General features: G+C 37.3%; 1 protein-coding gene across 7 annotated transcripts; it reads right to left on the bottom strand.

Annotated features, from left to right (window-relative positions):
- Nucleotides 1-476: 476 nt before the first annotated feature.
- AZI2 (5-azacytidine induced 2) lies at nucleotides 477-33,140 on the bottom strand. 7 transcript variants are annotated; one of them, XM_074267898.1, is made up of 9 exons: nucleotides 32,866-33,039; nucleotides 21,045-21,265; nucleotides 20,732-20,759; nucleotides 18,778-18,903; nucleotides 18,122-18,221; nucleotides 16,648-16,796; nucleotides 10,731-10,789; nucleotides 5,240-5,358; nucleotides 477-1,267 (listed from the first exon to the last, which is right to left on the bottom strand). In XM_074267898.1, the coding sequence occupies exons 4-9, from the start codon at nucleotides 18,778-18,780 to the stop codon at nucleotides 885-887; spliced, it is 813 nt and encodes a 270-aa protein (XP_074123999.1). In that variant the 5' UTR covers nucleotides 18,781-18,903; nucleotides 20,732-20,759; nucleotides 21,045-21,265; nucleotides 32,866-33,039; the 3' UTR covers nucleotides 477-884. The 7 variants fall into 7 exon arrangements, with proteins under 7 accessions (XP_074123999.1, XP_074123995.1, XP_074123996.1 ...); XM_074267894.1 differs by lacking the exon at nucleotides 20,732-20,759 and having other exon boundaries at nucleotides 32,866-33,040; XM_074267895.1 differs by lacking the exon at nucleotides 20,732-20,759 and having other exon boundaries at nucleotides 32,575-32,880.
- Nucleotides 33,141-60,948: the final 27,808 nt, after the last annotated feature.

Raw genomic sequence — 60,948 nt, 5'->3', positions numbered from 1 at the left:
GACTCCATCTATTATCCAATTAGTAATATGTGGTTTTCCCACCAAAAGAAAAGTTTAAAAATTTTTTCTCTTTCTTTTAACCTTAAAAAAAAAAAAATCTTTTAAATTGAATGCTCAAGGGACCTAATGAACACAGCCAGCCAGCTCCAGTGATTGAGCAGTCTGGATTGTAAACAGTTGTAAACAGAATTAAAATCACACAGAAGTAATGATGACCGTTCTAGTATTTGAGAAATGATGGCTATTCTAGTACTCTTGCCTAAAGCAATTTCAAGTCTAAAGATTTGAAATAAAATGGTATATGGAAATCGACTATCCAGAGAACAATTATTCTATACCAGTACTTTCACAATCTATCTGTGTTCAAAAAAAGACCAATGGGAAATAAAACACATTTTACTAGCTGCTTGCTTCCCTAGGCAGGATTTGTTTTTTGTAATTTACATGATTTGAATCAAAACTCCAGCAACCCATTATTCCTGTGAATGAAGATGTTTATTATTTAGACACCTTACAAAGCCTTTGTATATTTCTGAACTCAAGCCCCAAAACTAGTTGCTATCATTTGTCTTTACCTGAGATGCCTAAATCTACAGCAATTGTTATCAAAGGTAGAGTTGTCTTTAAAAACACTAAGAGAATTTCTGTAATTTATTAAGTAGTGCATGTGTCTATACTTGTTAAAATAGAGTGGGCTAGCCCAGTTGTTTTAATCTAGACTGAAAGTCACAAACTCAACTACGCGACTGCAGGACAGAATGTGCAAAATCCAAGCGTGCTGGAAGTCGAGGACGGCCCCAGAACCTGTGGCCGCCATGGGGCCAGCTGCGCCAGTGTCTTGTGCCCGTCCTCCCGTTCCAAGGTGAACACCAGTCTCTTCTGACTTAATTTTTGTAAAGGCAGTTGGGATTATGCTGATCCGGGTGAGGCAAGTTGGGGGAAGATGTTTTACTTTTACTTTCCCCAAATGCTGTCTCACTAGACTTTGGGGGGCTTGGGAATACCCATGAATTGTCTTCTAAAGAATTTCTGCCATAAGAATTCTGTTCTTGAAAGTTTGTAGCTCCAGGAGGACTGACTTTTTCATTCTCTGCCCACGACTGGAGACTTACTCTCTCTCCACACAGAGGAGAAACCATGGCATTGCAGAAGGCTTTGCCATGCGGTGAAAGAGGGGTGTGTCTTTTGTAGGTCGCAGTTAAAGACCCCAAATGTAAATTTGTGCAGTCCTTCACCAGGTCGTCCACACACTGGACTGGAGCACAAGCTGCAAAGGAAAGACAAGGTAGATGTTAGATTAATGAGAGGGACCAGGGTGAATTTTTGAACTTTTTATTAAAGCCATTATTTTCAAGTATAAATAAAGCAGTGAAGAAAAAGTATGGTTTTGGGTCAAGAACCCTGGGATTATCCAGTACCACTTGTAGAGCAAGCAGAAGAGCTAGGGACCAGCAGCCTTGCCTCCTGAAGGGCTTTTGTGAAACATACAAACAAACCTCAGAAAGCGCTTTTTTTTTTTAAAACAAGGTCCTAAACATCTTTTTTTTTTTTTTTTTTTTAACTACAAAACTTCATTTTAATAAAAACAGAGGGCACACCCGTGAAATATCTGCTTCACTTATTCCTTCTTTCCATGTCTGTGAGTCCTAAGGTTCTCTGTACGTTAAACATTTCCTGTAAAATTTGGTCTATACTATTCATTTGTTTAGCAAACCTGTCTGTAAGTAGAATGAATGAGTGTAAAGTGTTGGATAATAGGCTCTGTGCCAATTGAGTTTTGTTTTATTTTCCAAGGAGTTATCTAAGTGCTTCTTAACACAGAATTTTAATATAGTAACTATTGTATGTGTATATTCAATAAATTGCAACAAAAGCCCCTATTTAAAAACCAAACCAAACAAAAACAAATAGCTCAATCTAAAACAAATACAGTAAAACCTAACTAACTTGCAGATATAGAAGAATATTTTTAAAAGAAATGTTCCAAGAAATGGAAATATTCAAAAGTAAAGTCAACAGATACAATAAAACCACTAAGTAGAAAGGAAAATCTGTAGAAAAATTTACAAATAAGTGTTTGTACATAATAATGAAATACAAATTTTTTTGATTATTCATGTGATTTCAGTAAATAAAGAAATCAAATTCAAGTTCCAACTCATAAATTTAGAATTAGTGAAATATAGATTTTAATTTTCCTGATCCCAAGATCTCCTTGGCTACCCTATGTAAAAAAGTATTGTTGCATAAAACATTTTCAAGCAGAGAGGCTTATTTTGCTTTTGGGTTTAGTGTGCACTCTACTGTTTCTTCCTATAGTTTGTCCAGTTTTAGTTGTAACATTTCAAAATATTAAAATAACATTGCGATTTTCTTTGTGTAGTTCTTTCCCCACCAATTTTAATCATAAACCATCTGTACTTCAAAGTACTTTAGAAAGTTATCATGACAGAAAAGGATATCTCTGCACAGCCAGTGCAACCACAAACCTTTCCGCCTTCACTGAAATCTCTCTAACATGGAAGGGTTTGCCAAGGCTCACCTTCAGTTGGTGTATGCGACCTTTCAGAGAGCCCAGGCTCATCTCTGACCATAATGAAGAATCTGAATAGGGTTTTGGTGAAGGTATGTTTTCAACTTAGAAAAATAAATGTGTATTTCAGGTTCATACCCACACAGATTTCTATATATTTTCATTCTAAAAAGCAACTAAGGTTCCCATTAAAGCTTTTAATATAATAAATTCCATCCTTATCAGAGAACTCAAAGCACAACCAACAAAAAGATGTAACTGGTTATAATCTGCATTTTAAAAAGAAAAGAGCCTAGCAGTGTGAGATTAATTCAGACTGACACATGTCCTGTGCTTATAGCTCAAAAACTACTCAACTTTGGGCATCAAATATTGGGGTGTAAAGAAGGTCAAATCAGTCTTTTTGGCAGTTCCAATTTTAGATGAAAATATGAAGCAGTGGGCTCAGACTTGAACTGAGCATACATCTCAATGTCACGAATATGAACAATTTAATTTGTAGGCATCATGGTCTTCTTAGCACATACCCAAATAAAAGACTATCTTTAAAAAAAAATTCAAAGCTAAATATATGTATAGTACACAGCCAGTGTCCTAGAAATAGCACAGGGATACTTCTCTATATAGTTCCAAATGGGGCAGAAGTACTATAAACTTCCCCAAACCAAACTAAAGGATGGCCAAGATTAGAAGATAAAATTATTCGTAGCTCAAAAAAAATGTCATACATAGCAAAAGCTTAATATAATGCAGTTTGGAAAGAAGCAAGAAGAACTGCATTTTAAATTATATCAATTATGCAGTAAAGATGGGGAAGGCAGGGTTGGAAGCAGCGCTGCTCAACATCAGGTTCAACATGGCAGCAGGGGAAAGACCTATGCAAGTCTTACCTCTGCTTCCGCTCCTAGCAGCATGTTCACTGGATGGGAATACTTCCCTTGAGCCTGCATTCACACTTGAGAAAATCAGCCTTGGAAAATACATGGCCTTGAGCACCAGAAATGATATTACTCATGAGAAGTCACAGGATAATCTAGTGGCAATTCTCAAGGAAACACCTTCTCCCTGCTCCCTCTCCCCCAGAAGCTGGAAAAGCCTGTCTACTGATCTAAGCAGCAACAGACAGAAGAGAAATAGTCCCCAGGTTTTCATTAAACACAGTTCAACCTAAGAAAACAGCCAAAGGTACTTTTCTAAATGGACTACTGTTACTAGTTTTTCTTTTAGAAATCAGACTTCCCAGGACAGCTAAGTGGTGCTCTATCAGAGCACCAGCCCTGAAATCAGGAGGACCTGAGTTCAAATTTGGCCTCAGACACATAACACTTCCTAGCTTTGTGACCCTGGGCAAGTCACTTAACCCAAAATGCTTCAGAAAAAAAAAAAAAAAAAAAAGAAATCAGACTTCCGTCACTTATTTCCCACTTAAAGAATCAGACCAACTATTCTAAAGCCCAAATAAGATCCAAGTACATAGTGAAATTTAACTTGCTTGTTTACCAAATCATTTTGACTAGCCAATGAATGAGCTGATTATGATAATCAATACAATAATGATAATAAAAATAATTCCATAATACTTTAAGGATTAAAACTATTTTTTCATAAAAAGTTTTACAAGTCTTACTATCTCCATTTTATAGATGAAAAAAAATTGAGCCTTAAGGATATTAATTTGTCCTGGTCATGCAGCTTAATATCAGAGCCAAATCTGATAAAGTGCCACGTTAGGATAAAAGGGTTTTTATGCTTTTTCAAAGCCTTGTCTTTCCTCACTTTCTTTTAGCAAAATAATACTTCCATGTTACTCCATAAAACTGCCACAAAGAGAATTATACTAAAAATGTAATTTGTGTTTTAAGAAAAACAGGGCATGCAAAACTCAATTTCAAAACTCAAAGTTAAAATAGCTAGGAGGTATAAACCTTATGAAAAGATTCTTCTCTTTATAAAATAATTCAAGTTGGGATTTTTTTTTCAAAAAATACATTTTTTTACATTTAAAGGAATTAAGATGTATAGCTGTTCAAGAATATATGATTAAAAAGAAAAAAAAAACTAGTTAATAAATATGAATTCTATTATCAAACTATACAAAATTCTAAAATGTAAGCCATTTAGTAGTATGTTAGAGATAAAACATAAAAAGCTAGAGCAATTTTATATTAGAAGCTAAATAAAAGTCTGCCAATTTTAATATATCAATACTTCATCTTCCAAGCAATAATATAACTATATGCAAAGATGCTTTAGAAATTTTCATGTTTGGCAAAACACATAGGAAAAAAGTCCAACAAAATGTTTTATTTTCAAAAATATTAAAAAAAGTTGAGAAGACTTTTCTGACTTGGATATTATATGCCTACTCTGGACTTCAGAAAACACAAGGCCAGCTGCCTTCTTTTGTTCTTATGTGAAGAAGTTGTGGTAAAAGGTCAAATAGAGTCAACCTAACACCTCAGCCTTACTCACATAAGCAACACTTGGCAAAGAAAAAAGCCACAAGGGGAAAAGAATACAAGACGAAAGAAAAAACATATCAGCGACACCTTTACATGTGAAGTTGACCACTTGGAGTCTACTACAGTCTAAGCAGAAAACAGGTAGCCTGAAACACATTATTTTCTGGTCTATCATCTTCAAATTATAACATTTTGAAAAGATACTGAAAGGCTAAAATCAGGTTTCTCTCTGATGATGACTTACCTTTTTTGATTATACATGAAGTTTTAAATTTTCTTAGTAGTTCTGCTTGCACTTGAGTCACAAGATGTAAATTAGACATTTCTCTCTTGAGTTCCCAGTAGGCATGTTGCATGTTATCACTGAAATATAGAATTAAAAAACAGTGGTCACTATTTCTTTTAAGATCATTTCCCAAGTAGTCTTCCAGCCTTAAAGTTATAAATCTAAAAGTAGATCTGAACATAATCAGTTTTCTGGAAATTTATGCATAAATATAAACCAAAACAAAACCATGATTAAATTTAAAAACAAAGAGTAAAAGGAACATGCAATATTGAATGAAGAGATTGAAAATCAATTATGCATCATAACTGAAATTTTTATTAGCATTTTAAGTGACTCATTTGATCTGAATCATTTATTAAAAAGAAAACAAATCATTCCAATTTATATTAACAAGCAAAAATGTAAATACAGAAAATATACTGTTCATTTTCAAAATAACTCAATGAATTGTTATAGTGGTACCTATCAATGTATTAAGTTTAATCAAAAGCAAATTGGCATTCAGAATATATTTTACTCTTACAATCTTGAAAGCATGAATTCAAATTATATGGTCATATCTCACATTTCCAAAGGTTACTCAATGAAGGAAAACAATTTATGTAATGGATAGTCAATGTTTTTCTTCTAATTGACAGAGTTCCAGCTAAATGAGAGGCTAAAAAATAGACCACTGGTCAGTTACATAGGAAAGATTAAAATAGTGGAAGCGCAAAAACATCAGAATTATTTTGAATTTAATTACTTTTAAAGGTTTCGTTTTTGTATACCATTCACTTCATTGAAAAGAGCACATACTCTCTTAATAGTAGCAATCACAACCAGTACCACGTTACTTCTAATAAAACAAATTAGTAGTTTAAGTCTTTTGCAACTACATTTGCTAACCAATTATTTTTAAAACTTATTTTTCAATGAAATAAGATTTATTTTCCTCCTAATTTTTCTCCTTCTTATAGGAGGGGTGGGAAGAGAGAAAAGACAAACAAAACCCTAACAACAAATATGCATAGTCAAAACAAATTTCAACAAAGAACATTTTTTAAAAGTCATAGGACTCCTGCAAATTTTTGATGGGGATAATTATTTCATACAAATTAGCCAGGCACCCCTCTTTTTCCCCACTGAACCACGAGGATGCTGTGCTGCCCACAATAAATGTTCCATGTAGGCTCCTGTCTACAAGTGTGATTCTGGGCATTCAAAATGACTCTGCATTGCCACAAAAGAGCGCAGATCGGATATGTGTTAATTTATATTAGGTACAATAAACCAATACTTTAAAAATGAATTTGCTTTATAGTTTTAAGGAGATGACTCATATGAGATCTAATTTTCTCAAGAAAACAAAAGGACCTGACAGATATATGCAAGACTGAAGTCAGATTACCCACCAGCCCTTCCCAACAAGTGGCCAAGCAAAGCTTTCATTTTAATGGTCTCCGCCACATAGCTATCTGGCACCCCCCTCCCCCCCCCCCAGCCCATGTTCTCCAGTACAGGGCAACTAAAACTTGGGCCCAGCTGCCAAGGAGCCCAGCAGGTTTCTCAACACACCTGGGAGGAGGAGTGATTAGTCCCAGCAACTGAAAACCAGTGCCATAGCTAAATGAATTACTAAGGGCAAGCCTTCCCTCTGGTGGCAAACAAAGAAATGACAGCGCAATCATCACATTTGAAAAATACATGGATGGGGAGGATTTTTTTTTTTTAATGTCATCATTTGCTGATATCCTAATATTACTGTAGAAAAGGTCTTCCCCTTTTTGAAGACATTTTCACATCACGTGATTTTTAACCAATGCTGGAAAAGACAAGATGACATTCACCACTTTTTTTCCCTTTAGTGACTACATTAATTCTTTAATTAAAAACAAATATTCCAAAGTCTTATGCCTACTGAATTAAAAGCACCATTTTAAACTGGAAAATTTGTATTTTGTCTTTTAAAATAATCACAAGTAGAAACGCTCCAGTAGGCTCTTTAGTTGGCCAAAATTTTAAAGATTATTTGAATATTTTTCATTCAGCAAGAAAGTAACTAAGATGTGACAGGACTGAAAAACATGCGATATGGGATGAGGCTGAAGATAATGAGGCTAAAGATTTGGGGAGAAAAAGTGGCCAGGAGAGATACCTGTCCAAGGAAATTATTAAACTTGTTCCATTTAGCTCTAGAGGGAAGAGATGTAATGAGTGGAAGATGCAGACAGGTATATGTAGGCTGAGAGTTTCCTGGTAGTACAATAAACAAATAAAAAGGGATGCCTCCTTCTTAGAGACATTTGGAATCAGTCAACAATAAGCATTTATTAAGCATCGACTAAGCTTAATTTTTTTTTATTTTAATAATTTTTAATAATAATAAAATAAAAATAAATTTTACTTATTAAGTACTGACCAGGCACTGTCCTAAGCAATGGTTAGATGAGTGCTTGTCAGTTCCTAGGTAAAATCACGTGCCCAGGATAGTTCCTTCCAAATGAGATTCTTTTCCATATAAATCAATACATAAAAATACATAGATAGTTCTTTAAGATGCTATGTAAACATTTTTTGTTTCTGTAAGTTTTTCTTTTTTACTGGTGGAAAGCAAGAAGAAACAAATTTTTTGTTAATTAAATTTTTTTTTAAATTATAGATGCTATGTAAGAATGTTTTATTTTTAAGGGCAATGAGAAATATAAAAAACAAAAGGAAAAATTTCAACCAAGAGAAAAAGCTCTACATTCATTTTGGTTATCTATTCCGATATCCCCTTACTATCTGAAAGTTTTTCCTTTTTAACTTCAACAACAAGCATTTATTAAGCTCTTACAATAAGGAGAAGATAACACAATTTGTGTTGTCTGTTACTTCTAATCTGTGCGGCATCTAATATGAATGTCCTGTGGCTCTCAGTTTGTTCATGCATCAAACGTGAGGGATGGACTAGATGTTCTTTTGGGTTCCTAAAGCCTAATGAATTCATCCTAACTTCAAATCTCTTTTCTGCAATACAAGGTTTTCTCAAACTATATTTTTTTGCAGTTATCTACCCAAGCACACACAAAGGAAATCCCTAGTGTTTTGGATTTTGTTTTGTTGTTGTTGTTGTTTAAAAATATCTTCCTCTTTGTTTCCTTAAAGTGTACTGGATGGAACCTGACACTTCTTGACACTTTAGAAGCAAAAATTGTTTATGAAGCACACTGGGAAGAACCAGGGTTTTTCCAAGGACTTTTTAATAATCAGGTTTTCCTTAATCCTCTTCTCTCGTTATGAAATTTGTTTCAAAAACTTCTGCAGCAAGTAAAACTCAATAAAATTCATAGGTGAATGGTAAGCAGTAGTTTTAAGTGGCCATCATTTCATGATTTCAGGTTTTATTTAAAAAACTGGACTGTTAGTATATTTGGCACTTAAGGAAGGAAGCAGCAGGACACAAGTTGTGAGGTGGGTTCATCTACAGATTTACAGAATATCATCTCAATATATACAAGTACAACTGGCTTTTTTAACATAGCAGGGGCTAATAAGGGACAAGCTATTCTTGGTAATTATCCCTTAAATACTATTTTTTAATCTCTTTTATGGAATATCAAAAAAATAACCTAGCATATAATGGACTTCTGACTCTGGTGTAGACTAGACCCAAAAGCTACTATCTAGCCAAGTCATCCATGAAAAATTAAGTTGCATATCAAAGAGGGAGTAATGGTAGTAGTTCATGGATTTTATGAGGGTTATTTTATTATGTCTCTTGGAAAGAGTTCATAATCAAACAAAGATAGCTAGGTAGGACACAGAAGATAAAAGGGACAATTTTGATCACATTAAGTAAAGATGACTGTGCATATAGGCAATGTAACCAAAATTAGAAAGGAAACATAACTGGGGGGCGGGGGAAGAGTGGGAATCCTCACAATAAATTTACAATAGTCTTATATCTAAGAAACACAGGGAATTGATTCAAATTTATAATCATGAACACAATTTCTCAATTGATAAAGACAAATTGTCTATCTCAGATTCATATCGACAAAAGCAACAAAAAAAGCAAAATGACCTCTTGGAGGGGCTATGGGAAAACTTATTAAGGTGCTGCTGATGAGGCTGGTCTGAATCAGACTAATCATTCTGGTGAAATCAGAGCTATGTCTCCCAGATTATTGCTCCACAGGCTTGGGCCCAGTGATGCTATTAGCAGGTTTCTACTACCAAAAGAGATCAAAAAGAGAGGAAAAAAGACTCCTAAGTATAAAAATATCTAGGACACTTTTAAATAAATATCTGGAAACTAAGAGTTGCTCGTCTATTGAGAAATGGCCAAATCATAGCATTATTAATGGAATATAATATGCATTATAAGAAATGACAAAATTAAAAGTTTCAGAAGAGACCTGGGTAGATCTGTATGAACTGAAGTAGAATAAAGTGAATAGAATCAGAAGCACAATTTATATACAGTAAAAACAACTTTGAAAGATTTAAGAACTTTGGATCAATGATGATGTATATTACCAACATCCCAACAGTTGACTCAGGGTACAGATAGAAATATGATTTTTTTGTCTATGCAGGAAGTTGTTTTATTTGATTATGCATATTGGTTTTAGGGCTTTTCCAATGAAAGTAGATTGGAGAAAAATCTATTTGTTTATTGAAAAAAAATTCACTATCTACAAGGTAAAAAACTTCATCTTGACGATTAGTAATTTGTATGTGATCAAATAAGAATGTTCTTTGTAAACCATAAAATAATATAACATACACTATTATCATGTCTATCTGATTTTTGAAGTCTAATTTTCATAAAACTGAATTGTGATATATGGAGAAAGTATATATCATATTATATATATATATATATATATATATATATATATATACATATATATGCATTATATACATATATTATATCACACACATATATAATATATAGGGTATATAAAATAAGATAAATTAGCAAGATGACTTATTTCACAAAAAGATTCAATACGGGATTCCTTTAAATAATAAATGTTTTAAATATAACCTGATTTATAAAAAAAGATAATATAATTTTCTAGCAATGTATCTTCTGAATAAATTGATGCCTCAATCTATATATAGATAGATCAAAATGAGGTAAAGGATTCCATTGATTCACTGGAATCAAAATTTTTAAAGTAATGAAATAAAAAGTAAAGAATTAGATTAATAAAACCAGATTTGACATACCATAGCAAGTTAAGATCCATGCAAACATAAGCAAACACAGGATTTCACAGTTACAAAGTAGCATTAAAAAAAGCTGCAATTATTATTATTATTTTTTGCTGAGGCAATGGGGTTAAGTGACTTGCTCAGGATCACATAGCTAGAGAGTGTTAAGTATCTGAGATCACATTTGAACTCAGGTCCTCCTGAATTCAGGGCTGGTGCTCAAAATCTGCAATTTTTAAAGTGTAAGGATGTTTCATACCTTTGAATGCTTGGCCTTTGGAAGTCTGTGTTATTGAGATTGTCTTCCTGAGACAGATCCTTTCATTAAAAAAATTATAAAAATAAAGTTGAGGCAATTCATTTTCAAGCATGGTACTATGTTAATTAGTAATAAATTAAAAAGCTCTACAAATTATATATATATATATATATATATATATATATATATATATATATATATATATATGCATATACACACATACATACATGTATATACAAATCATTCATAAAACATTTAATTACTAATAGCCCAACTACAATTATTTAAGCCCATAATCTCTTAACTTAAAAATTCAATTAAAAGTAAAAGTTGAAGTATATAGTTTAAAATTTAATACAATACTTTTCTAAGTTTCATTTATACTTTTAGATACTGCCAACAGAAACCATGACTAAGAACACTGCTTTAATTGCTGCTGCTGGATGAAGGCAAAGGCTTCAGATTAAGGTCTAGACAGATCTGGAAAATGACCAGTTGGTTAAGAAGATGATGTCTGAAAATGGAGTTTAGTTATGTGGGCCAGATCTGAAAATATAGGAATGAATGACTTAGCCCAGACTGGAATGTAACTAAAACTGGCATCCTCCAAAACAATATTTTTTTTTTGGTCTAGAATCTTACAACTCTAAACCCAACTGAAAATGAAACCAAAGGGGGAAGCCTACATCTACTCCAATGTCCAGCCTGATACCACAGACAGTAGCTGACAAAATTCAAGAAAAAGAACACTAAGACAGTGGCCTCCAAAAGCACAAAAGGGGCCTACAAAAAGAATGGCAACAGAGCTGAAGTCACAGATATCACTTAAGACTTAAGGACAAAAATCCTGACTATAAGGTGGCTCGGAAATAGTGTGCCAGGAACAAAAGGCATAAAAGGAGGAGGAAAGAAGAGAAGAAAGTGAGTAGAGCACTTGAATATCTTTATGTAAAATGTGTTCAGAAGTCAGGAGAGCATTTGGGTGATGGTACCCAGGGAAGAAAACAGACATGATGTGACCACTGGACCATGCTCAAGGCTACATGAGGCTCTAAAGATCTGAATGTTGTCAGAAACAGAAATCACAGAGGCAATACTTGGTTGGTATGGGATGTATTAAATGAGTTGGACAGGAAAAGCCTGACACTGAAGCTGACTTCCCAGTGATGGAAGAACTAAATTTCCCAGACAGCTGATGGAGCTTTTCCTCTGCCAAAAACAAGAGTGGCAAATAATAACCTGAGTTGTCTTAAAGAGTTTCATCCAGCAAAAGTTAGAGGAACCAACACAGGATAAGTCTATTATGACTCTAATTCTCACTGATAGAAAGAAACTGGTTGCTGAAATAGAAATAATTAAGAACTTTGTGGACATGTGAAATTGTGAGAGAAAAGTCGACAGACACACTCGGGCAGGTAATCTGGATCTGGTCACTGCAGATATCAAAGGGTTCAGAACAGGAAAAATTGGATCCTATGAACTCCCCACTCACCCAGAGTCACACCAGGTCTGCTTCTTACTTGCTATGGGGCTCTTTTCCACTCTAATCTGTCCTCTACAGAGCTGCTGAAGTGCTACTTCTTAAGCTTTCATCTAATTCAATACATCTAGAACTAGCCATGAACTCTTCCAGCATTTCAGTCTTTCACCACCTCAGCCCAATGTCTATTTTTCATCTCATTATACATTATTCCCTTTCTGTATACACAGTCCTAAAATTTTAGAAGATTGCCAGTTCATTGAATCAACAATAAAAAATGATATCCAAGAAAGCAAATACTATCTTAATGAGCAGCACAATGTTTGTGGCTAAGAAAGTAGTATTTTCAATTCTGGGTCCCAAAAGATATTACTTAGCTACACAATGTGCTGAGGAGAATAGCATGGATAGTGAAGGGAACCAACAAAATGTGTCACATGAGGATAAATTAAAGGAACTGAGGCTATTTAGGCTAGAAATTTAGAAAGGAACAACAGATAATCTTTGAAATATTATCAAGTGAAAAAGGAATTAACTTTGAGCAGTAGGTATAAGTTGCAGAAGCAAATTTAACATCAGGAAAAACAAAGGACTGGTCCAAAATAATTATCATGTTCAAAGTGCATAACAGATGCAAAATGAGAAAAGGCAGAAATGTTTTTTGGTTAGGACTGGAGGAAGTCATATTTCACTGTGAAGAGGACAAGGGTCTCTGAAGCCCAAGATTACAAGAGAGCTAACCCCCCAAAATTCCAAATTCTCTAAGTCTCGTTTTCACAATCTTTTCCCTACTACTTGTATTCTATAATTCACAGGAATATTTTGAGGAAAGAACTTCGTAAACATTAAAGTACTGTAGAGATGGGAACTATTTTTATTCTGAAACGACTAATAGTATCTATCCACGTACAATCTTGATATATTATTAGCAGTAACAACTGCTGAAATGTTTTGTTTTCCCATATATTGCAAGAAACAAATATTGCCAAATCAAAAAAGACTTAAAGAAATAAAAGACAAAATTCAGTAGCTTCATAATAAAAAATTTAAGGAAAATGATTGTGAAATACAACTTGAAGTAATTGTATTCCCTTTGGTGCCATCTAGTGGGCTACTGAAAATCAGCACCACATTAATTTAGGGACTAAAATTTTTCAAACATCATTTGTTTGGGGGGAAGAGATATTTTTAAATGAAATAACAAAACTGTGCAGAATAAAACAAATAAAAATTATCAGGTCATTCTGCTAATTATAAAGTGAATAATGCATTCTTAGTTTGTTTTAAGGAAACCTAGCATCAAGACCCCAAAATATTTTTAAATAATATTTTACATTTGAATATCTTTTTACCATGCGCATCTTAATATGGAAATAAAAAAGCATTGGATGACCAAAAAGGACTCAGGTCTCTCTTTCTATTGCATAGGAAGACTGCTTCCATTTCACATTTATTCTTTGCCAAGTCTACATAAAGGATAGTGTGAGGTACTTCGGAGCTAGAAAGTTAAGAAATGACCCCTCACCCTCATGAAGCTAACAACTGACTAGGGAGAAATGACAAATTGACAAATGACCCAAATAGCAGGGGAGTACATTGTAGTTTGTCCTTATTTTCAGAGGATCAATGATATCACTAAGTGATGTCTTTTTATTTGAGTATGAATTGGATTCAAGTGAAGCAAGGGAGCAAAAATCAGCCTCACTCCTCTAGAATCTGCAAGGTCCTGTGATAGGGCAAAAACAGAACAACTGGCAAGAGGCCGGGTACAAGGGATGACTGGGCATCATCAATGTCTTGCCAAGCTCTAAGCACTCACAGCACCTGTTTCACCTCCTTTGTGAGCACTTGAACAAACTTTCCGTCTACATATTTAGCTGGGGAAAGTCTTCATGTGCCTGGGAGCCAGACTGCTAACTCACCAACGGTTGGAGACGGCCACTTACCCTCCGCCTGGCTTGGCCCATCTGCCCAGACAGTTTGCCAGGGTGTGGCTGAGGCACAAGTGGACACCAAAGGGAGACAGGCAGCCCTGCAAGGAGCTCAGCAAGGGTGCCTGCTGGAGACGCTCATCCAGAGGTCCCGAAGAGTACCTGGGATTGATGGTCTCCCTGTCCCTGAATCCTCTAGACTGCGCAAGCTTGTCATTCCAACACCACTAATTTTTTTTTTAGGGTGAGGCAATTGGGGTTAAATGGCTTGCCCATAGCTAGAAAAGGTTAAATGTCTTAGGCCATATTTAAATTCCCTCCTGACTCCAGGGCTGGGGCTCTCCCCTTGCACCATCACTAATCCTTTCTCTTTCTTACTAATAGGCCATTCTTTTAAGGAGTTCTTAGAGGGAAATATTTAGTAGTCAGTTCAGCAGGAACTTTACTCATTTACCAATATTTACCAATACTGAAATTCTCTAACTTTAAGGTTTCAAGAAGAATTACTTGACCCAAGGAGCTAAGTCAGAAAGGAGCCATTAGCCAGAAGTCTTTTTCTTTAAAGCATCAGTGGTGAAGATAAAGAGAAGTTAGCATTGGCATTCCCCTCAATTGTATGAGTTGTTCAAAGTCCAGTTAGGATCAAAGCATTTAAAAAAGTGGAAAGGACATTAGGCATTATGCAGAGTAATCTCTTCATATAAAAATGAAGAAACGAGGCCTTCAGAGAGGTTCCGTAGCTTGCTCTGGGTCACATCTGATTCCCAGAGATTAAGTATATGCAAAGGATGGACGTCTGGGTCTTAATAATGGGCATTCCACAAATCCTTGCCAAAAGTGACAACTGGTACCAGCACCTACATCCTCACAGAAATCCTAACTGGGCTAGTCAATGAGTTTTTGCCACACAATTAAACTACCTCTGACCTACTAAGATTCAATTCATTTAAAGTATTTATTGAGCACATAATATGTACTGAACTAGATCTTTAAATACTTTCCCATAATCAGATAAAACTCACACCCTGATGCTTTGATGACTCGGTTTATTAAAACATTTTCCCTCCCAATGCAGCATTCACGAAACCAAGGGCTATAAAAAAAATTACATATATATATATATATATATATATATATATATATATATATATATATATATATATATATATATTTTAATGAACTGAATTATCTAGTCTTTTCTTTTCTTTCCTTAACAATTAAACTTTCTGTAATAGTTACCTAAGTACTGAAGTGTTTGGGATGACTGAAGATACCAGAAATCTGACTTTTGACTTCGTTAAGATTCTACTTTAATAGATCTGAGTGTTCAAACCAAAGAAAAAGTCAATTTGTTCACCTCTGATTAGAACTTCTCCCTAACCCTACCCTGTTTCATCTAGCCCCCAACTTCTTAAACTGTAGGTCATGACCCTATATGGGGTCTTATAACTCCAAGTTATGGGATTGCAAAATTATTATTTATTATCAGTGTTTGATTTATATACCTATTTTATATTTCTATATACCTAGGTTAGCATAAAAATTTCTTGAGTGAGAAGGGATCACAGGTGGAAAAAGGCTAAAAAGCCTCGATCTAGTTTAAGAAGTCTTAAACTATTTTTGGTCTCCTGGGTCCCTCTGGCAGTCTGGTGAAGCCATGGAATTCTTATCAGAGGAACTTTAAAAGAATAAAATACACAGGATTACAAGTAAAACCAATCCTATTGAAATATCTTTTAAAAATATTAAAAACAAAAACAAGTTTATGGCCTTCAGGTTAAGATTTCTTATAGATATAAAAACCTAAAAAAAAACTTTGGAGATAAACTCTTGATGTATCTTCTTTAGATAAAGGAAAATCAGACTTTGGGAGATGATGGATTTCATAAACCACCACACTGAAGGTCTAAGTTCAAAAGAGACTGTCCTATTTGAATAAAGATCACTTCTACAGCATTTCAGACAGGGCCTCGCACCAGTGTCACATGAGTGAGATCTGTTTCCTCCAATGATAATTCAATCTACAAGTCTAAAATTTGGGAATATTTTCTATAAACTGAACTAATAACTAATAACTCTGCCATTGTTCCTGCTTGGGTCTGCTCTCTGGAGCCAAATAATATAAAACTAATCTTTTCCCCAAATGAAAATCCTTTAATTTTTTAAGACAGTTATCATCCTCACATATGTCTTTTCTTCTACAAACTAACCTCTCCCCATTATTCTTTGACTAACTGAAGACAATTGAAGCAATTCAAGGTTTAAATTTTTAATTGTTTGACAAAACAATACAACCTGAAGGCCATAGCAAACACATAATATATGCCAAAACAGTATTTACAAGGCATGGTTCTATGAGAAGTAAAGGCATAGTTTTAACATTCCTATTCTGTTTCTAAAGATGTATTTTAAGTGATCTTTGGGATTCAAGAATAAACAATAACAAAAATAATAATTCCTCTTGGTATTGGAAATCGAGACTATTCACTTTCAGAATTCAGTATACCTTGGGTTTAGATTTCTGCAGTTCTGTTTTTAGACTAGCACATTCCTTTCTCATCAGTTCCAGCTGCTGTTCCAAACCATGGATTCTCAAGTCGCTGCTCAGCTTTTCTACCTCCCAGTTTGATGAAGGTCGGTTTAGATTCCTCATCACTGCAAAAAAGAAGCAGCAACAATTGAAGTCATCAGCAAGCAGTGTCAGCCTCTGAAGCAGATTGGATATCATAAGATTTAGAGTTATCTTTGTTTAACTTCATAATTCCTCAGATGAAACTACAGCCCTGAGTCATGAGGCGACTCTGATAAGGTCACCAAATAGGAAGTAGCAATACCAAGATTTAAATCTAGGCACATGCAATATTCTTCCACTATGCTAGTCACTGGAAAAAAAAAAAAGCAGAAATGAGTTTTTACAAAAGAAAAGCAGTCATGTCTCAAAGACCCCATAGTAATGAAGAGCAGTAGTAGAGATAGCACAAAACAAGAGGCAATCTAAGAATGTTTTCACTTTTACAATGTATTTTATTATTTTCCCCACAGCAGATATTCTTGATTATGTTCTAATTAGAGCATGGGCACATGACCTTGAAGCCAGACTGGGATAAAAAATTTGCCATGGTAAATAGAGCTGACTATAGTTTTAACACAAAAAGTAACTTTTCATCCTGTTTAAAGTTCCACACTATAAGCATGATGAAAACTCATTCAAATTTTCTAATCAGCTTGTCAAGTTCATTCTGTAAGACTTGAGCATGGCCACGGTGCTTCCTGTGTTGATGCTGCATATCCGTCCCTCCTCACTGGTCTCCTACTCTAGAGCAGCAAGCATGCATGAGCAATCCGAATCCAAGGCAGAGACTTTCAGAGACCCAGTCAACCAATGGTAGGACCCGTTTCATACAATAATTTTCTTGGCCCATTCAATAATCTTCTAGTCTGTGTTCCCTCTCTCAATACACATTAGAGGCCTTTTTGATTCTGCAGACACCTACTAGGCCTGGCCATCTGGTTTTCCTAGCTTTCATTGTCCTAGCAAGAAAAGTGAGATTCTCCTCCCCTACCCCTTAGCCACCCCCCCAAAAAAATTCATGTACTCAAGCATGTATAGAGCTCCCTTGTGGAAAGGAAACAGTATAATTTATATTAAATATTACTAATACCACACAAAAATATTTAGAATAAAAGAAAAACAAGGAGAATAAAATGAATGTCGATTAACATAAGCTTTATGTAAAATTTAAGGGAAAAGAAAAATTAAGCGCATACCCTTCACCATGACTGGCTCTGACAGCACATATCATACTTAGGTTCAAAGCTGGAAGGTCCTTAGTAACGGCATAACTCAGCCCAAGTTGGGGCTCTCCAAGGCTGAACAGTCCCATGGAGGCCAGCCAGGGAGCAAGTCTCAGCATGGACTTGTGCTCCCAGAGCCAAGGTGCTGCCCAAGTGTAAGAGCCACACCACAAGCCGCTTCTTACCTTGCTGAGTCTCAACTTCCGTCCGGAGCTGGAGGAGCTCAACTTCTTTAGTCTGCAGCTGTTCATTTAATACTTTCAAAGATTCAGAGTTGTCTTTATTCTAAGGAAAAAAGGCAAGACACTAAGTATAAATAAAAACCACATCATGGCAATCTCTTTTAGTTTCCAAAAAAGTACTGGGGGGAAAAAAGTTGTATTTTAGTTTTTCAATTAATAAGCAGGATCAAGAATTTTGAGTTTAGTTGTCATCAGTTTATATTTTTCCCCTTTCCTTATTTAGGATATTCTCTATTTATTAGATTTTTTTTTTTAATTGATAGGATCAAATACCTGATATCCTCATTGAATTTTAGAAATTTATCTTTGTTTCGATGTCACTTTAAAAAATTAAATTAATGCTAGCCATATTTTAATATTAAAGGTCTTTACTTATTTAGTTCTTAATTTTTCAGGAAATTAAACTATTTAAAAATTACTATAACCTATAATATTCTTTAAAACTATTAATATTTTTAGAATATTTATTTTTAAAGTAGAAAAATTTTGAAAGAAAATTTAACATATTTTAAGCATCTTTTAAAAAATATCATATTAGCAGAGGAGAAAATAGTCATTTGTACTTAGCTAATCTCACTCCATTTTGCAAAAGGACTTACCATTTTATCCAATTTGCTTTTCAAATTATCTCTGTCTAGGCAGACCTCCCGATAAGCATGATAGGCCTTGTTTACTTGTTCTCGTCCTACAGAGCTTGCTTCTTCATCTAATCGGGTTTCAAGAAGCTAAATACAGAAGAATAAATAGGGGGAAAAACTCAAGAATTTATACTATTTAATAGGGTTTTAAATTTACCTAAAGGTCTGATTACCTAAAATGTTGCAGTTTAGGGCCAAAAAGAAAAAAATAAATAAAAAAATCAAAGGGTAATCGGATTAAAGTTCCACTTTTTTACTAAACTAATCCATTTAAAAAAAAACAACAAGACACAAAAGTATCAATCTCTTGCTTAGAAGAATATTTCTGCAACAATCTTTTTGAATGATAACTTCCAGCAGCAATCAATAAGTGATATTCAAAAACTTCAATTCAGCAAATATTAACCTAATTTGTTAAAGAGAATTAACTCACTAATTAGATTCTGGCTCATTGTAACTTATTCAGGGCATTAACATCTGTTTGGGGGAAGTGCCACATTAAGGAATAACTCTTGAACACTTTATAAAAGCTGGCTATAAAGCACATTTCTATATACCAAATCATACTTTCCCACTAACCTATTATGACTTATGCCTTTGAAAAGTTGAATCCTAGATATTCGTGTAAATTCAATTTCCAAAAATCAACTTTCTAAAGAGAAATGCTAATAATCTTTAAATTAATAATTCTAAAAAAGTCCTCAAATGCAAATGTTAGTAGAATTTTATTTTTTAAATTGGCACAGAAGACAAATTTTTTAAAAAATCAACTTAATTTCTAACAAATCCTTTCCAAGATTTTACAGCAAGATAATGGAGCTCTGATTGACTGAATAATAAAGTCTGACACTTTATAGATGATTATAGCTTTTAGAAATGGAAATGAAACGATTAAAAATTCATAAAGAAGCAGATTCAAAACATTACAGTAAATTAACAGAGAAAAGCATACTTCTTAAAATTCAAAGTTGAGTAAACCTAAAAATTCTTCAGTTTCAATTTTATACATTTTACATTTTAATTTATATTGAATTCATTCCATCATTTTAAAATTCTAGAGTGGTAGGTTTTTATGAAATATATAATTTACAACATATACACTCAAATATATAAAGAGTAGGGGCAGCTAGGTGGCACAGTGGATAGAGCACCAGCCTTGAATTCAGGAGGACCCGAGTTCAAATCTGGTCACTGACACTTAACACTTCCTAGCTGTGTGACCCTGGGCAAGTCACTTAACCCCAGCCTGGGGGAGTGGGGGTGGAATATAGAGACCATAAATTTTTACGGATATACAAAATGTAACCAACAACAAAACCTTGAGACTAAACTCTACCAAATAAAGTCTAAATTCTCAATAGCTCCTACTTCCTATATAAACCCATTGGTGGGCTTTGTACCTAATTTGCCTTTGTAATAGATAAAAATCCATGTTTTCTATTAGCATTCTACAATACAAAATAAAGGTTTGTCCCTAAGAAAGTGATCACAACATGAGAATCAAAAACACAATGCAAAAAAATAAATAAATATATATATATATATATATATATATATATATGCATGAGGTTTATACTTAGGAAGGAAGGAGGACACAGACAAGGGCCATGTAGGAAATATGTGACAGACCCAGACAAGCTATGATCTGTGTCACTGCTGTGAATATCTATTTGAAGGTGACCACAGATCCACTTCAGCATGACTACATATTTAGGATTCTCTAATATGCAGTGAGTGTCAGTCACCTTATAAACAATGGCCAGGGCACGGTAAACTGGCTTCAGTTAAGAAGAGGTGGATTCAAGTTCTGCTTGAATGGACACACAACTGGCCTCCATCCATGCCCCAGATAATGTTCTGAGATTCTAAGTTAAAGAAGTAATATTCCACAGACGCTTTCCACCCCAGGAATTACCTGTATCAATGGAACCCCAGATTCCAGCCTAAAAAAGAAAAAAGAAAAAAAACAAAACAAAAACAAAAATGACAAGAAATAGAAAGCAGTCCTTCCAAAGAACCTGCAATAGCAGCCAAAAGTGAGAAAGACTGCTCTCCCTGGATAAACAGAGGGCATTTCCTTACCAGAGATTCCCTTCTCTATTAAAATCTGAACCCCATTCTCCCCAAACCTTTGAAGTCAAACCAATGAAAATGAGTAGAAAGATCACTCAAGTATTTTAAAGTTTCACATAATATAGTAAATCACTAAAACAACACAAGAAAAATACCTTTTCTTCCAGAAGTCGTATTCTTTTCTTTAAAAAAGAATTCTCCTTCTCTGAATCCTTAAGTCTCTTTTTGATGTCCTCGTATGCAGTGACAAGGGCAAAGTGGGATGCCATAGACTCATCTCCTGTATAGATTGACAAAGGAGTGATGGTATCTCTCCTCTGGGTCTTTTCATGGTTCAGAATGCAGATGTCATCTTCCACAAGTGCATCCATGACAGCTGTTTAAAAGAGAAACCAGAAATATAGATATAAACATGTGTGTATATGTGTGAGTGTGTCAAAGCTTTATCACAAAGAAAACCAACCTTGCATCAGGTAAGTAACTAGGGCATTATTTTAACACAATTCTTAAAATTCTGCAAACAAATGTTATCAATTCAGTGATAATTGAATTTTTCCCTTATGTGATAAAACTAAGAAAATGAGTCAATGTTTTAACCTTTACCATCATTGCCATTTTTGACCTGTTTTTAATTCACTTGAAGTTACCATGAGAGAAGCTTTTATGTGGTTCCACAGCACAGATATGGAGCTGAGAAGCGAGGCAATACACCATAGAAGGATGACTGCGAATTCCTTTACAATAAACTAAGGTCTTGATGACACTGTGATCATACTCCATCCACCATAACTCCTGCTAGAAATGTTCTTCAAGTTCCCCACTCCACCATCTCCACAGGGCAGAACTGTTCTTAAGTTGTGGGAGGGAGTCCCACTAGCCATGATTCCAATGTTAGGGGTCTCAGTTTCCTCTGAAAGAGCAGAATTTGAGGACTCCCGAGATCCCTCATGAATCTGAATCACTCAGATAATACTCAGCTGGGTGGCTTGACAAGCATCTGCTCTACCTGTTCTCCAGAAACTCCCTCAGGCTGGCCGCCACAGCTGTAAAGTCTCAGAAGCCTGGCTGGTTCCCGACCTGGGCCACAATGACAGAATTTCCTGTTGCTCCAGTGCCCCTTTCCATACTTTCTCACCCTCTGTCCCCCAGCTGCACAGAGACAGCACCCCCACTTAGGGACCACCCCGATGCCCAGAAGGCAGCCCTTCCTCCCTCACCTCTGGGCATCCTTAGCTTCTGTCCCATCTCAAGATGATCAGCCTTGGCTATCAAGCTGGTGCAGACCCCTTCTCAGAATACTGGTTTTAACAGGATCACAGATGATATCAGGTTGAAACTAGGTGATCAAATACTTTTTAAAAACCCAAGTAAACTAACTGCGAATTAAGAATCCTAAACTATACTCTCCATATTAGTGTAAATGCTATGCTTTCTCAGAAAACTATCCATTCCTGGAGAGTAAGGATTGTTTTAAAGCAATACTTTTGTTTTTATTTTTCTATTTCCAGAGTTTGTGGCAATATTTTTCATATAATAGGTGCTTAAAAACATGCTAATGGAAACAATTAACAGGATTTCTCCTGGTTCTGTAGATACCAACATAAATCCTTCATGGAATTTTTAATCCAAGCAGGAGGCTGGACCAAGGTTGAGGTATCACTGATGAACGACCAGGACCCAGGGAAGAATGTATTAATGCTAAGTGGGAAACAAGGTGTTCCAGGGCTAGAGGATCAGACTGTGGCTGGACTCCCACACCCACCAGCTGACTCCTTTTATCCTGACCACATCTTCCGTCCTCCTCCCATCAAACACAGTCCATATGTAGGATCCTATAAGGGGAAAAAGGATTCAGGGATCTTTTCAAGCTAGGCAGGGGAGGGTTTTGACATGGATGTGGAAGGGTATTACTCTAATAACCTCTTGTCAGGCAGGGGCAGCTTCCAGTCCCTTCATTTGGTTCCAAGGTAACGGAAGACTCTGCAGGTCACTAATAAACAGCCCTTCTCTTGGCCCTCCTGGTTCAAGGCTAGGCTACTTGTCTCTCAATAACAATAGCTGGGGTTGTTACTCCCCTGTCTCCCCCACAGACATGCAGAAATACAGGAGAGGTTAGGGTCTTAGAAATCAAGGAAAATGTCTTACAGAGAGACAGGTGAACAATTAAAACAACAGCTATTAAGTACCTATTAGGAGGAGGTATGTGCTATGGGCCAAGGAAACCAGAATGAAAAATAACAGTTCCAGTCCCTGCCCACAAAAACACAAACAAATGGTAGAATAGAACTAGGGACTGGGGAAGGAGCCGAAACATGCCCCAAACAGAGCATTTAACAATTTCCTGGATGACTTTAATGATATCATCCTTTGAAGAGTTTAGGAATTGTAGAGCTACTCTACTCTGGACCTGATTTTCAAGAACATGGAAGAAGTGGTTGCTGAGGTGAGAATTATGGGAAACTCATAATTACTTTTTTTGATCATTTTTGAGAATTTTGCTGTCAGAATTATAGGGATGGTACCGTTTCCTCCTTGTCTGTCTTTATGCCTTTAATTTATTCTTGTTGTCTTACTACTCTTTGCCAGAGTTGCTTTACTCTTGTATTTACTAAAAAACCTTTAAGTGTTTCCACATTTCATGGTTTTGATTTAGGAGATAAAGACCCAACTTGATCATAATAAGGTTTTTTTGATTTAAAAAAAAAAAAATTCCCATATAGATTTGTGACACAGGACAAGAAAACGGGGTCTCCTCTGACATGCACCCTCAGTTTGGGGAAAGTAGGTTTCAAAGTTTTTAGGGGGAGGGACACTCAGAATCCCAGAACCTAAATTCCCCAGTGACTATAGATCACAGGCGGATGGGATGCACTCCAGGTGTCTGATGAGAGCTGCTGACACAGATTCTGACAAGAAATCTAAGGGCAAGTTGTTTAACAAGAAAGTGGTGAGTACACAATAGAAATGAATCAACATGGGTATTTTAGAAGGCATATATTGTGAAAACATGGAAGAGGGAAGAGCAGGTAAATCAAGGTGACTACAAAAGCACTACAACTCAGTCATCCAGGCTGGTCAGGAAAGAGATAGGGCTTAAGATGTAAGTGGGGAGTCAGAGGAAAGAAGGGGCTGCCCAGAATGGATAGAATAATAATCGGGAGAAGTGAGGATTACTCCCCTTTCCTGGGACTAGAAAAGACAGAACCAAACAGACCAAGAGCTGACAGCCAAGTGGAGTGCAAAGGAAAAAGCACCTCCCTTTATACTCAATCAGCAATGAATTCACACCCCAGGGCTTTAGGCAAATCAGGGAACCTCCAGGGTTTTAATTCATCTCATCTCCAGGGGAGAGAAGGCTCCAAGGCCTAGGGTCAGAGCAACCATCCAATAAGGAAAGGGAGAGTAGGGGAGAGTCCATTTAGGCTCCCAGTTGCCCTGGAGGACTTTCAATTCACTAGGCCAGGATTAAATCAATGATCATTGAGGGCAATTTCCAGGCAGTCAGGGAAAAAGGAAGTTAACCAAGAATGAGAGGGGAGTGTAAAAGAGAGAGTGAAAGGAGGGCTGGGATGGGGTGTATAGAACAGACAGGTTTTGCTGGTGCGGGAAGAGTAAACAGGGCAGAAGATAGAAAAAAGCAAACTTCAGTTTTGCTTTTTTGGAGACTTTTGATGTCCTCATCAAGAAGAGCAAGAAGCTTAGGGAGGTGGTTAAGTCTCCCAGAGTGTCTCCAGACAGACTAGATGACTCTGTGGGGACCATGATGGAAAGGGGAATGCAAGCTGAAGTGGAAGAGATCGCATCTAATTCAAATTCTAAAACACAGTCTGAGGAGCAAAATGAATATTGATGACGCCCCTCTCTCCCCTAAAAAAGATCCTCTTATTCACCGAGAATGTTAATCTATGATTGATAGAGCACTATTTTGTATGATTTTACGTTTACCAGATGATTCATCAATTTATTACAATGATACCTAAATTAGAATTTAATATTAAATAACCCCTAATATTAATAGAGCTGGTTAGCATAACGGACAGCCCTCACTACTCCCCTCTTAGATCAGTGCCTTGTCATGGCGAAGGGGTGCGCATACGAGCTATGCCAGGTACCCAAGATGGACAGGTCACAGTGGAGAGGTCAGACAAAAGGTTATCCAAGTGAGAAGGAAATGAGAAAGCACTCCTGGATCTTTGCTAAGAAAACTCCAGGACAGTATTAGATGATGAAAGAGATGACACTGGAAGATGAACCCCTGGAATCGGAAGGTGTCCAACCGTGGGGAAGAGCTCTAGTACTGATGAAGCTTCTGGGCCAAAACCAAAAGGAAGCTCAGCTGCAGATGTGTTTGCAAAGAACCTGGAATGTCAGATCTAGGAAGCAAGATAAACTGGATGTGGTCAAACAGGAAAGTTTAAACATCAACAACCTGGGTGTCAGTGAACTTAAGTGGATGTGACAGGGGAACCCTGAAAGTGTCCTTCTTGACCTTTAGGGTGAGCCCTGAAACTCTCCTGCAAGGACCCACCCTTGGGGCAGTTAAGGGGTCTCATCAAGATTGGCCCAGGACCCCTTCCTACTTAGCTCAAACTTAAGTAGTCTCATTTAGCTGGAGATCTAGATTTCTATGGAATCCTATTGAGCTGAAAATTGGCTCAAGACCACTCCCAGCAAGTGGTCTCACCTGGTCTGGGGGCAATGACAACACTGCTGGAATCTCATTCAACTGAAACCTCAGTTTCAGATTCCTTATAAAAAAGGGCAACTTGGGGCTCATTTCTTTGCAAAGGCTAAAAGCAGGAGCCATGCCATGCCAAGGGACCTCTCCTTGGGAGTAGCTGCCTGCGAAGACCCCTGCCCGCTGAGAAGACACCCTTTTCTCTCTGCCTGGATTCCTCTGCTAGACCTTTACTTCTCTGTCAGGACCTTGCCACTGAGAAAGTCAGCTTCCTAGCAAAAGCTGACTTCTCAGTGCCAATAAACTTCTTTTTGCCAGTCTAACTTTTCGGGTTTGTGAACTCTTTCACATGCTACCTGCGCCGACCAGAAGGGGTTCCCACAACTCTCTGCCCTGTGTCTAACCTCATCAGATGGGAACGGGGAAATTAAATTCTGGTGATCACTACATTTATACCTGTGGGCAAGAATCCCTTAGAAGAAATAAAACAGCTCTCATAGTCAATAAAAGGGTAAGAAAAGCAGGCCTGGGGAAGAATCTAAAAAATGACCAATGAGAATCTATCTGAATTTTAGGCAATTTATTCAACATCACAGTAATTATGAGGTCCTAGGCAGCTAGGTAAGCTTTAGCAGAGAAGATTATAATATTCTTTGAGGCAAGTAGAAAAGAGCTGGGATGGGATCAATTTAGCCTTAACTGGGCTTTTTGTTCAAGTGGACATTTGATTACAGTCCCATCCCAGGTGGAGGTCTCAGGAAACCCCACCTTTATGGAATCCAGTCAGAAAACCAAGTGTCAAATCCTCGAGGTTATATTTCCTCTATAAAAGATCTGCTCACACATTAGATTCTAGCTAACTCTTTTTTAGGATGATTTTAAATCCCTTTTAGGGTTAGGCCACCAGTAATCCCCTTCCCCAGCTAATCCTTTCTGGGGTTAGTCTACTAAACTTCTTTATGAATTTAGCCTGCTGCCTGATGGCATATTCCCCCTTAATGGTGTCTTCCTTCTGATTACTTCTAGGAAACTAAAAACTTATGGATTTAGTCCTCTCTTAACAACATAGTAAAATCTTTGCCCCTTCATTTGGAGGATGTCTACAAATTCTTTTGAGATATGAGACTGGCCCATAACCTCAATATACTTTTGGGGTATCACCTCATACCCCATCTCTTTGGTGGCTTGGTACAGGAAAAGTCTTTTGCACCCTTTGTAACTTCAACGTTTTGGTAGCCCTGTCCAATGATAGTCTGAAAGCCTTTCCTGATTCCCAATAGTAATACAAGTCTACATTCCAATCACTGATGACAAAGAGGTAAAAATTGATCACTTTTATGAAGACCTACATCTTCTAGAAATACCCCCCCAAAATATGTTATATTTATCATAAGAGAATGAAATGCTAAAGCAGGAAGTCAAAAGATAATTGGAATAATAGGCAAATTTGGCTTTGGATTGCAAAATGAAACAAGGCAGAGACTAATATAGAGTTCTGTTAAGATAACATATTAGTCATGGTAAACACTCTTTTTCAGCGACTGACCCTAAAGGCAACCCTACTCATGGATCAAAATTTAACTAAGACCTGGAGCTGACTATGGCTCAGATTGTTATACCAGAGTCTCCTTGAATTGTCCTACCTCAATTATTCTGCCCCAATCCCCAGAGTGCAACAATTATCAAACATAATCAGAATGTTTGATAAGGAGAAAGATAGTAGACATCATGACCCCAGACTCTCTCTACTTATCAGAATGCCTGGTGCCTCCCCCCACCCTGTCAGAACCCGACTAATAGTCCCTTCCCCCCTCCCAGTGCTCTGACTCTACCTCTGCCTTGATCTACCCACTGGTAGCTTGGAGCCGTGTGTGTGTGTGTGTGTGTGTGTGTGTGTGTACTTCATGGGAAGCACACATTGCTGGATGCTTTGGACATCAGCCCTGGGGGCAACTTGCTCCAGCAAAAATCTCTCCTTTTCAAATAAATTATTAAAAACTCTCTAATCTCTATCTTGCCTCAGTTTCTCCGGCATTACAAGATCATAAGCATCTGCGTGCAAAATTCAGACTTAAAGTGAAGAAAGGAAAACCATCAGACCTAAAGTAACATCTCTCATGAATATGAAGTGGAAGCTATGAACACATTTAAGGGATTAGATCTCATAGATGGAGTATCTAAAGAATTGTGGAAAGATTTTGAGTGTTGTACAGGAGGCAGCAGCAGCAACGACAACAACAACAACAACAACAAAAACATTTCAAGGAAAAAGAAAAGCAAGAAAGAAAAATGACTATCTGATGAGGCTTTACAAATAGCTAAGGAAATAAGGAAAAGGAAAGAAAAAGCAGAAAGGAAGCTATACCCAACTAAAAGCAGCATTCCAGATAATAGCAGGGAGACAAAGAGCAACAGAAAGAAATAGAAAACAACAGAATGGGATAAACAAGAGATCTCTTGAAGAAAATCAGAGCCAGAGACTTGGAGCTGATTATGGTTCAGACCACAAGCTTCTCAGTGCAAAATACTAACAATCTCAGATATGCAAACAATTCGATTTTGATGGCAAAAAGTGAAGAAGAATTAAGAAGTCTCTTGAACAGGGTGAAAGAAGAGAGTGTAAAAGCTGGCTTGAATATTAAAACTGACAAACTAAGGTCTTGGCAACTAGTCCTATCACTTCCTGGCAAACAGAGGAAGAAATGGAAGCAGGGTCAGATTTTATATTTCTGGGCTCAAAGATCACCGCAGTCTGCATTCCCACACAATGAATGAATGCAGCCGTGAAATTAAAGATGCTTGCTTCTTGGAAAGAAAGCTGTGGTAAATCTAAAGAAAACACTAAAAAGCAGATAGTACCTTGCCAACAAAAATTCATATAGTCAAAGTCCAGTAGCAATGAAAGTTGGACTATAAAGTATGACTATAAGATTGTGAGAGTTAGACCATAAGGAAAGTGGATCAACACTTTCATATTGTGGTGCTTGAAACTTTTGAGTATCTCAGATAGTAAGGAGATAAAATCGATACTTAAATTAATTTAGACTAGTCATTGGAAGGTCAAATACTGAAGCTGAAGATTAAATACTTTGACTACACAATAAGAAAAGTCTCCTGCAAAAGATTCTGATGATGCAAAAGATAGAAAGCAACTATACTACAACAATACTTAGTCTCATGACATAGTTTTCCATTATTTAAGTCAGGCTTCATATAATATACTTTAAAATGTATTTGCTTATTATTTATAATATATTGAAAAACCACTGAAGTATTGATTAGATTTTTCCAAATTATACAATATTTTAGAATTCTAAATGGAACTTTTACTGAGGGAAGGGCAGAGGAGCTGTTTTTTCAACAACAAAACCTTTACACTGCTGTGTGCTTATGCTCTACGTATGACTAGGAATCCACTGAAATATACATGGATTATATTTTGCTTTAACATGAAAATGGTATAGAAATAGAAGTTATGAGAAGGAACTCCCCTATAACATCAGTGAATCTCAGATTCTGGGAGTTAGGAAGGACCTTATTGGCCTTCTAAGTCCCAGAAAAGAAATTCCCAGTCCAGCAAACTTGACAATTGATCAACTAGCCTTTAACTGAAGACTTATAAGGAGGAGAACATCTCTTTTCATTTCACTTCTTTATAGTTCTGTGTTAGGAAGTTTCTTCAGGCATCCAGCCTAAACTTGCCTTTTTACAGTTGCTAAACAATGCTCTTGATACTCTTCTTTGGGAACCAACAGAGCAAGTCTAGTTCCTGCCTTACAGAGATCATTAAATACTACAAGCCATTTATCTTGTTTCCCCCAGTCTTCTCTAGGTTAAATATGGCAAGTTCCTCTGACCCATTTTCATAGTGCATGGATTCAGGGCCTGTGTTATAGAGGACTGAAATGGACCACAAAGTTTTTACATGAAATTTCAGAACAAATTTCATGTTGCAAGGAACCAGATATTAAAATTTGCATTTTCACTATTCATATAAACCAGGGGTTCTCAAACTTCGCCCGCTGAGCTGAAGTTGTTTATGCGGCCCGCTGGGTTAGGGCAAATGGGCTGAGGGACAGTGAACTGGCCCCTATTTTAAAAGTTTGAGGACCACTGGTATAAACCAATCAAGTCACTAAGAAATGAGATTTATCATGACTGCCAATCAGACTCCTAAATAACCAACAACCTGCTGAGGAAGGATACACAATTCTGGCCATGCACCCAATTTAGAGGGCAAAACCTCAGCAGTCCATGTCTGCATTGTCAGAGTGCAAGGAGCAGTACTAACAAATTCTTCCCCAAAGTTTCTTAGACCCTCCTCTTTCCACTATATACTGTTCTACTTACAGCCACTTACTACTCAGATATGTAGGACCTTTCCTTTTCTAAAAGGAAGACCCCCCCCTTTTCTGGGGAGTGGGAAAAGGGGAGAAGACTGGATTGTATCCAGATTGTATCCCAGATTTCACTGCCTATCTAGGTGAAGAGGAGGGAGCAAGCATTATTAGGCTCCTACAATGTGCCAGGCACTGTATTAAATGTTTCACAAATACTCTATCACTGATTCTTACAATAATCCTCCAAGATAGGTACAAGTATTACTCCCATTTCACAAAAGAGGAAACTAAGGCAAAGAGGTTAAATGACTTATCCAGGGGACTTACCAAAGCCCCAGATTATAATGGGGTATTACTATAAATAGGATTATTACAAATGCATGAGCAGTTATAAAGATGTAGTAAAGTCGATTATCTCCGATAAAAGAGTCAGTTAAGTCTAGTTAAGTGCCTGGGAATTCTAGGCAGGGTAACTTCCTTGGATCATGCAAATTGGGAACTGTTCCTATAATTTTACAGACTTAGAAAGCCGCCTGGGGCATAGAAGTCTAGAGCCAGAATCTGTCAGTAGAGATGTGTTAGAACTCCAAAGTTGAGTTATTATCCTATTTCTCTGACTCCACCACGACTGGAAGGCAATGCAGGATAGAGGTAAGTAATATGGAAAAATTTTATCTTACAAACTAACAGGACTATCTTTTGAACAACCTCCTTAATGTCTTGGGTAACAGCATAAAATGTTTAGTGAAGCTTTAACTGTAAAGAAAAATTTCCGCATGAAATCACAAGTCTGGACAAAACAAAACAAAACAAAACACCATGAAGAGTGGAATAGTACTGATCTTTAGACTACTAACCTCGTAGTACTTATACTCACAAGACATGCCTGAACACAGAACAGCTACTATATTTACAACAGGGTGTGTTGTGAGTTATATCTATCAGGGTGGAGATGAGAGAAAGATAGAAACTATTGTATTAAAAAAAAAAAAAAAGTTGCACCCACTTAGCTCTTCTCCTCCCCCCATGTAGCTGTAGAAAGGGACATACAGTGGCTAAAAAGGAACTACATGGGGCCAAGGAAGAGGAGCTTGGCTGTGTCTAGAAGGGTTCAAAGGACAGTGAAAATTCAGTCTGTCAATGGAAGGCAATTATGGCATTAGGCAGCAGAATAGCTTCTAAGGTCAAACTGGGAAGATAAGTAGAAAAGACTGACAAATATGTGACAAATTGCCATTCTCTTCAATACTGAGAACCTAAAATAGGATTTGTTTTTAACATCTGAGGAGCTCTCAGTTCTGCAAAAGCAGTGTCGCTGAAGGAGTCAGTCTGAACCCAAGTGTGGATTACTGGAGGTACGCTTAACAGGCAGGTGTGACAGAACTAGCAGGGCTCGTTTTTGTTTTTGAGGCCATTGGGGTTAAGTGACTTGCCCAGGGTCACACAGCTAGGAAGTGTTCAGTGTCTGAGACCAGATTTGAACTCGGGTCCTCCTGAATTCAGGGCTGGTGCTCTATCCACTGCGCCACCTAGCTGCTCCCTCCTCAGGCCTTCCAGAACCCGGGAAAAGCTCTTCCTGCCACCATCAAAAAGCATCTAATACCATCTCCTGGAGAACCTGACAATGGTGGAGCCAGTTGCTAGATCACTTGGGGCCTTTCCCGAGTTAGGAAACATCATTATACAGCGGCTGAGGAGGTCACGGACGGTGGCCAGCACAATGCAATCTGTAGCCATAGTCCCTAAATGTGTGGAGGTCAGCAGGCCATTCCGGGCTCAGAGCGCCACCCCGCTTCCGGAGACCCCTGCCCCCCTCGCGCCTCTGGGCAGCTCCCACCCTTTACTCCTCCTCCGTCCTCTTAGGTCCAAACCCCTTAGACAAGTCTTCTCCAGGCTGACAAACGCTCAGTTCCTGGAACCAATCCTGGGACAGCACTCATCTGGCTGCGGCCTTTGTTCTAGATTACCAAAGTCTTTCCCAGAGTACAGAGAGAGGACTGAGCATCCTTCCCCACAGGAGGACCAAGGCTGAGGCCTGGAGAGCACCCCTGGAGGATGGAAGGAGGGGCCTGGACAATGCTGGGGAGGACCAAGGGGGGGACCCCAGACAAACCCATGCCTGTGCGCCCCCCACCCCGAGGGCCTCCCCTCTCTCTGGGTACCACGGGAGGGAGGGACTACCAGCCTGGAAGAGCCCTAGCAGGCTTTCTTTCCGGGAGGGGGGTGGGGAGGACTGGGACAAAGCCCCCGCTTTCAGATGAGACCCAAGGAGACTAGGCAGGGGCTTCTCTTCTCCCCTCCCCTGCTCCCTGACCCACGTTCGGGCCTCAGTTCCCCACAGAACTAGAACTACAAGTTCCCTTCCACATCTAAATCTGGAATGTCACAGAAAGAACAAGGGCTTCTTCCCCGTATCTGCTTTCGGGGATTCGGCGCACCCCAACATTCCTAGCTCCCTCTCTCCCGGGGGAGTTGCCTCAGTAGGAGCTCAGCAGGGGAGGAGTCACGGACCCCCAGTCAGTCCAAGGGCTTCCTGCTTCCTCGTCCGTCAGAGGGAGCCCCCCGAGTCTGCTTGTGCAGCTGACACCCCCATTACAGGATCGGGGGCTCGAGCACCCTGGGCGCGCGACTCTCGCCCACGAACCCCGACAGCCCAGAGGCGCAAACCTGAAGCGCAGCATTAATGCAGGCGGCTGTGGACCGCAGCTTCTACAGCTCAGAGGCTGAAAGGCCAGGATCCAGGCTCCTGCGGGGGGAGGGGGGAGGGCCCCACGATTTCCCCTTCGGCCGGGGGCAGGATGAAGGCGCGGGCGTGCCCGGGCCAGGGAAGGGGCAGAGGAGAGGGAGGGCTCCGCGGCTCTGCGTTCAAGGCTTCGCCATCGCCCCCGAGGACAGGGGTCCCAGCCGGCCCGGCCACCCCCAGCCCGCCCCTTCTCTTCTCGGCCCGGCCCCGCTCACCGTCTCGTCGGCACTTTCGGTTTCCCCGACGTGCGGAACGAGCCGAGAACACCCCGGGTCAGCGGGGTCACGGCGGGCTTCCGGCCTCCGCGGGGCCGCGCCGGCTAAGGCGCCGGCTCGGGCCAGGCCTCGGGCTCTCCGCGTCCATTTCGCCCGGGCCCCTCCCCTGGCCTCGAGGCCTCAGCCCCCCCCGGGTCTGAGTGCGCGGATGCGGCGGGGGAGGGGGAGAGCCTCCGCCGGCGCGGCCCCGCGGAGCACGCCCCCGAGCCGAGCACGAGCGCTCGCGAGCGCGCCCAAGAGTTCTAGAGCGGGGGCTGGACCCGGCGTTCGATCGGCGCGGCCACGAGACGGAGCCGGAAGTGTCGGCTGAGCCTGGGAACGCGAGACCCACTAGGGGGCGGAACGCCAGGAGACGGACTACGAGTCCCGTGAGGCTCCGCGACAGGGGCGGGGAGAGCGGGACTGGGCAGGGGTCATCTGGAGCTCTGGGGGCAGGCGCTCGTGCGTCACTCCTTCACTCCAGTCAGTTAGTGAGTCTGTGGCGGCGGCGAAGGAGGAGGAGCCGCAGAGAGGGGTAAGCGCCGCGGCCGCGGGGGCGGAGCGAGGGACCTCCCCTTTTCTCTCGGAAGGAGTGGGGTCCTACTCTTCCGCACGGTCAGGTGAAGTACCGGGATCCTAAGGCTTCGAATTAGTGCCCCCCCCCCCAGGGGCCGTCTCCCCTTAGAATGGAAGCTCCTGGAGGGCAGGCGCCGCGTGGCCCGGGGTGGCCCGGCGCTCTCTGTGGCCGCCACTAACAATAAAAGCTGGTAACGTGACTAAAAGAAGCTACTCTCGGGACGCAGAGGTGAAAAAAAAAAAAAAAAACAACAACAACAAACCAACAAAACGAGCCGAGGTCCTGCCAGCGCCGAAGCCCGCCCAGCCGCGCCAGGCGGGGGCCGCGGCAGCCCCAGCGGGTGGACGGGTGCGGCCGTGGTCAGGCGGGAAACTTTCTACACTATGTTTACTGCAGAATTATGAGTCATAACAATTATAATTCTATAAAATAGATACAACTATTATGTACAGCAGTAAATGTTTAAATACGTAATGACATATAAACATAGGTGACCATAGATGGCTCCATCTAATATATAAGAACCACACACCTGTGGGTAAAACCTCTCCTTTACGTGTATATAGTTTTTTTTTTTCCTCTCACATTGACAGGAAATTGTTACAAGGGAAAGAATGCGTCTGTTAACAGCCGTTTACCAGTATCCATTAAGCCCCCATGACAAGCTTAGATAGAAGAAAACACTAAGCGTGGATTTCCTGCACCTGGTCAAAGACATTTTCTTTTGTAATTGTAAGGATTCATCATGCAGTTGTTAATTTGTCATGTTCCAGAGACATCTGGTGGACAGGTAAAAGAAACACAATTACAACCAGGATAGGACCAGGTAGAGTCAATTAGGTTCTCGCCTAAACTCTTTTACTTCTGGAACATCCGTTCGGTATGGCCTCTGAATCTTCCGGAAGCCATGTCCTCCTCCAGGAAACCAGGGGGTCGACATGTTGCCAGGGACTTGCCCAGCGGCACACAGCTAGGAAATGGCTCAAGCCGGCTTTGAACTGGGAATTCCCTAGTCCACCACCAGCAGAATACATCTGGAGCATAATAGGTGCTGAATGATTGTTGATGGACTAATGGACATCCAGCCTCTCCCTCCCTGCCTCCCCTCCAAAGATTTCCACTTTTGCCCTCTGTCCAACTGGAAACCTTCCAGATCCTCCCTTCTCTAAGCAAAACATCCCCACTTATTTGGATCAGACCACCCTGTGCCCCCTTTAAAGTTTCTTTGCTTTAATTGATTGAATAGTAAAGAAACATTAAATACTGTTGGAAGAATGAAACTCTAAAATTAGAATTTAAAAGCCTTTTTTTTTTTTTTTTTTTTTTTTTTTTTTTTTTTTTTATCCAGTAGTGACCTTCTCTACCCTTCACCCCTTCCCTGTCAAAAAATTCCTTCTGGAGCCTGCTGTGGAGCCAATGATACTACTTGCAAATTTAGAGCTACCCCTCCTGAGAACCCCAAAATAAACAATTATCTTTGATCTTCAAGTAATTTGTATTGCCTGGAATCTTCAATTCCCCATTTCTTGGGTTAGATCGTGAGCTCCAAATGGATTTTGAAATAAGGGTTCACCTTTCTATCTGAGGAAGCACAATCGGGAAATGATGATACAATCATTAAGATGTGCTTTTAAAAAAAGGAGAGCAAAAGCTTGTTCTGGCCTTGGAAAATTCTGGCTAAACATGCAGAGTCCATTCCACTTACTTTGGGACACTTTGAATTGTTCAAATTTTTTTTTTCCCTCTATGTGGAGCTGTGAGCTTTATGATTTCCCCTTATAGAATTTTCCTAAATCTGCCACAAAGCCAAGGATCAAACACACCCACCCCACTAAATAGCCTTCAAAGATTGCTATGGAGTACATTTTTATGTCTTCTTTCATTCACTTTTAATGTGCTTAGGGCTTTGTCCCCATTCCTTGCTGAGAATGCAAATTCATAAAACAAGTTGGATTAAAATCATTAATGTATATATTTTTTAAATCAGGATTTTAAGATTTTTAATGAGAATTCTTAAAGTAAATAAACTGTATATGTGAAGCCATGGGGGTAGCTCAAGGTATCCACAGCCTGTTCATTGTCCAGTGCAAGACATACCAATCTGGAAAAATACCAAGACTAGTAGGTGTATCTGTTGTCACAAAATCAGCTTTATAGAGAAGGCTCAGACTGTGTTGTTACAGAGAGTGTATACACAAATGACATCACAGACATTAAAAGTCTAAAACAAAATGAGGCTGTTAGAAAATAGAAAGCTGGTAAGCAAACCAGTTCCTTCACTAAGGCAAATATGCCTTCTAATGGAATAAAGACAAAAGTATAGAAAGAAAACCATAGAGCATTTTCATTAATGAGTGTTGACTCAAAAACAATAAGGTACTGGCAAATAGAATCCATTAAAAATATAGCCATTGTGAGCAAGGATTTGTAAATGGAATTTAATATCTGGAAAATAATAAAAATATAATTTAAATAAAACTAACAAGTGCATTATTATATTATTATGTCAGATGCAAAGAAAGCTTTTTATAAAACACAACACTCTAAAAACATAAAATGATATAGGAATATAATTTGAACTACTTTGAATAACAAGTGAATTTTACAGCATAATAGAGAAACATCCACAACAGAAACATTGGGGAGAGGCATTCTGATATTCTAACAGTGGTCCTCAAACTTTTTAAATAGAGGGCCAGTTCACTGTTCCTCAGACTGATGGTGGGCAGGGCTATAGTAAAAACAAAATCTCACACTCTGTTTCTGCCCCTCAGCCCATTTGCCATAACCCTTCAGGCCACATAAATGTCCTCAGCAGGCCGCATCTGGCCTGTGGGCTGTAGATTGAGAACCCCGGTTCTAAAACATAAGATCTTTTATCCTTATCAAATATTCTGATAAAGAGGGAGGGGAGGTTTTGCAGGACTGAGCTTTGAGCTGATTATAAACTGAAGCAGAGAAACTGAGTCAGGACTGGGTCAAGATAATTAGGGAAACTGATTCAGGACAATAAAAGAGAACTGTGGCATAACAATAAGCTATATATTTTATATAATTCTACCTGATATGGTTAGAAAACAAGATAAAAAACGAAGGTTATAAATAATTTAAATAATCATATATAAGCCCCCACAAATCATCTACATTTATATATGATACCACCTATAATTAAAAGAAATGGCAGTATATGAAATTTTTGGAAATTAACAAGACATGTAAACAAAATTCATTTATTGATTATCTGCTATATTTTAAGTATTAGGAACAAAGGCAAAAATAAATCAATCCCTGCCTTCAAGAAGCTTATAGTCAATTGGAAGAAACAATATGTACGTATATAAGTTATGTACAATATGTACACAAATTATAAACTACATAATATATATAAACTGTTTACATATAAATATATTTAATAAATACAAGGTGATTTCATGTCAGACAAGGAACAATTAGCAGCTGGAGGGAATCAAGAAAATCATCCTATAGGAGTGATGAGATTGGAGTAGTAATACCTAGTTTGAAATAAACGTGACAGATTCACAAAGACTATTCTCTTTGTCAAAAGGTAAGTTTATTTAGAGGGAAAGGTCACAGACAAAATAAGAGATAAAATAGGCACCAGGAATGGCAAATATGAAATAGAGTTGGAAGAACAATAGGGTTACCAAGGAAAGGAATTTGAAAAAAAATCTATTAAAGGCATGTCTTTAACTAGCACATTAAATCCAAAGAGGAGTTTAGGAGACTAATAATCAAGAGTTAGCTAAAGTAGGGAGAAAGCCTCCATTAGAGGGTGCCTCAAGTCCTGAAAAGAACTTAGGAAAGATCTTCATCATGAGTAGATCTTTTATAGGGAAAATAGAGCCTTGGGGGTTTCTAAGGGAAAGAAGGAAAGTAAAGGTTAAGGAAAGGATCAAGGAGCCAGATGCAATGCATCTGGCAGACCAAGTCCCAGACCTGTCTAAAGATATGCTAATCAGTTATCTCCTATGTTGTTTAAAGATGCACAAAAAAGGAGGTTGATAAAAGAGTTCCATTTTCACAATTACTCTATATAAACAGGATGGCCTAGGAATTGGTTATATGTAATAATAGCCAGGTGGGCTTCTTCCTGACAGGAGAAGAGAGTTAAATCCACATCAGGAGGGAGCATTTGTGCTGAGCTTTGGAAAATGGCTGAATTTGGAAGAACTGCATTCCTGGCATGGGGACAGTTTGTTCACAGACACAGAGGTGGAATGCTCTATATGAGTATTCAGTAGGAGAAATTCCATTAGAATATGCATGGGACTCATCTGCATTCAACACTGAATGACATTGGGATGATAAAGCTATTCTCTTATTTCTACACCATGTTCTTTCCCATCCATACTTTCTAGTTGGGGCATGCTAGGTCTAGAAGCACTGTCCAAGAAACCTGGAGGAATGGCCCACTTAGATCTTAGAAGAGTGATTTTCATCTAGGGCTTCCTCTTCAGAATTGTTCATTCTGAGTTTTCTGAGGGGAGGAGAGAGCTTTGGGCGAGTATTTGTTTTGGTGAGCCCAAACATTGACCTTGGACAGTTCCAGCCTGGGAGGCAACTTAGAAAATTCCAGAGGTAATGGAGTCCTTAAATTGACTCTCGGTCTCTTAGCACTGCATTGTGGGAGATTGTCTAAATTCCATTTCTCCAGGAGGATGATCCAAACTCTGACCAGGCTTTCTAGAGGACATAAACTTTTAAGTAGTTAAGAAATTTTAGTCATTTGAAAGTGAAATTGTAATGCCAGAGAAACTGAGGCAAGATAGAGATTAGAGAGTTTAAATTTTTTTTTTTTAGGGAAAGATTTACTAGGACCAAATGGATCCGTGGTTTGGTCGCAGGACTGAATGAGGCTATGGCCTTCAAGAATCTAGCAAAAGATGGGAATTCTCAATTATATACATATATATATATATATATATATATATATATATATATATATATATATATATGCACAAGGCTCCCAAGCTACTAAAATGGGATTACAGAATGGGGAGAGGTGCCCAACAGTCTGATGATATCTAAGATAGAAGGTCTTTCTCCTTATCTGGATCATCATGATTAGGAGGGAGGGGTGGTGTTTGGGATTGACCAGAATTCAGGGAAAGTGAGTCAGGACAATAAAAGAGAACTGTCACAACAAAATGGTCTCATGCTCTTGATGAGGTGTAGGTTTTGGGGTTCCATTTAATAGGGAACTATATGATAAGGTCTAGATTTAGGGAACCTAAATGAGATTAAAGTTTCTGGTGGTCAGAGAGTTAAATGATAAGGTCTAGTGACAAGTTTTGGGTCCAGGGAACCAAATGGAGTAGGTTTGGCTCCCCTACACTCCAAGGAGTTGGCACAAGGGTAGGGAATTTTGGGAAACCTCCTTCTGGTGGGTGCAGAGCTTCTCTATAAAGGAATTTACAGACCTGAAGACCTAGATTGATAAAAGAGGTTTATTATAGGGATTGGGAAGTAAGGTTAGAAATCCTGACAAGAGAGGCATAAAATCTCATTAGGGAATAGGTGCGGCTAAAGAGAGGTAGCACTAGAAAAGAATATTATCCAGTGGGCAGAGGCCTCCTTGGCATAGCAAGCATAGCATGGCGTGTTTAGAACCTCTACAAAGAGAGGATTTTAGATTGGCTCTTTTATAATAGGAGTTTTGGCTACAAGCTGGCTTTCAGCTTGAGCTGAATTTGAATAAAATTGGATGAGTTTCTTTATTGAATCGGGTTGGAATTCTTTTGCTCAGGAGTGAACCAACCCCACCTAAATAACAGAATGAAGCTGTTTATCTTGTTTCCCTCTCGTGGGGTCCTTCACTGAGGTAGAGTCCAAGGAGAATTTCTCCTTCAAGGATTTTTAGAGTTTCAGGGTCCCTTCTTCACTCCGATCATTAGTAAATCAATCACTAAAAGTTTATTCAGTGTCTTACTATTTGCCAGGCATTGTGCTAAGTGCTGAGAACACAAAAAGAATCCAGAGACAGATATTGCCCTCAAGAAGCTTACAATTTAAATGGAGGATTTTTGAATATCAGCTTTCTGAGAGATTATTATAATAGTGTTAGGTCTCTAGGTCATTTAAGTTTTTATAATTTATACTTTTGAGTTCTTTTGGGTTGGAGGGAAGGAGGAAAGACATGGAATAATAATAATAGCTGCCCACTTATCTATATTATACATCCAGTACCTTAACATATCCTTTTGGAAAGATTCTAGATTTGATTTCTACCTAGGGTAGGGTTTTTTTCTCCCCTGGTTCTTGAGGGCAAGGAAATAAAAGATAAGGAGCCTGACTCCTTTCTTTAGAACCTAGTCTTCCCCGTGACTGACTTTAAGTTTGAGTGTCAGTCAGAACTAAAAGGATCTTCAGATGGGAAAGGGCATCTTTAACTCCCCCAGCCTAATTCTAACTTGTAATTACACGAACTAGACTTTATAGTGCATAAATAAGCCTGGAAGAGCTGGATCAAGCTGGATTGTGAAGGGGCATAAGTGCCAGAGAAATTTATATCTTCTTATAGAGGAAACAGGGAAGCCCTTGAACTTTTTGAGCAGAGGAATAAGACACTCAGATGAATATGTTAGAAATCTCTCTTTGACAGCTGTGTGGAAGACAAAGTAGAAAAGGGAGAGATACTTGGAAGTTGGGAGATTTAAATAAGAAACCAATACAAAAACAACTTCAAGATGATCTTGACGAAAATCAAGGAAGAACTAACTAAATAAATGGGATATTTTCTGCTCATAATTAGGTTTAAAAAAAGCACAACAAAAATCATAATATTTCTCATAACTAAGTGCAATGCCAATAGATTATTTCATAAAATTAGATAAAATCGTAAAATGTACGTGGAAAAATAGATGGGCTAAAATATTTTTTTACAAAAAGTATGAAAAAGAAAACAATGAAGAGGAGCTAGCACTATCAAGATGCCAAAATGTGTCCTAGAGCAGTCATTTAGATAACTGCCCACCATGGGGGAAAAGACAGAAATAAGTAAATGAAAAAGAATAAAGCAGAAGTGTCAATCCTACAGAGGCAACATTCCTTTGGGAGGAACCAGATTAAAATGTAATTGGAAAATATGTAACAAAATAAAAGTTAAAAACAGATAATCTTAATAGCAGTTTTCTAAGGTAATATGCAGCCCTGAAGGAGCTTTATGCAGTTTAGTGGTTCCCATTCCTATTTGAACTTGACCACACTGGAATAAAGTACTCAGAAAAAAGAATCCAATGAATATAGAAGATTAGTTTGATAAACCCACACTAAAAACTACTACCAACAGACTAATTAAAAAGAGAATTATAGAATTTTAGACTTGGAAAAGACCATGGAAGCATCTCTAGTCCAATCCATGCTACTGTAATATGCTCAACAAAAGTTTGTTTCTTCTGGAAGAGCTTCATGAAGAGGGAATTTCCTGCCTGCAAGCACTGGCGCCTCTTTGGCACAGCTCACATTAGGAAGTTGTTCCTGATGTCAACTCTAACTATATTTCTTTGTACCTTAAAAACTCATTTCACCTATTTCTGGCTTCAGGGACAAAATAAGACAATTGTAATCCTTCATCTCCAGGCTAAAATACACAGTCTCCACATGAAATCGACTTGAGGCCATTCACCAACCTGTTTGTCTTCTGAATATGGTCCATCTTATCAATGTCCTTGTTAAACTGGAGGCCAAGAACTGTCTATAGTATTTCAGAAGTGGTCTGAACAGAATAGGATCCTGTGGAATTATTCTCTCCTTTCTGGAAACAATGTCTAAAAAAGGCAGCTAATAGCATATGAGCCGTTTGTTTTTGTTGTTATTGTTATTATTGGGGGGGGTTGTTTGTTTTTTTTGTTTGCCTCTTTTTTGGGTCAGGCTGAACAAAGGACCACTCTTATATGCTTGATTTCAACTCCATGAAACAAGAAGCCCCTTTCAGGATAAACTGATCACTTTTAACCTCATGACTGTGCTTTTAACTCAGCCTTGGATATTCAACATCTTCTCAAAATCCACAAATTCTTCTGCCCTCTGACAGGAGGGTTAAAATTATGGTACTAAAGTCCTCCCAAAGACTTTTTTTTTTTTAATAGAAGACAGAAATTAACAGAATGAATTGTTTGCAATCATTCTAGTTCTTACTTATTATCCAGGAGATATAAATATAATATCTGATTCAGCCTATTCAGTAGGTGTGGTACAAAGAATTGCTACAGTCCAAATAAAATTTGTAACTTCTAATATATATCAGCTCTTTAAGGAACTTCAAGAGCAAGTGAGAAAGCATCCAGGTTAAATTTATATCTTTCATATCCACTCTCACAGTGGACTTCCAAGGTCCTATTTTTGATGGTAATTCAAAGGCAGATTGCCTTTCTAACTATATTGGCCAATACTCCTTTATTTCAGGAAGCCCTAAATATCATCAGGCTGCTTGAGCTTTATGTTTACAATTTGGAATAACAAGAGAGGAAGCTAGGAGCATAGTAAAAGCCTGTCCAGCTTGCCTTTCTTTCCATGCTCCTGTGCTCCCTCCAGGGAAGAACCTTCATAGTTTGAAAATCAATGAAATTTGGCAAATGGATGTGACCCCCTTAAAATGTCATACAGTGGTTGCAATTGATAGCTAGTCAAGCCTAACACTAGCTGCATCCATTGGATATCTCCTATCAATTTCTGAAAGTCATTTAAGGTGTTTAGCTTCTCTGTTCTTAAGGAAAGTTTTTGTACTGTAAGCACATTAGGGTATACTTTATATCCTAAATATTGAAAAGGAGCATGTCTTTGATGAATTTTTTTCTGGAGCTATATGCAATTTGTAGTTCCTTAGTGTTTCCATGGTCTTTTGTAGACATGCTTCTAATATTTTCTCCTCAGGTGCACATCCCGATATATCATCCATGTAATGTAATAACATTACTTTTAGAAATGCTTTTCTTACTGGAGTAAGAGCAGCAGCTACATACATTTGACACATGGTAGGGCTCTTTTTCATTCCCTGTGGCAAAACTGTCCATTCATATCTTTTATAAGGCTCAGCTAAGTTAACGCTGGGCACTTAAAAGGCAAATCTTGTCATATCCTCCTTATCTAGAAAGATAGAATAGAAATAATGCTTAATGTCTATAACCCACAGATGCCATTCTCTAGGCAATTGAGTAGGAGATAGAAGTCCAGGTTGAAGAGTTCCCATAGTTTCTATCTGTTCATTTACCTTTCTTAAATCAGTCAACATCCTCCATTTTCCAGATTTCTTTCTTACAACAAATACAGGGGAATTCCAAGGACTTAGAGAAGGTTGTAAGTGTCCTTGGCCAAGTTGCTTCTGTACTATATCTAATAAGGCCTGAATTTTATTGCTAGCTAAGGGCCACTGTTCTATACACACTGGTGTATCAGTTTTCCATTGGATAGGAACAGGTGAAAGTGTTGGCAGGCCTTCAACAGCAGCCCTGCCTAAAAAACCGAAGTACTCGTTTGTAATCCTAATTGTTGTAAAATGTCTCTTCCCTACAGATTGATGGGGATTTTTTTCAGCTATAAAAGGAGTAAAAACTCCTGTTTGGCCTTCAAAAGTTCATCTCAAAGGGGAGCATTAACTTCAGCTGCTATTGATCCTCCTACACCAGACACGTAGGTGTCTGCCTTAATCTTTGGCCAGTGACTGGGCCAGTTGGCACCTCTAATGACTGTATGATCTGCACCAGTGTCTACCAATCCTTCTAATGGTATGCCATTTATATAGATAGTGAGCATAGGTTGGTCAGCTGTCACGGCTGCTGTCCAATATATTCCTGAATTTTATTGCTTGGAGTCAGAATCTGGGTGACTATGACTAGATGGCTTATTAGAAGTCTGTAGTAGTAAACCTGATGCTACTACTACTCCTGGTTCATAAGTCACATGTTGTCTACCTGTATTTGTGATTGGGATATTATCTACACATTCCCCAGTTTCCCATATCAGTGTATGAACGAACACTGTTTTGTAAGTACTCTTAGGAGGTGAAATGGTCAAGCCTACTGTGCCTGGAGGCAAGGGATCCATAGGCTGGAGAGGAACAGATTTCACTTCTCCAGGGGGTATCTCAGTTGTCCCAGCTGCATACAACTCTATTCTCCCCAATTGTACTCCCTTTCTCCCATCAGGTTACTTCTTGGCTGATTTATTATAATCCCTTTCTCCCATCAGATGGCTTCCTGACTAATTAGTCATGTCTGGGTATTGAACTTCTAAAGGCTCTCTGGGTGTAGCATTGGCTGCCATCATGCCCCAAGTATTTTTTGCCTTGGGACCTGGGACTGGGCCCCTCCAGTTTCCCTAAATCAGTCTACATTCTGATGCCCAATGGAAGCCTCTGTTGCATTTTGGACATGGGGTTTTGGGTGTTGTTCTCCCACCCTGTTTTCTTACTCTGTCTCTATGCCAACATTGAGCTTTCAGATGCCATACTTTGCCACATTGAAATCATTGACAAGTCTCTCTGGAAGTCCCTTGCCAAAAGGGACCCTGTCTTTCCATGTTCGGATTTTGGGAAGTCTGCATCATAGCTTGGCTCTGACGCAGCATCTTATGATGTTCTCTAAAGGAGCATCCTTGCATTGTCCTAGTATAATTCTTATGCAAATCTCATTAGCATTTTCTTTAGCAAGTTGCCTTATCATAATGTCTGTTACTACATTTTCATCATTAGTCTGTATGACAGCTGTCTGCAAATGTCCCACAAAATCAGCAAAGGGTTCATTTGGCCCTTGTGCTATTTTCATGAAGGCCTCTCCTTTGTCCTATTTACCTGGAATAAAACCCCATGCTTTGACAGCAGCAGAAGCAATTTGCTCATATGCTGCTATGGGGTAATTAATCTGTATTAAAGTGTCTGCATAAGAACCTACACTTGTTAGTTGGTCACAGGTGACTGGAGTATTAACTTCACTTTGACTATTTTGTTGGGCTTATATCCTACAGAGCTCACTATATTCAGAAAGCCACAACAAGTTTTGTCCAAGTTCTAAGCATGTCCTTGCTATAGATTTCTAGTCACCAGGGGTTAAGACTTCATAAGCCAAATTCTGTAATAACATCTTAATGTAAGATGATGTAGCCCATAAAGAGTGCAAGCCTTTTTCAGGTCTTTGAGGATTTCTATATCAAAAGGAGCTTATCTTCTACTTTCTTGACCTGAAGAGTTAAACTATTGAATCACAGGATACATTTTTATTCTCAAATCAGCTATATTCTGCCCTTCCTCTGTGGCTTTAAGTAGTGCCTTTTGTAATCTAGTCATAGAAAGGGGTGATTGTTGGAAGGGAGACGCTGGTGATATCACTGCCCCTACCACTCCTCCTCCTCCTCCCTCTACCCTGGAAGGTGAAGTTGATGGAGAAGGGTCAAAGATCTGCTCTGGTATAGTTGGAGTTGAAGCTGGGCTGTGAGAATGAATATCACCATGCCTTTCAAGTTCACTTAAGTCCTCATGCCCTCTGGTGATATTGCCATTAATCTATCCTTTGTCTTCCTCTTTTTCCTCATACTTCCTCATCTGGCTGTTCTTAAAACTTTTCTTTTTTCTCTAACTTGCAGGATTCTTTAAGGCCAATTGTATTGTGTTGTATATATAGAATGTTTCCTTAGAAATTGAATCAGGACTTTTATCATTGTAGTATTCACATAGTTGATCTCTTAACCAGTTTCCAATTTTCTGCCTCTATTCCTTCCTTGAAGAACCAAGGGGACGTGCATTTTAATGTATCCAAGAGTCCACCAATCTGCTCCCAAGTTACAAGTAAACCTTGTCTCTTTATCAAATCTAAGTATGCTTTTTATAGAGTTCTCTCAGGGCAGGAGTGGGGGTGGGATTGGGGTTGGAGGTGGGGGAGAATCTTTTCCTAATATCTGCCCCATTTCAGCTAGAAAAGGTTACTAGTATAGCTCTTAACAAAGTAAGTTCCCTATTTGTCTATTAAAATACCCTATTTTCTGGTCACCTGGGACTTCTTCAGTGAAATTAGGGTCTTTGGTTCACATGGAGGCGCCAAAATGTAAAGTCCATGCTAGCTCCCTGGAGGCCTCAGGAACAGATGGAGTCAGGATAAGTAAAAATCTTTGGTCTTTAGAGGGAGAAGTGAAGGAGACAGACAAACTGCCACAAGCTTGCCACCAACCTCTCTTCTCTTGGTCCTGCTGCAAAGTGAAGTTCTCTGGCCTCTCTCATCCCCACCTCCTAATCCTTACCTACTATTCTCTTAACCCCAAACATTGAGCCAGCATTAACTGTGAGAAGAGCAGTTCCAAACATATGCATTAGCTCTATTAAGAGTCAATGTCTAATTTTGAACAGGTAATTAGCCTTAAGTGCTCGGTTATCTGATTTAAGTGGACCTATTCAGAGTTTCAGCCCTTTACAGTTATGGGGACTACATAAACAACTTGCTATTGTATGTAGATGACTCTTTGCCACTTGGTATCACACTGCTTTAATTACAACACAGGTTGTCACTGTCTCCTGACTTCTCAGTCCCTAAGGCTGAGAGCCCTTAGGAATTACGGGGAGCCAAAGCAGACATTGTCAGCAGGTTCCCTCTGGGCTGAAGGGTCTTATATCTCACCTAGAGTTCCCCCTCAACTGTGACCCTCAACAACTTAGCACAGTGTCTAGTACATAGTAGGGCTTAATTTGTTGAATCTATTTGAAAATACAGTAAGACACTCAGAAATCATAAAATGTGAAAAAACAAAAAACAAAAAAAAAAAACCCAAAATTAAAGAATAAGTAAAAATCACTAATCACAAGAAATTAAAAGAAAACAAGTCCTAGTTTAAAAGGATATAAAAAGCTATTTTCTTGGCCTCCACAGTCAGCATGACAAGTGGCCATGTCAGGTTAGGAAAGCATCCCAGAACTCAAGAGGTACTCTGAGAAAATCTCTGATTCTTAGTACCCTTATAGCATGTCCTTTAAGCCTCAAGCAGCAAGGAAGCCAAAAATACCTCTCAGACCAATAAAGGCTTCCCTTCCCAAAACTGCCAGGAAGACTGGATGACTGTATAACCAAATGGGGAAACATGGTTTTAGATCCACCTAATATAGATATCCCATAACAAACTTTAACTAGATCAACTATCTAATGTCTTTTTAAAAAAACCACTAAGTGACACTAAATAAGGGGATGTGGGAAAATTGGGATACTAATGCACTGCTGGTGGACTTGTACTAATTCAACCATTCTGGAGAACAATTTAGAACTATGTCCCCACTATAAAACTATACATACCCCTTGAGTCAGCAATATCATGATTAAGACTAGGCCCTAAAGAAACCAAAGAAGTAAAAGGATCCACACATTAAAAAAAATATTTTAGCAACATTTTTTTTGGTGGTGACTAAGGGTTGAAAATGGAAGGGGTGCCCATTATTTAAAAAATAGGTGAACAAATGATAGTATATTAATGTGATGGAATACTATTGTACTATTCAAAAAGATGGAGGGGATGATTTCTGAGAAACCTGGGAAGATTTTGTGAACTGATAGAAACTGCAATGAGCAAGTGAAATGAAATTGTTAAGGACAACAATTAACATAGTGACAGCATTATTCTAAAGGTAACCAACTCTGAAAGACTTATTTACTTTGATCAATACAACAATTCATTGCAACTACAAAAAGGTTCATGATATAAAATGCTATCTATCTCCCAAGAGAGAACTAATGAACTCAGAGTGCAGATGAAAGCATAAATTTCTCCTTATTTTTCTTGCTATTTTTTTGGGTGGGAAGGGAGAAGGGAAGAACTTGACTAATGTGGAAATTATGTTTTTTATTATTCTATATGTATAAAAATATCATTTTTAGCCTTCTCAGTGGGTGGTGGATTGATGGAGAAAGGGAGAAAATTTGAAAATAAAATTTTTAAAAAATCATTTAAAAAGAAGAAAAAGAAATCTCAACGTTTGAGAGGATGGACAGAAGAAAATCATCAGAGACAAAAAGAGTTTTATATGAGTGAAATAAAATAATTTTATACAACAAAAGCTATATTTGTTTTTTTAAAGAAACATTGGGGGTGGATAGAGCACTATACCTGAAGTCAGGAGGACCTGAGTTCAAATCTAACCTGAGACACAACACTTCCTGGCTGTATTACCCTGGGTAAGTCGCTTGACCCCAATTAAGTAAATATATTTTTAAATTTAGATACTCAACATCTTCATCTACAGCATACTCACTAATCCCAGATCCACAGAACTCTATCCTGTATTTTACTTAGTGATCATATCAGCTTTATCAGGATTTAATTATCATCTCTGTGTTGATGATTATAAAATCTATTCAGCCCTAATCTCTCTGCTGACTTCCAATCTTCCCCCTAAACCAACCCCTCTAAAAACTTCCCTAACATTGTCAATGACATCACCATCCTCCCAGTCCCCTAAGCTCACAACTTAGGGGTCTTTCATGGCTTCTCACCATCTAAACCCCCATCCTCACCTAGTTCCCATTCTGTTGCCAAAAATTTCTTGATTTGACTTTTGCAATATTTCTCCAAATCTTTCCTCTGGCACCACCATCTTGATACAAAACCTCCTTAAAGCAATCTTTTACTGCCAAAGAATTTGGTCTGATTTGTATATTCATCAGTCTCCATAAAGCTAACTATGATAAAATTCAGGGAAGGAGATTCTCTGCAGTCTTTAAAACATTAAAGTTAAGCATTTCACAGAGGGCAGCTTAGGGGCACATGGTGGACATGTGTAGACTTCAACATATGCCAAATAATCACAGAGAAGTGACAAAGAATATTATCAGCAGAATAATCAACACAGAATGGAGAATGCTTAACATAAGTGGAATAGAAAAGAAAGTTTCAAGGAGCAAAAAGGTTGGAAAATCGAGAGTGGACTATTCAAAAACAAAAGTAGGCATCAAAAAGGGGTAAACTGTGCCTTCGCAGAATGATTGGGGAGGGTAGAGGAGTAGTTTTGATAGAGAAGCAATCTCCCACTTATTAAATGAAGCAATAGCAGCAGTGTTAGGCATAATGATCCACTGTTGTGTGATCTAGGTTATGAATGGGTTTGATTGTGCTTGGACCTTTATCCATTGTGCCACCTAGCTGAATGAATGGATGAGTGAGTGAGTAACTGAATTTATGAATTAAAAAAAAATGCTACATGGAAAGCACTGTGCTAAGTGCCAGAGATTCAAATAGAAAAGTAAGGCATTCCCAGCTCTTAAGGAGATCACATTATGAGGAGAGACAGTCTTTGAAGGAAGTTTCCAGCTCTCAGTTTGATGGAAAGTTTCCATGCTTCTTAAAGTGGTAAAGCAGATGGTAATGTTTCTTTAAAATCATGATGGCATTTTTACTGATAAAATCATATCATTTTGTGATACTGAATCACTAGACAGTGAGTGCCAAAGATTTTGGTGGCAAGAACTTTCTTTTCTGGATCTTCAGCGCTAAGTATATAACTCTTGCAGGAACAGTTTCCAGGTTACACGTCCATAGTATGATGGTTACAGGAACTGTGCTAGAAACATTGCTATCAAAATTCTTTAAGTTCAGGGTTGTAGGCTGTCTCCATGTTAGTCTGAGGAAAGATGGTGGTTTGACTTGCCTGACACATCAATATGTCCATCTCTCCCTCAGTGCCTTGCTATTTCTGCTCGCCTGGTTTGCCTGCCTTGTGGATAGCAGCTGATTGGAAGTTAATGAGAATGACTGGCTGCTTCTTCACAGGAGTTATTTCCCTGGATGATCTCTGTGATGACCAGGTTGAAAGTAGAAACTGTGATCTGGGGGTGCCGCCACTCTTAGGACGCTTATACTTATCTGATATTGACAGCATTTGATCAACAATTGTTGCTAATGGGAGTGAGACAGATTGATACCTTTTCCATAATGATTTTTCCTATTGATGATGACTTGGCTAAAAGCAAATGTATTATATTGTTTGAAGTCACTACTATTGTCAAGGATTTTGGGTTCAGGGTCCTGAGCTGTCAGTTCCTGATCTTTCCATGTTTGACAGTCTATTTCAGGATGAGAACAAATGGATAGTAATTGTGGTGGTTAGCATGCAATTGTGCACATATCCGTTAGGATGCTTTGTATTTCTGTAGTACTCCTTCCTCCATGAATGAAATGATGTAATTACAAAAGTGAAAAATGAAATTGCACCATGTTTGATTCATCTTGTTGAATAGGATCAGGATAATGGTTATTGGTGTTATCTGTTGATTAAATTTCTTGGAATCACAAAATTTACATTTGTCCAGATAGTCTATCCCATACCTTTAAGAAACTCTTGATAATGTCATCCATCCTTTGCTTCATAATCTCTAATAAGAAGGTATCTACCACCTCTTGAGGAAACTCATTCGGATTGGGAATAACTCTAGTTGTTGGGAAGATTTTCCTGAATTCAAGCATAAATTTGCCTCTTAATAACTTCCTCTCATTGGTTCTATTCTTTGGGGCCAAGCAAATCAAATATCATTCCTCTTCCTATTGACAGCCCTTTGGATATTTCAAGATAGCTATCATGTCTCTCCTGAATTAAGACACTCTATTCTCCAGCTAAACATCGCTAATTTTCCAAGCCACCCTCTGTGACATGAACTCAAGATCCTGTCCCTCTGACACTTTACCCATACCTGAATAAAGTACTCCATATGTAAGGGGAAGCAATACATTTGTTTTCCCATTGAATATCTAACCAAAATGAGATAATAGACTTTAAAGTATTATATAAATATGAATATTGAAATTAGAAGAGTCACTTGATATTTCTTTTTTAGTTTTATCTTTTTTTGGTCCACTAATTTTCTACTCTAGTCTACACACACACACACACACACACACACACACACACACACACTTTCACACTCCATACTGGCAAAATTTGTTGCTTGTAAGTTTTCTTTCTCTAATAGAAACAAAGTGCTTTTATCTATCAGATTTTGTCTTCTACCAAAGTCATGATTATGGACATATGAGAATTGAAATATTTTTATGTTGATCATATGACTTGATCAAAATCCTCCCAAAATAATTTTTAAAATATACTATTGTTATAAAATTAAAATAATGACAAAATGATAAAGAAATTTGACAATATTTTAAATCAAAGAAAGGCTAACACCCATTGTTTTTTTTGAAAACTTTGTTCTCTTCAAAAATATAAAATTATTTTATTTTTAGTGTATTTTATTTTTCCATATACATGCAAAGAATAGTTTTCAGCATTCACCTTTGCAAAACCTTGTGTTCCAAATTTTTCTCTTTTTCCTCCCTTTTCCTTTCCCAAGACAGCAAATAATCTGATATCTTAAACATGTGAGATTCTTCTAAACATATTTCCATATTTGTCATGGTGTACAAGGAAAAGTTAAATCAAAAGGGGAAAAATGAGAAAGAAAAAAGCAAACTGTATTGTTCTGTTTCTCTAAAGTATAATCATTCTCTGTGAGCAGATCCCTGGAGAGCTTCTGGAAGCAGCCTTAGTTTCAATTCAGTTTCATAACCCCAAATGCAGCCAGGAGTTAAAGTCCAAATACTTTATTCTCTCCTTCCAAGTCTTGTCTCCTTCACTTGGGGCTTGGCTAGTTTTCTGGAGGCCTTCCTCTCTCATTGGTTCCCAAGAGCTCTTGTCTGAATGTCTCCAGCTAGCCCAAAGGTCAAAGTGGGAATGAATCTTCACTCTGAATCTCTCAGAGAGTGAGCTTGTGGGTTTCTGCCTTGTGAATCTCCCTGGAAGTCAATCCTAGTTGTGAATCTCCCAAAGTCCTCTCCCGAAGTACCCTCCTTGACTGAATCCTGACTCTCAATCTCCTCCCAGTGAACTTGTCCTTTTATATGCTCTTTAAAGGTATGAAGTCTAATGTGTGAACCAATGAACGAATTCCTTTAACATTGTGAACTAAGTACATAAATACATAAGTACCTTGTCTCAAGTTCTGGCCCAGAACATCTCCTTGTAGGATCAGGTCAACCATGCTGATTAGATAATTATTGTCTCTTATCCATTCCAGTGACTTAGCACCTTGTAAGAATCCTAACAGCAAACCAAAGAAACAACAACTATTACCACAAAAAAGATAGGACTATACAAAGTAATTTAAAATGCTAAATCTCATGGCTCTTTCCTCAAAGGAAAGAATTAACCAAAACAGTATAGCAAATTGACAATATATATGAAATGCCAGAATATACCATTGATAGAATGTTTGCTACTTAGGCAAATGTTCCTTGATGCAGGCCAGCTCAAAGGATTAGGGCACAGTTCTTACTCCTCTTAGACATATCTTCTTGACTAATGTCCAGCAATCCTGGTTCAATTTTGGAGGAGACTCCAATAAAATGAATTTGTTTCCCTTTTCTCATATTCTTTGTCTGGTTAACATTTCATCCTTGAAGTGCCAAAGGAAAATTACTTAAAACTTAGGGTTTTATTCAAGTCCTGTGGTATTCTTATAGAGGGAATTAGAAAGATGTTTACTGGCATAGTATGAATCAGTTTGGGATAGGCATTTATTTCCTAAACAAAAAAAAAAAAATAAATGGCAAACCAAAAAAAATCTTATCATGCATTAAAACATTTAGTACATTATCACTCTTTAGGGTCTTCTGAGAGGCTAACTTGAACTTTCAGAACAAAAAAGAATTGGCAGGAATTCTGATTCATTACTACATTTTATATCATTTCTACAGTCTTCTCAAAATTCATTTCTGTTGGCTAGCTAGGCCCAAGGCTTTGTCTCTTCTTGACAGTGAGCATCTTCTCCAGGACAGAAACTTCTAGGCCTCCACCATGTAAATTTAGGATTTCCTGAATTTCAAAATTGCTTCCAAGTTGGATTCAGTCATCTTTGAAATGGATTTTGGATTATTTATTCTGAAAAGAAAGCACATATAGAAAAAGCTGGCATTCAAACTGTCAGGTGAGAGTAATTTCCATATGCCATATTGTTGAGAAGGGAGACCCTATCTCTCAAGTGAAAGGTCCAAGGAATAATCACATGCTTTGCAATTGGGAAAAGAAAATAGATTTAAAGAGAAGTTATGACCCTTTAAAGAACCATTAAAGGGGAGGATTCTGGGAAGATGGAGGAGTAGGTCAGAAAATTCCAAGCTTTCTAGATTTCCTCTATAAACCAAACAAAAGCGAGTCCCAGGGCTAACATAGACTAATGGAAAGCAAGTAAGTTTTGGGGCAGAACAGGAGTCCTCCTGGGACAGTCCAAGAAGACCACAGGACCTAAGAACAGGAGTTTAATTGCTGTGAAATGTAAACAATTCCAGGTTAACTCCTCAGAAATAGCAAGTGGGAAGCCCTGGGGTTAGCTGGATTCATCCCAGTCATCATGGGGAATCAGGGGTCTGACATAACCTCAACTTATTAGGAACTCCAGGCCCACCTGTGCTGCTGACACAGGGCCCTGGGCAAGAAGGAAGCAGAACATCTGGTGAGTGCAGAAACAATGAAGCAGGGATCCTTCTGGCTGCTGGTACTTGCAGGAGTGAGGAGCTTTTGGTTTAGGATTCCAGTAGAGAAAAGCTGAAGTGAAGCTTTAGATACACCATCACCCCCATCTCAGGATTAAAGGTGATTACAGTAATTGTTCTCATTAAAAATGAACAGGCAAAGAAAGAATCCCACCATAGACACTGACTATGGGAATAGGGAAGACTAGGGTTCATCTTCAAAGTTCAGTGAAGTAAAAAGCCTCTTCTACCCAAAAAGTAAGGTTAAATGGCTACCTAACCAGAAAGAATTTATAGAAGAACTAAAAAAAGTTTTCAAAAAAATCAAAGAAGATATTGAGGGAAAACTTTTAAAAAATCCAAGAAAAACAAGATTATGGGAGGGGGGGAATCAACCAATTAGAATATAGGAAACAGTGTATACACAGAAAAGGAGTTACAGAGTCTTAAAGAAGGAATAGTTCTTTGAAAATTAGAATTTGGCAAGGCAAAGCTAGTAAAGCTATAAGAGGTCAAAAAACAATAAAACAAAATATAAAGAATGAAAAATAGAACAGAATGTAAAACACCTTATAAGAAAATAACAGATCAAGAAGAGAAAATGTAAGAATAATTGGACTACCTGAAAGCTGTGACAAAAAAACAAAACAAACAAAAAAAAAACGACATAATAATGCAAGAAATAATCAGAGTTGTTCTGGAGTGATAGAACACTAGGAGAAAGTAGAAATAGAAAAAATATTACTGATCACCACCTAAAAGTGATACTGCATGGAAAATACACAGGCATATTAGTGCTAAATTTCAAAACCTCAAGATCAAAGAGAAAATTCTCTAAGAAACAAAAAAACAATTTAGATGTGCTGGAACAACTGTTTAGAATTGCACAGGATTTATCAGTAGCCACAATAAAAGACTTCAGGTCCTGGAATAATATATATTGACAATCAAAAGAACTAATCCGGATCAAAAATATTATACCCAGCAAAACTCACCACCACCACCACCACAACAACAACAACAAAATGGATATTCAATGAATTTTCAGATTTTCAGGGCTTTATCCCAATCAAACCTGAACTTTGACATGTAAAAATCAACATCAAAAATTAACTTCAAGGGACTCAACAAGGACAATATATTTATGATGGTTACATGGAAATGTATACCATATGTTTAAGATTGAAATCAATTATTGGGTAGCTCAAAAGAAATATTGGGGCAGAGCTTAGTATGATCTGACTTTAAAAAGCAAAACTGTTTAGGAAAAGGTAAAAATAGTACTTATGCTATATAAATGAGATGCAGAGGAAGAACAGACACAGAGGCATGGGGGGGGGAGGGCTGCTAGTTCTGAAAACATATCAGGAATGGGTTAAACAGGAAACATAAGGGTATAGTATAGCATAGTGAAAAGTATAGTATCCTCCAAAATCTATAAAGAAATAAAGGAGGAGAGAATAGGATAAAGTGGAATATAGAAGGATGTATAAATTTATAGTAGTGCGATAAGGTACGTAGATTAATGGGAATGGGATAGAGAGGGAAAAGGTAGGAGGAGAAAATAAGAGAGGGATCCATGTTTAGGGAGAGGTTAAGTAGTAGTAAGATAAGTTAAGGAATAGAAATAAAGTAGAAGAGTGAGCAGGACTGTAAAATAAGAGATAAACACAAACACACAAGGATCAGGAGTAGAATTCATTAAAAAAAAAAAAGTAGGGCCAGTAATCATTGATATCAAAGTAAAACTTAAAGACTCAATCTAGTGAGAAATCTACATTATATGTCAGCCATAATAATATTGTTTTAGATGCATGTCTACATGTGTAAATGTATTTGTATATATGCGTGTACATGTATGTATGTATGTATGCATATGGGTATATGTGTGCATATAAATATATGTATGTATGTGTGTGTGTAAATATACCTTTATTTAGTTGTAGCATGCTTAGGGAGATGGGGGGTGAAAGAGGGGAAAAAAAGAATAAAATAAAAAGTACACAGCAGAGAACAAAGGAATAACTTACAAAGAAGCAAAGAAATGATGGACAATCATGAATATATAATCTCTATTATTATATATGCTTTCTTGAAGTGGAAATTTATTGTTACATACTTTGAATCCTTCCTGATGTTCTGCTGGACACATGACAATTTTTTTTAAATTTTTTTCTTTTCTGTTTTGTTTTTCTTATTTTGTATTTAGTTTAAAAAATCTATTAAGTCATTGGCTCTTCTTGCTCAGTAACCAAATTGCATCTTTAGCCCTTAATTGCTTAGTAAGTAGTTAGAGGCTGAATCATTCCCAAAACATGAAAGCAGTGAACTAGCATATGCATTCAGTCCACACCAGGAAGATAAATTCTGTGTACTTTATGCAAACCTCCTATTATATATGTAAACAATATCATTTTTACATGTATCCATTTATGTTAGAGTTGAGTTACAGTATGTCCAACAGTGGCTGATAACCAATTATATATAGCTAAATATAATAATAGAATATAAACTAGGAAGTGAACTGTAAATTAACTGTTAAATGAATGAATTGCAGGCAAATTTAATTGAAATAAATAAATTTTTAACATGTGATCAAGAACCTAACCTCTAGGTTTACATAAATTGGATATAATGTTGGATGTGTTTCTCAGTAGTTGTCTTTTTTGATTTGTACTACAACTCAGGCATCACTTTGGGAACATAAGAATTTGAATTGTGTCTAAGCATCCACAAAATTAAAAGGGATCCTTAACTTTCAAATGATAGACATCATCCTAATAAAGCATTAAATACAGCTCAATGATTAATAAAAAAACTACTATGTGCAAGAATTGGAAATTGAGAGGATGGCCATTAATTGGAGAATAACTGAACAAATTATGGTCTATAATTATGAATTGATCAGAATGTTTTTAGAAAAACCTACAAAGACTTATATGAACTGCTGCAAAATGAAGTGAGCAGAACCAAGAGAACATGGCAAACAGAAAGAGCAATATTGTACAATGACCAACTTTGAATGACTTAGCTATTCTCAGCCATATAATGATCCAAGATACATCTGAAAACCTGATAGAATCTAAATGCATATTGAAGCATGTTTTTTTTTTCTTAATTTTAAAACATATTTTCTTTCTATTTGTGGGGAGGGATGTATCTTGTTTTCTTTCACATGACTAATGTATTAAAAATTTGTAAAAATTTGTTTTACATGCAATTGGAAAAAAATTTGAAAATAGAAAAAACATCATATAGCCAAAAAAAGGACAATTACTCACAGAACATACTATTTACTATAGAGTTACCATTAATATAAGTTTTGAACTGAAATCTTGTGTTATCAGTGTAAGGAACACAAAAATGTTGCTATTGTTTACATACTTTTCTGACAAGTTGTGGCAATTAGTAAGCTTAGATTCAATTTGAGCCCAAAGCCAAATTATATTTTACATTACAGCTAAATGATGCATTTGTACATTGCTAATTAACTTCAAAGTGACAAAATGGTATTTTTCCAATATTGAAATCAGTAACTGATGGTTTTGATATTCCATTAGTGAGTATTTTCGAGGCCTTTGATTCATTTGTTTCCAAATGTGAGGAACTCCAGCTGATTCATATTCTCAGCTTGTCATGTCTGGTTTGCAAATTCAGATGTGATAATCACAAAAAGCATATCACACTCAGTAAACTTATTTCAATATTCTGCAATTTGAGACTCCTTCCATTTTTATACTTCTCCCACCCCCAGTATCAATCTACTTTACTTTTTACTGTAGAGTCTGTTAGTCATGTAGCATTATAAAATTAATCTGTGATGTTTAAAGATTTAAAGTAAGTTGTCATCTGAATTATGACCTTTGTTTTTAAGGCAGAATAAATAAATAAAAACATAAAAATAATTTTGGTTAAAGAGTTGCTTTTCTGACTGGTTAAAACTTAAATATCTGCTTGTGCTATCTTGTCACAAGAGAAATATTAAAACTTAAAAGAATATTATGGTTTCCCAAAAAACTAATGATTTCATTTGATTTATGATATCATTGATGTGGGCACTTTCTCCAGTAAGGGTATCCTTACAAGGTTCTACTCTGTTGCCTCTTCTATGGCATGGAGATGACTGGATTCCTAAATGCTATATAATTACAGTGCAAGTTATTGGGATAAAGATAAAAATATTTGGGAAATATTACTTGACTAATAATATCTTCAGAATTCTTTTTTCAAGGGTCAAATATTCATTTATTTCAGTAATCGCCTTGGTGGCTCTTCACCATCTGATTGGTATTTCACAGTACCAATGTTCATTTCATCAGTGACATCACAAGTATGTCTGCCATCAGTATTTTATATCTAGACTGGACCATCCCAAGGACTTCCTTATTGGTTCCAGAGAGATTTCTTGCTGGAGATCAATGCCATATTTTATTGATAATCTTATAGATATTTTCACTGCATTTAATATTAATAATTAATAATTTAATATAATATTTTTGTATTCCATTCTGTCTTGGGGCAGTTCTCTCAGAACTTTAATGATCAAGGCTAAGGCAAAAAGTATAACCTCCATATGAACATGATTATTCAGAATGGTGAGGTAATTTAAGTGTATAGGTTTCTTTTGAATCTTGTGTTTGCATGTTAAAGCTCCTTCTTAGCTCTTGCCTTTTAATAACAAGTTTAAAAGTTTTTTTATTTTATTAAGGGGCATTTTAAAATGGAACCGTAGGATCAAGCTGAGCTTTTCAGGGAAGTTATTCTTGAATATAAGCATATTTTCTTTTCTTTTTCTTTTTTCAAACATTTTTATTTAAAGTTTTGAGTTCCCTCCCACTTTCCAGAGTTGGTAAGCAATTATACATGGGTTATGCATGTGCAGTTATATAAGATATTTCCATATCAGTCATTTTGTACCAAGAAGACCCAAAAGAAAAAAAATGAAAGAGTGCATCAGTTTGCATTCAGTCAATACCAATTCTTTCTCTGGAGGCAGATAGTATGCTTCATCATTAGTCCTTTGGGTCTTAGATAATTGTATTACTGAAATAGCTAATTGTTTTACAATTCTTCATCGAACAATATTGCTACTGTTGTGTAAATGTTTTCCTGATTCTGTTTACTTCAGTGCATCAGTTCATGTAAATATTTCCAGGTTTTTCTGAAATCATCCTGCTTGTCATTTTTTATAGCACAGCAATATTACATTACAATAAAATACTACATATTTAGCTACTCTTCAATTGAAAGACCTTTTGGAGTTTCTTTTGAGAGATGATCAGTGAATTCTTTTTATCTCTTCTTTGGTTCTAATAGATCTAAACAGTTTTTATTTATCTGTGCAAGCTAATTTTTAATAATGTTTCTTAGGGAGTCTAGTGAATTTTCAATTATTTTGAGTTACTTTGTTTTTGATATTACATATCTCACACTTTTTCTAATTTTTAAATATTTTTGATTTTTCTTCTTAATATTTCTTATTGTCTTATGAAAACTTGATTTCTTCTTAGTCTATTTTAATTTTCAGGGTGTCCCTTGCTTAGGTAAGTTCTATTACTTTTTTTTTAAAACTATTTCTTCTTCAAAATTTCTCCCCAGAGATTTTGTTTCATGTTTTATTTCTTGCTAACTTCTTCTCAGTTTTATTTAGTTTTATAGAAAATCTTTTTTTCCCTTTCAGCTTCTGCTTGCATTTTTTAATGGTGATAACTCTCTGAGTTGAGTTTTCAGAAATCTCTGGCTCTTCAATAATTTTTTGTAGTAATTATTTTTTTCTTTCATTTCCTTATCTCCAGAACTTTAGTCTCCATTTTTTTTCTATTAGGGCCAGACTCTGTCCCCTATTGCACTTTTACATGGAACCTTGGGGTATCCAAATGTTATTTGTCATTACAGCTTCTTGTTTCCCTGGTTTGAGTTAATAGCTTGGTGCTTTTTGGCAGGAAATACTCCATTCTTGCTGTCTCTAGATACTACACTTTTTTACACTTATAATTTCTAATTTTGGAGCAATATAAAATTTAATTTAAAAATTTATCATTTTCAATTTTTCTTATTTTTAAAAAATAAATTCTGTTATGGTAAAGATTCCTTTGCCTCTCAAAAAAGTGCTTAAGATGAAAATTTTTATATCGCTTCTCTCTTGATTCTGGAATTCAGCAATCTTGTTTCACTTATGATGATGCTAAATTTTTATGTATTTTCACACTCCTTTTTTTCCCCTGGCAGGAATTTATATTGAAGAAGTTGCTTCAAATCCCTTTTCCCTAAATTATGAGGCTATGAAACATTATATATATAATGTGATAGTATGATTTTGATAATAATAGATTTTGGAACAGTCCAGATAATTTTTGTTTTCATCAAGACAAAAATAGGCTAGAGCAAAGGCCCAATTCATTTCTTATAAGTCATCTTCTGGAATATTTAAAACTTTAAAATAATATCATCTAATAGTTAGAAATAGTTTGCCTAAATATCTATCCCATTGGAAGAAGAGATAACTACCAATTAATGACAATTAAATTGGGATTTTAAAATTCATATAAAAAAGACAACTAAAATTGTATATCATACATGTATCATGAGCTTGGTATTTTCATGTTCTTTTTTAGTTAGGCACATCTTTGAACATTATATTTGCAATAACATACAGAAAGTACAAAAATATTTTTATTCATGAATATAGTTTTAGGTAGGTGTTTATAAATATAAAGTAGCCAAAACACTAATGGTTTAGTTCACTGAATTTACCTATAGTTAAGAAATTACTGATATTATAATGGAGAGACTGGCCAATATAAACCAAGTTCTTGAAGAATATACAGATATTTGTTGCATAGATCTTTTCCTTAGATCCTGTATAGATATGTCTCTAGCTGGTTCCTGTCCAAGCAATTGTATAAAGAATAGAGAAAATTTGTTTCCAGTTGTATATGAGTGAAGGGCTTCTACTGAGTAGTGCCCAAAGTCTTCTAATTGAGAGAAATACAAATTAAAACAACTTTTACGTACTATCTCCCACTTATCAGATAAGCTAAAATGACAGAAAAGGAAAATGATAAACACTGGAGGGCATATGGAAAAATTGGTACAGCTGTGAACTGGTCCAACCATTCTAGAGAACAATTTCTGTGATTACTATTTTTGCCATATATTCTTAGTAAATCCCTTTTTATTTTATTTTTTTCTTTCAACAGTATTTTATTTTTCCAAATATATGCAAAGACAGTTTTCAATATTCGCCTTTGCAAAACCTTGTGTTACAAATTTTTCTCCCTTTCTTTCCCTCTCCCCCCTTCCCAATTCAGCAAGAAATCTGATAAAGGTTGAACATATGCAGTTCTTTTAAATGTATTTCCTGTGTTTGAAATAGTAAGAAAATCAGATCAAAAGAAAAAAAAAAGAGAAGAAAAAAAGCCAAGCAAATAAATAACAACAAAAAGATGAAAATACAATGCTTTAATCCACATTCAGTTTCTGTAGTTCTCTTTCAGGATGTTAATGGCACTTTCCATCACAAATCTATTGGAATTGCTTTGAATCACCTTATTGTTGAAAAGAGCTAAGTCCATCACAGTTGGTCACATAATCTTGTTACTACTGTATTCCTGGTTTTGCTTGTTTCGCTCAGCATCAGTTCATGTAAGTCTTAACAGGTTTTTTTTTTTTTTTTAATAATCTTGCTTGTCATTTCTTATAGAACAATAATATTCCATTATATTAATATATCATAACTTGTTCACCCATTCCCAAATTGGGGGTATCCATTCAATTTCTAGTTCCTTGACACTAAGCAAAAAGGGCTGCTATAAACATTTTTGTACATGATATCTTTGACATACAGACCCAGTAAAGACACTGTTGGATCAAAAGATATGCACATTTTTATAGTCTTTTGGGTATAGTTTCAAATTGCTTTCCAGAATAATTGGATCATTTCACAACTTCCACAATGCATTACTGTC

This window comes from Sminthopsis crassicaudata, chromosome 5, assembly GCF_048593235.1.
Source record: "Sminthopsis crassicaudata isolate SCR6 chromosome 5, ASM4859323v1, whole genome shotgun sequence".
NCBI lineage: Eukaryota > Metazoa > Chordata > Mammalia > Dasyuromorphia > Dasyuridae > Sminthopsis > Sminthopsis crassicaudata.
The sequence above is the reverse complement of the archived record's forward strand: the minus strand, read 5'-3'. Positions and strand labels throughout refer to the sequence as shown.

Bases quoted from the DNA above. Each gene is read 5' to 3' on its own strand.
- AZI2 (XM_074267892.1), bottom strand. From the start codon at position 21,669: ATGGAGTATGATCACAGTGTCATCAAGACCTTAGTTTATTGTAAAGGA. The intron at 10,790-16,647 runs GTATACTGAATT...TTTTAATGAAAG, and splicing joins TGCAGAAATCTAAACCCAAG to GATCTGTCTCAGGAAGACAA. The intron at 5,359-10,730 runs GTATGAAACATC...TCTATATTTCAG, and splicing joins CAAAGGCCAAGCATTCAAAG to TGATAACATGCAACATGCCT.